This window comes from Uloborus diversus, chromosome 5 (genome assembly GCF_026930045.1).
Source record: "Uloborus diversus isolate 005 chromosome 5, Udiv.v.3.1, whole genome shotgun sequence".
In the NCBI taxonomy this organism is placed as follows: Eukaryota; Metazoa; Arthropoda; class Arachnida; order Araneae; family Uloboridae; genus Uloborus; species Uloborus diversus.
The window spans coordinates 31,296,613-31,368,701 of NC_072735.1; positions in this window are offsets into that span (position 1 = coordinate 31,296,613).

The following is a 72,089-nucleotide window of genomic DNA, read 5'->3' on the forward strand; positions in this document are numbered from 1 at the left end:
GGATCATGGCGCAGACTTCAAATTTTTAAGGTTTATTTCTTAAAAAATTCAGTTTTTATGGTGATTTTTTTTTGGGGGGGGGTTGACCACCCCACCCCCCGTTTTACCTAAGGGGGTTAACTTTTACTTTCAGAGAAGCACCCCCTTCCCGAAAGTAAACGCAATATGGAACAAGCATCGGCCTTTTGAATAAAAGAAATTCAAGCAATTTATTGCAATAAGATCAAAAGCAGTGAGTCCTACGACGGGGGGGGGGGGGGTGGAGCGGGTCCATGGCGCAAGCTTCAAAATTTTAAAATTTTTCCTTTAAAACTTTAGTTTTTTGATAGTTATGTTTTTTTTCCGAAAGAGGGGGGGGGTGCCCCAGACCCCCCCTTAATACCTAAGAGGGGTCCCCTAATCCTATTTTAGGGGAACATCTCCTTTTACAAGTGACTCTGCAATAGGGAACAGCCATCGGCCCTCTGGATAAAAGAACGTTCAAGCTATTTTTGTTCCATTAAGACCAAAGCAGTGTGGCCTACGGGGGGGGGGATAGTTGAACGGGTGGCGCAAACTTCAGATTTTTACGGTTGGTTTTTGAAAATTTTTAATTTTCATATTTTTTTGGGGGGAGGGAGGGGGCCCCCCACCCCCACCCCCATGACCTGAGTAGGGAAAATTTCTATTTAGGGGGCATCCCCTTACGCCCTGTAACTCTGCAATAGGGAACTGGCATCGACCATCTGGATAAAAAATTTAAGCATTTTATTCGAATAAGGACAAAAGCAGTGTGGCTTGCGATGGGGGGTGGGGTGGGGGGGGAGGGGTAGTTGAGCGGGTGGCGCAGACTTAATATTTAAGGTTGGTTTTTGAAAAATTTTAGTTTTTTTTTATTATTTCGTTTTTTGGGTGGGGGGGGAATCGCCCCCCCCCCCACACCCCCCATGAAGGGGGGGGGAGAATTACTATGTAAAAGGAACAGCTCCTTCCACAAGTAACTGCAATAGGGAACAGCCATCGGCCATCTGGATAGTAAAAAAGTCTATTCCAATAAGATTAAAAACAGCGGGGGTGTACCAAATGGGGGGGGGCGGAGTGGGTCATAGCGCAGACTGCTTCAGTCAAAAAAGGGGATGTTTTTTAAAAACTATCGATTTTTTAAGATCTTGTATTGGGGAACAGCCCCCTGACCCCCCCCAAACCCCCCCCTCCCCGTACCACATGAGGGGCTACCTATTTTCCATTGGGGGGAGGGGTAGCGCCCTTTCCGCAAGAACTGAATATTAAAACCTGCAATTGGGAAAAGTGAGGGGTGCCATTTCTCACTCCTAGTATGCCATCTTTTCACCTACGGTGCACGCTGGGGTTAAGGGTGCCAGTTTTTCACCCATTTTAAGGGTGATATTTCGGCACCGAATAGGGTGTCGCTGGTGAACAAGCTTTTCACCCTTGAAAGGTGCCAATCGCAACCTGTAGTTTTAACAGTGTAATGGTATCGTAGAAAATTATCACATCCGTTCAAAATGTTAAAAGTTCTTTTTCTAGGGCCGCAGACGCTTGTATCAAGAGGCTGTCGGTGCACTCAATTTAACAAAAAAAAAAAAAAAAACCTACAATTGCGCTTTTAAGGCTTCAACTTCAAAAAATTTCTGGGGCGTGGTCCCTGCATCTCTCTTTTCCTTTATATCACCATAATTGTCTAAGATTGAATTTTTTCCGAACAACTATTTTCAATTTTTTCCCGAAGGATAGCCCCCGGACCCTCCCCCCCCCCATTACCTGTCACAATCAAAAATAATTCACAATTGCGTGCTTGGAGTTTGAAATTTGAAAAATAATCGGGGATGACCCCGAGTCTCTTCCTCTCTTAACATCGCCGTTAGATCGTCTTAAACAGTGTTTTACAAATAACAATCTTGAAAAATTTCCGGGGGAGATCCCCTGGCCCCGCTCTTTAGAACATAATCAAATATAACGTACGATTGTGTTTTGGGAACCTAAATTTGGGTATAAAATATCGGGAGAGGCTATCCTGGATCTCCTCTCCCTTTCCTCCCCAAGTTAAAATATAGTCTAAAACTGTGTTTTTATATCTTCGATTTCAAAAAAATGCCAGGAGGTAACCCTCCGACATCCCCTATTTCTGACTGAATATTATCTTTACAATTAAATTTATATTGCTAGTACTACGGTCAAGTAATATGACTATCCCTGCAAAACAAGAAGTTAAATCTCTCTCTCTCTGCATATTGGAACACGCGTTTGAAAAAATTAAGGGGCCACCAATAGCGTACCCCCCCCCCCCTAGTTTTGTTGACGTAGCGACGGCCCTGATCAGAGCAAGAACTGCTATTTTAACGCTAATTACCTACTTTACTGTATAGGAGGTTGTTTAGTGTTAGGGGTTAGGTTACGAAGGAGTTTACCCTTTTAATAGTATTTGAAACACGTCAACTTTATTTTTCTTAGTTCTTTCGAATTTTCACTCATTATTTGAATTTTTGTAATTAAAATTTAAAATGAAGGAATGTATTGTATCCTCTAATATATCATTTATCAAGTACTTAAGGGTTAATTTTCACCCCGTTTATTGCCAATAAAAGAAAAAAAAAACACGTGTTCAATGTTTTTAAATGTTCTATCGACGTGCAAAGTTTTATTCCAATCGGCGTATGACACTTGGGTAAGTTTATTTGTAAGTGCCATTACACATGCAGCAACATGTAAAAAAAAAATCTAAAATGAGAAGAAAAAAAAAAAAAACACCCGAATGAGCAAAATTAAGAAAAACTAAAAAAGTTCATTTGTCCCATTCATCAATACCTATCGTTTTGAATTTGAATGGGTCATTGATGGTGATGAATGTAGTATCACTATTTAAAAATAAGGAAACTACCCAAGATACTTTTTTTTAAATGTTGAACACTGTCATGTAAAAGTAGCAGAAGAGTATTGTTTTAACTGATTAGTCAGGGAGAAAACACAAATACCATTTTATGAAAAAATTTATAAATAATTTCCAAATTTTTTGCTTGCTTCAATTAGATGGTAATTAAAATTGATTGAATATTTATTCTTAAGAGCGAAAACATTTTATTGCATAATGGGGCATAAAAAGGTAAACAGGTTTTATATGCTACCATATCAAAGTTTTCTCAAAAAATATGTTTTAGAATAAACTTTAATATGATTAAGAATTTCCAAATATGCATTGTTTTTTTTTTTTATTATTATTATTATTTTATTTTATTTTATTTATTTTTTTTTTTTTTGTAAAAAAAATTAAAGCACGTAGCTTGAAATATTTAGATGTCGAAACTGTTTCTGAGTTTTCATGGATACATGGCTCAATGGCAGCCTTTCTCAGACAAAGAAACTTAGCATCATTCTACTGCTAAAATGACCGTTAGTTAATATAAGCTCATGCAAGATTAATAATACTAGTCCGTAAAGTTTACCTAAGTTTAGAAACAGTACAACAAACAAAGGAGATATTTTACTTCGATCGGTTCAAACCATGATGACATAGTTATTTTTCTTACATGATACTTGAAAGCAAATTTTTTTTCTATGATGTTGTTCACAGTATTTCGACTAGACTTTTCAAAAGTTTTACCAGACGGGACATATCCAAACAGAAAATATATTGCTGTTGTCTCTCTGTTCTCCCTGTCTCACTGCACCCTACTTCTCCCCGCCTAAAAAAACAACAGAAAACATTTAACATTTCAACAGTAACAAAGAAAAAAAGTGTAGCATTTATTACCTTGTCTGGGTCCCATTCATCCCTAAAAATGTTTTTTAAACACAATGGGGTAGCTTCCTTCAGTCAAAAGTACTACTTTTAGTCATTAAAATGGATAGAATGAGCAAAATAAATAAATAACATGGGTCCAGAAGGCACTTTTATTTTCCCAGCAGTTTTTTTTTAATTAATTTTTTTAAATGTCCGATTTTTCAAACAAGGCGTGGTCTTTCTGACGTCACAAATGATGCTTTTTGGCGCATCTTTTTACTACGTTTCCACGTTATGACAATCAAGCAGCGAATTAAAATTGCACTCGAACCTTGCCATCAACAATATCGTTGCCAATACATGTAAGTAAAGATGAGAATTAAATATTTAGCTCTGTGAGTGGCAACACAGAATGGCATTTCATCATTTGTGATGTCATCGCCAAGAAATGAAAACAATGAAAGCTCACTGATTTAAGTAATTTTTTTTTAAAATTACTTAAACAAATTATTTAAAAAATGGTCAGATTCTATGTTTTTAAGCATGCTTTTTCAGAAAAAAAAAATACTTTTGAAATTTCGGAAACGACCTTATTGTACATTAAAAATAAGTTAGGGTTTAATACAAAATGTGTCTTAACGTATGTCAAGGAATGATCAAATATCAAATTATACATAAAACTCAGAATAGCTGAGGATTGATGAATATCCGTTAGTTTGTAGTTGATTTAGAAAGAAAGTGAATATTACTTATTTCTCAGTGCTTGCTAATTGTGATCTCAGATGAAAATCACTAAATTAAGAAGAACAATAATTATGTCAGATTGCTTCTGATATCGATTGACAATCATAAAAATGAATATTTTTTCAAGGTACCTTTACATAAACCAGTAGTTGCTCATTCAATTCCATGTCCTATTCACTACCACTCTACCCTATATCCAATACACAAGAAGAAAAATCCAATACACAAGTCCCGTGAACTCAGTACTTGCGTCATTTCGGAAACTAAAAACGCCTCAACCTTATAATCTGCATGTAGAAAAGTTTTAATTTGCTTAGGTACAGTGCTATTTGGCGACTTCACTATCAGTATTCCTAGTCGTGGCCTGATTTGATTTCGTTCCTTTTTATGGCGCAAGAGACTGAATAAAATACTGTACCAAGGGGTTACTTTAAAGCTGCAAAATATCCTTAACTGCAACCGATTGTGAACCAGGCCTAGCATGAAACTTGCAATGGGGTCGTTTCTGAAATTTTAAAAGTATTTTCTTCTGAAAGAGCATGATTAAAAACACAGGGTTTGACCATTTTTTAAATAATTTGACAAAGTTTACTATTTAAAAAAAATATTTTAATCAGTGCGCAGACTGAATTTCATATTTTACGCTTCTGCGCATGGCATCACAAATGATGAACTGCTGCCGTTAGCGCAATATTTAATTCACTTCTTTACTCATATGTAGTGGCAACGATATGGTTGGTAGCAAGAGTAGAGCGCAATATTTGATTCGTTTCTGAATTATCGTAACCTGGAAATGCGGTAGACAGCAAGCGTAAACATTCAACACGCCAATGGAATGCACCAAAGTACATCATTTGTGACGTCATAAAGACCACGCCTTATTTGAAAAATCGGTCATTTAAAAAAAAAATTAAGAAAGAACTTTTGGGAAAATGAAAGAATTTTCTGAATCCATGTTATTTGTTTATTTATTTATTCAGTTTCACTTTTTTTGCTCATTTCATCAACTTCAGTCACTAAAAGTAGTACTTTTGACTAAAGGAAACAATTCCATTATCGGTCGCGTAAGGTTTATTCAGAGTACAATGATATGGAGCTTTTCACCTTTTGCAGCGTGTTTAAATCCGCGGTGCCTATGGTACATTTTCGTGGCAACCAGGGTTGCACGGTACCCGTTTTGAAAATGTAGGATTCAACAGTTAATAGATTTTTTGCTATTTACTATACTTTACGCGTACGGAAGAAGAAAAAAGAAAAACATCATCGAAATAAAAACCCCTACTTAGCGGTTTATTATGTACATACTAACTTAAAATTACATGACAAACATTTATATTTTTTCTTCTATCATTAATATTGACAATTTATTTATTTATTTAAAAATATATATGCTACTATACCACTATATTACTTTAATTTTACGAAACATTCAACAGTTCGCATATTTTTCCTATATTATTCAACAAATAAGCAAACGCACTAAAGTTTCATTCTTACAAACACGTATTAATGAATAAAACTAGTGACCAAAATTCTCACTTTTCTGCATTACAAATCAATAGTCCAAAACTCCCTAAACTCGACTTGACAAAAGTAAACGAAACAATGGCCCGGCTAAGCAAATGCAACCCATTATCACCCCACAAATTTCGCAGCGGCCCTCCATCACCGAGACCAGAGTCCATTGCTGTGCCGCTCCACAGCCTCCCCTCCCCTCCCCCTCTTCTTCCGTGGCACCGACGTACCTATTTCCGGAAAATCAGGAAGGCCTCAGCCTCTCTCGATCCTTCAGGAGATAAAGTTCCCTCCCTTTTGACGCCCCCTACTCGTATTAGTCTTACGCACCCTGTCCTATCTTTTGCGAATATGAGTCGGTGTCATTTGTTTCCAAATCTCCTGGATGGAGTTTGATTTAGCCATTACCTCAAGCGGAAGCCGATTTTTTTGCCCTCAATGTATGCGTATATGAACGTTTTTAGGGAGTTTTGGTGAACTGCATGGTGAGAATTCGAAGTGGGATGGGATTTTCATATTTCAAGGAAGATTAGAGAAGCATAACGAAAACAAAATTTATAAATTTTTAAGTTCCCTTATCTTTAAAATATATTGGAATGTTTTTCTGTAAGTATTGCCCTCAGTGTTCGTGCAGTAGGTTTCACTTGGTAAGAGTGAAGTGTTGTAGGTTTTATTGTCAGGATCTCAGGATAAAATCTGTACCTCAGAGCAGAACTGACGTAAGTTCAAAAATTCCGATTTTCGGTTTATTAGTGCATTGTATGTAGAAGCATATTCCGCATCAAGCCATGTGAACGCAAGTCTTAAAAAAGAATCCTTTTCAATTTTTTATCAGGGTTAAAAGAGAGCGCGTCCCATCCTTTGCATGCACCAGAAAAAAGTTTTTTCCCACTCCTGTAAAATGATCATAATGTGATTTACGTACTTCTGACTCTGAGGTACAGGAGGAAATAGATTAGTTTTGCGCACCTATCTTTAGTGAATAGGAGTCGGCGTCATTTGTTTCCAAATTCTGGATGAAATTTGATTGACCATTATTTTAAGCGGAAGTGTAATCCCCCCCCCCCCTTCCCGATGTATGCATATGAAAATTTTTAGGGATTTTTGGTGCACTGCACGGTAGTGAGAATTCATACTATAGGATGGGATTTTCACCTTTCAAGGAAGATTAGAGAAGCATAGCGAGTATAATCAGCAAAATTTGTTACTTTTCTTAAAGTTTATCTTTAAAAATACATTGGAATGTTTTTCTGTAATTCTGGCTCTGTGTTCATGCAGCAATTTTTACCACGTAAAAGTAAAATATTTTAGCTTTTGTTATCACGATCTCAGGATGGGAATAGCCGCAATTGAACAATTTCAATGTTATTGCTTTAAAGGTTTAAATTACTTTCGTGGATTTAAGGTAGCCCGACCAGTGACTGAGTGCACTCCAGTGAATAAATTATTTTAATTTTTAAAAGTGCCATCCATTTTGACTCCACCTACTCGTATTAGTCTTAGGCTCCCTGTCCTATGTTTTAAGAATATTAGTTGGTGTTGTTTGCTTCCATATCTTCTGGGTGAAAATGAAAAAAAAAAAAGAAAAATTAATTTGAGTTGTGACATCTTGAATTCAACTTATGTTTTTCGCAATCACGAGTGTGTGTTAAGGCGTGTGTGTTTGTGTCTGTGTGCTGGCATGAGTGTGTGCCTATGTGTATGTGTGTGATGGTGTGTGTATCTATTCGTGTGAGTGTGTAGGTGTGTGTATCTATTCGTGTGTGTAGGTGTGTATATGCACGCGCGTGTGTGTAGGATATGGACGCAACCTGTAGACGGTTTTCGCTAGAGGAGCAGCATCGTGAGGCCGGTCGACGGTGTCGCTGCAGAGGGAGGCGGCGGGAAAATAAAATCATAGGAATTCAAAACTGTCAAGTGAGAACAATAAGCAATCGTGATTGCTCAAAAAAACGCTCAAACGCCAGAATTTAGAGTGAACTTGCAGTTCCATGCAAATTCGTGCGATTGAACGGCGTTATTTTTTCTTTTACTTTTCTGTATAAAAGTTATGTTTCTGTATTTGTCCTGGAGTTTGATTTCGGCATCATCTCAAGCAAAATCAAAATTTTCCCCTTTAATGCATTTTCTGTGTTTTTTTACATTTCTTAGTAAGTTTCTCCAACCTGGCGTACGACCTGCTAAATGACCTGTCTGTTTCACCAACCTTTCAACCTTTTAAGCGCCTGTAAAACTTTTCTAATCTTAACTCTGTCCCTTTTTTTTTCTTTGCCTGATTTAAAGAAAAAAAAATTTCGCTGGCAATATTTTCAACACTAAATAACGTAATAAATACAACTTTATGTAACCTATTAAGTATTACAAAAAAAGTCTAATACATTATCTCCTATGCGACTTTTATTTACGAAACCAAAAGCCAAATCTGTAAATTTGATGCATTGCCAGTCCGATACCTCTAAAAAGAATGACAAGTGCTTCAAAACATTTTCTCCTGGATATTCGGTTCAGAAAAAAGTAAGTAGAAAGGAAGAAAAAACAGATTTAAACTCAGCAGGAACTTGAGACGCTTTTTTAACTAGAAACAGGTGACCAAAGAACTGATCCATGTTTGACCTCCCCGTTCTTAGAACAGGTCATCTTTTCGAGAGGGCCGGTCACGGGTCGTTTAGAAAGCTCCCTTCCTCTCTTCCATTAGACATCATAAGTAGCCTGCCCACTAGTTTTGGACAAGGTTCGATGATTTCGAAGTCCTAGGAAAAAATGGAAGAAAAAATGCTCGTTTGCCTCCCCTCTAACGGTGTGTTCGTTTTGCTTAATGGAGCGGCAAAGAGTCATTTACTTGACTTTGCTTGACTTAGAGGGGAGACAGAAATGGGCCAGTGTGTGGTCTTTTCTAACCGGTGGTTTTGATAGCAAATATATGACTTTTATTTTTTGCTTACAACGTTTATGTTTGAAATGGACTTCGATTATGAAGAATTTCGTTTCTTTTCCAAGAAGCTACTTTGATGGTGTTCCTTTATGAGGTAAATAACAAAAGAAAAGATATTCCTTTTAACTGGAAATAGTTTGGTAATGCGTGGAAAAAGTTCATTGTGTTTTGAATTTCACGTCGTGACCAGATGTCCATTGTTGTGACTAAAATAAAAGTGACTGCTGCTACACGAAAGATATCATTACATTTATTATAGGGATTGCCTAATTATCTATTGCAGCGCTAGCAAATGCAGAAAATAATGGTAGTTTCTGCTTATACTATCATAAAGTTTTCCACTGACAGATTACTTCCTCTTTTAACGCCCTCTTCCAATGGAACAGTAGCCATAACCACATATTTACGGTAACACCTATTTATTAATTAGCAACTCACACTTCAATACAAACGAATTTCACTTCCGATGAAATATGGGACTAAATAAGCTTAAATGTATAAAATTAGCTTTTGTTGTGCATTGATAACAGTTATTTTTTTTAAAAAAACTTTTGTTATGGGACAGCAAAAATAGATTTTTAGCCGAAATCATGTGAGACAACGAGATGCAAAGGGGTGCAAGTGGACATTTTCAAGTTTTAAGTGAAACGCATTTAAAGATAAGGTCCTAGGTAGTCTTTCATTGATTTTTTTTTTCTAAATCATGCTGTACAGCAGCACTACCAGGGCTACTAGTACTTTATCTTGCCCCATGAAAGAGGAGGAGTTCAGCTACCATTTGTACTGGTTATCTCCAAATTTTTAATTTTGCCACTTACATCCGTTTGTTTCTCACTGCCTCATGTGATGTCACTTGACATGTTTCTACATTAAGTTTAATATTTTGCTTGAATAGCAATCCGCAACATGCACTAAAATGTGTTTTTATGCACTAAAATGTGTGTTTAGTCCCTGAATTTCTGATACATCCGTTAAAAAAAAAAACCGTTCTGGAAAAATGTCTATTGACGGGTTTCTGTAATGATTGATCAAATTCGCGAAATTTAAATTGAAAATTTTCATTCTCTGGACTTTCCTTCTAATGCCAATGCTTTTGGCGATTTTGTGACTGAACATAAATTTAAAATTTCTTTAGGACCTAAAAGATTCATTTCAACATTGTTCACAACTTCTGCTGCTGAAAACGAAACTATGTAAAATGTATTTGACAAAAATTTTGAAGAAGTAAAATGCTTGAAATCCGTATTCCTAAAATATACTTTCATACCTTAACATTTTAATCTTTCAAAATATCAGGAGAAGTTTTGAAGCTATAGGGTATTTAATTTAATATAAGTTGTGCGAAATTTATACACTTTCATTGAATTCCTCCCCAATGTTTACTGTAAATAAATTTAAAGCTCATAAAACACGCTCCTTTTAATATGCTAATCATTTGAATTTTCCAGTATGTACTACTTTACCTTTCAAGTAAATTGGACACTTTCTGCACGCAACTAATATGGTGAAATATTTTTAAGCGAAAAATTAAAATTAAAATATTAGATGCTCGGTATATACAGAGGTGGACAAAAACGTGAATGAATCATTTGCAAAAATGTTCATTTTAAAGAATTTCTCGAGAAATGAGAGAATAATCTTAATACAGTGGCTCCCAAAAGTGTTCGTACACCTTGAAATTTTGTAGTAAAACCAAAATAACGCAAAACTGAATTCGAATATGAAGTTCAATTTTTTTTCACACCATTCCTATGCCATTCTGAATAAAACCCAGTAATTTTTTTCAAAATATTGCCAGATTTTATTTTTGAAATTTGTCAAAAAACGAAGAGACAGAAAAAAAATACGCCACAAAAGTCATCGTAAAGTGAAATATTTTCGAATAAATTCATAATTAAAATAATCATGTGTGGTTTTTTATTATTTTTGCATTGTTATGATACTATAAAATCATTTGCCTTTAATTTTTTGTGTATTTATTCTCTAATATTCTGCTTATTAATTTAAAATGGCAGTTATTCGTAGAAAACAACAAACACGATTCGAAATTTGATTTTTTTTTCCCTCACAGTAGCCGTAAATTGGTTTGAAATGTCTCTAAATTGGTTAATTTATACCATTCTATAGCGAAGTGCTTGATAAAAGGCTTTAAAGACAAGCATCGGATCAAAAACAAGGTAAGAGAAGGTCAACTGGCAAAGTTAACAAAGCGTGATCGGAGGTTTACAGTTAAAAAAAATATGAAAAATACACATTTCAGAACTGAAAAAGTTTCTACAGAATTGAATGAAACATTTTACGTTTAATTTTTACCTAAATTTGCTCGCCAAGTTCTCTGATTAGCTGGATTAAATGGGACCTCTTCCAGCAGAAATTTTCTTGTTCGTACTAAAAACAGTAAGCTTACGCTTTCCGTCGTAAAATCAATGATAAATAAGCTCAAAACGTTTTGGAACAACGTCTTACTTATAGATAAAAATAAATTCAACATTTTGGGTTAAATTGTTGTATAATTGTAAATGGAAGAAAAAAAATGAGGAATCTAATCTTAAGAACTTAGTTAGATCAGTTAATCAGGACGGTGAAGGTGTTCTTGTGTGAGGGTGCATCTCAGCATTAGGACTTGGAAATTTGGAATTTTTTGATGAAATAATGAATTATGCTGTTCATTTAAATATTTAAAAAAACCATTTTAAACGATTAGCCCAAAATCTGGTAATCGGAAACAACTTTGTTTTTTATTAAGATAACGATAAGAAGCACACGTTCGCGTTTGGTGCCTCAAAATTTGTCCTTAAGCTTAGAAATATCTCCTCAATCGCTAGATTTAAACTTAATGGAACATATTTGGAGATATCTGGTGGCTAGATCACGAAAATACACCATTGAAATGAAAAGCGAACTAGAAACAGTAAGACTCGTAGTGCGGCTGAACACTTACTCAGAAATTGCACAAAAAAAGAAAGAAAGAACAATAAAATGTATTCCTAGACGTTTAAAAGCTGTTGTTGTTACTGAATGATATTCTACTAAATAATAACTTAGTAAAAAGTTAGATTATTTACTAATTTTTTGACATTTTTTTAAAGTGTACGAAAACTTTTGTGAGATAAAATTTCCGGCACTTTTTGGTTTTTGATTTTTAAAAAATTAAGTTTTGATGTTTGATTGAAAATTTTCATGGTGTTTTGTTAAAAATAGATCACAGATCTTATAATAAAATACCTATTCCGAAATATTAATTCTAACCAACGGATAAGGGCCTGTTTCATTGAAAGTTGTAGGTGTACGAACACTTTTGGGAGCCACTGTATATAAAAATCTTCTGTGCGGACGTTTGTCACCATAAGGCTTTTAAACGGCTGGACCGATTTTAATCAATTTTTTTGTGTGCGATTAAGTTGTGGCAAGCATGGTTTCGAAGTGCGATGGATCGAATTCGAAACGTTTTTGTTAATTAATTAATTAATTTAAACATTGGATGGCTATATCTCCCAAATGATTAATATTTATTTTAGCCTATTGTTGAGCGAAAATTTGAAATAAATATTTAACCCATTGCCAAAGGACAATAAACAAGTCAGCTCTGCTTTTTGTAATGAAATTTCCTACTGTGATATGTCAATTGGGGAATAGATAAAACGTAGAGAGAGAGTGAAGCCTTTTCATTTCTTGAAAGCAACGATTTTAAAACCCGTGATTCGCAACTCCAACGAACTATAGGGGGCACTGCAGTCACTGTCTAATGGCCGACTTAAAAACTAAAACAAACGCATGATGGTAACGAAGAAAATGCTAAAAGTGTTGTGATTTTTGTTGTTATGTATGATTTTTTCGCTTTATTCATTTGAAAAGATTTTTCAAAGTCTTTTGGTTATTCTGACCCATATAAAAGAGATTAGAAACCAAAAAGTATTACGAAAGTAAACAATTAATGCAGAACACACAGGAAAGTTGTTCTGAAGCAGCCATTTTCACGATGTTGAATTCGGAATTCATAAATTTTTGGTTCGTTTCGAACGGCATTTTCATTTTGTACCGTTTTTTCTATACATTAGTACATATTAAGTTCAGTTTCGTGACATTTCCGGCATTTGTTGACATTTATGTCACATAGTGCACATACGTGGCAGACTGTCAAGAGTAACGTTTAACACTAGATAATTTATTTCTTTGACTATATGATTGGATATCCAAAGAAATCATGCATTTAATTCATTCGTCATGGAAATGATTTACCTGATATGCGAAATCTTGTCAAGATACATTATTCTTTCACACAATTTTAAAACCATAACCCTATAAACAGATTTTTGGCGAACTATTTTTTATTGTTCAAATTCTTAACGTTCTTTCTGGATTTTTCAATCTGTTCTGCGATAAATATTTTCAAGAAAATTTATTTGCATACTGTCTATTTCAGTAGGATACTGTAGTAACAAAGGTTATTTAAATCATTTATGTGGAATTAGGTCAAGGAAAAGTGTCCAGTCAATGTTGTTAAGTTCGTTTTTTTTTCATCGAATTGAAAAACTGATATTTATTCAAATTCACTCAGAACAAAATAAATAAAATGTGTACTCACAGTTTATATATGGTGGTAGTTTTCTTTTCAGTTGATTGACCATTATTTCTTTTTACTTATCGAATTACAGTGGCTCCCAAAAGTGTTCGTACACTTTGAAATTTTTTAGTAAAACCAAAATAACTCAAAACTGAATTCGAATATGGAGTCCAATATTTTTTCACATCATTACTATGCCATTTTAAATACAACCCATTGGTTTTTTTAACCGACTTCAAAAAGGAGGCGGTTATCAATTCATACCGTATGTATGTTTTTTTTTTGTTTGTCCACTCATAGCGTCTCACCTAGTGAACCGATTTTGATAATTCTTTTTTTAATGGATAGGGGATGGCTCAACTTAGGTCCCATTACTTTGTTTGACCATATTTGTTCTTTAGAAAAAAAGTTATGGGCAAAAAACAGTAAATTTTATGCCATTTCCCTATTAAATGATTAAAATGATACTGTAGCGAAGTTCGCACTTATCATCCTTGGATAACGCTGGCTCAGTGGTAGAATTCTCGCCTCCCACACGAGCGACCCGGGTTCAAATCCCGACTAGGACAAAGTGAATTTTACTAAAATTTCGTTTCTACTGTTTCCCGTATTTTCTCGAATGTTCTATTAATTTCTGTATTTTTCCAAGTCTGGAAAGTTCCAGCACTTTCTCAAGTTGCATATAAGGAGATGTAACGTTCATTCGTGGTTATGAATAAAGATCTCGAGTTGAGACTAACGAGTATTCGCTTCACTTGGCTTTCACATTGTCTTCGCTATCTTCATCTACGCGACAATATGAAACTCATTGTTATAAAAGTTTGGTGCCATGTAACAGTAATATTAATAGTAATTGTAATGATAATTTTTTAAAGGCTTTTCTAAAGCAATACAGTGATATAGAGCCGAACTTTTTACTAGGTAACTTCTTATTTTTACTGAAATATCTACATTTACACTAAAAAGAATGAAATAAAAAATTTTTGAAAAGAAAATAGAACCGACTTCAAAATTGCTCTAAAAAGTGAAAAATAATTTTTTTCTTTAAACACCATCGATAATACTTTTAAACATAATTTTTGAAGTTGGCACAAAAACGATACATAAGATCATTCACAGCCATAACTCAACTACAACTATAAGTTTAACCAGGCCTAACTTCTTCACTACCACATACATTATGCATTGATAACAGCATATTCGAGTAACGATATAAATGTTTCGTTCGTAACTTTGGATGAATTTCTGAAAATAATATGAACAAAGCATCGTTACTCTGGATTTTACTTTTTGTTTTTGTGCCAACTTCAAAAATTATTCAAAGTATTAACGGATCTACTTTTTGAAATGGGTCAGAAAACGAAGAGACAGAGAAATAACACGCCGCAAAAGTCATAGTACACTCAAATATTTTCGAATAAATTCATGTTTAAAATTATCATATGCCGTTTTATTAATATTTTTGCATTGTGTTGACCCTTATAAGTCATTTAACTTTAATTTTTTGTTTATTTATTTCTTAATATTGTGCTTATCTATAAAATCGCTGGTATTCGTAAAAAAAAACCGCAAACACCCTTCGAAATTCGAATTTGTTTCCCACAGTTGCGGTAAATTGGTGTGAAATGACTCTAAATTAGTTAATTTATTTGTTTGTATAGTAGAGTGCTTGATAAAATGCTTTAAACAAAGGAATCGGACCGAAAACAAGGTAAGAAAACGTCAACCGGCAAAGTTGACAAAACGTGATCGGAGATTTAAAGTTGAAAAAATTATAAAAAATACACATTTGAGTGCTGTAAAAGTTTCTACAGAGTTAAAAGAAAAGTTTTACGTTTAATTTTCACCTAAAATTTTTCGTCAAGTTCACTGATTAGCTGGATTAAATGGGGCCTCTTCCCGCAGAAATTTTCTTGTTCGCACGAAAAACACAAAGCTTACGCTTTTCGTCGCAAAATCAAGGATAAATAAGCTAAAAACATTTTATAATTACGTCTTATTTACAGATAAAAATGAATTCAACATTTTTGGTTAAATTTTTGCATAATTGTAAGTAGAAGAAAAAAATAGGAACTTAATCTTAAGAACTTAGTTGGATCAGTTAATCACGACGGTAGAGGTGTTCTAGTGTGAGGGTGCATATCAGCATCAGGACTAGGTAGTTCGGAATTTTTTGATGAAATAATGAATCATACTGTTCCTTTAAATATTTTAAAAACCAATTTTGAACTCTTAACCAAAAATTTTGTTATTGGAAACAACTTTGTTTTTTTATCAAGATAACGATATGAAGTACTCAGTTTTCAACGTGTGCGTCTAGTGCTTCAAAAATCGTCCTAAAATTCAGAAAATACCCCCTCAATCTCCAGATTTGAACTTAATGTAACGTATTTAGTCATATCTAAAGGCTGGATTACGAAAATACGGCTTTAAAACGAAAATAGAGCTAGAAACTGTAAGACTCGAAGTGTGGTTGAACACTTACTCAGAAATTACGCAAAAAAAAGAAATAAAAAGAATGAAATCTATTCCCAGACGTTTAAAAGGTGTTATGAATACTGTATGATATTCTACTGATTAATAACTTAATAATAAGTTAGATTATTCAATAATATATAGACATTTTATAAAGTGTACGAAGACTTTTGTGACATAGAATTTCCGGCACTTTTTGGTTTTATATTTTTTAAAAATTAAGTTTTAATATTTTTTAAAAACTTTTCATGTAGTTTTGTTAAAAATTAATCATAGATCTTATAATTAAATACCTATTCCGAAATATTAAATCTAACCAATGGATTGGGGCCTATTTCGTTGAAAGTCGTAGGTGTACGAAGACTTTTGGGAGCCACTGTATGTAATCTTACTATCATTTTATTCCACTCATGATAAAAATTAAAAATGGTTTAACTAAAGACGCGAAATCTCGCCAAGGCTGCTTTGCTCGCACAATACTAAAACTATAACCCTAAACAAATTTGGCGAAACCTTTCAGCTGAGAATAAAAGGAATAAAGTAAATTCTTTCTCGGTTAAACATTTTTCATTTTGTTCTACGATAATAAATTCAAGAAAATATTTTGCATACTGTCCATTCCAACTAAATGCTGCTGTAAAATATGATTAGTTAAATTAATTTAAGATTAAAAAAACTCATATTCTTACAAATTCATACAAAACAATAAAAAATTTTACCTGGTATAACGTTATCCAATTTTGTTAATCCAGAGTTTTCTTGTTTACGCTTCCACCATTTAATACTTTTTTGAAAGAAATAAGGAAAACTAACATTATTTTGAGAAGCTCTAGAATACTACTAAGGGACGAATTAATTTCCGTAGCTGAAAGCAAACTAAGACACATCGATTGCGTTAATAAATACTCATAAACAAACTGCCTGTGTTTACGTCAACAGACACACGTGGAACGCAACGTGGCAATGTTTTAGTTCCATCGGCAGTTTTGTAAATCACCGCAAGGTAGCGTATTCGAGCGCTGGAGTTCCGAATATATTTAAAGTAAAGTACAGGAAGGTTCAAGCAAAACATGTGTACTGCCGTCGTAGTTGAACCATGTGACCGAATCGGTGCTTTAGGTTTTCCTAACCAAATGATCAGAAAGTACCGTACCTAGGAACAACATTTGTTCCTCGGCTCAAATCCATCTGAGTTTTGTCACCAATGTCAAGAAAACTTCAAAGATTATCAAACTAATCAGTACATTATTAAAGGAAAAGATGATGGAATTTAAAGACGAAACAAATTTTATTTTCGTCCAGATAAATTACAACTGAGTAGTTCTGTACACAAAAGATCAGTGCAGTGGAAGATCTTTATCTTTGGTGGAAAGAACAAATTAGGCAATATATGAAGTTTTAAAAGTTTTCGTTAAAACGATCGGACCGCTAATGGGTCGGAGTTGGCTTCGCTCACTGATAGGCTGGATTACAGTAACGTGGGGGCTAGGTGTCTTTGGCTATAAACAATAGAGTTGCGTGATCATTTGTTTACATTTTAAAGCTACTGTTGGTATAATTTATTGTATTTTTTCTTTATTTGGCGACATATTTCAAATTACAAAGAATTGTTTTTCGTTTTTAAAGAATTTTTAATCATTTTAGTTGAAGAATGTGTTTATTTTACATCGAGAGGAGGGGGGCGAGTGATTTTCGCTTATTCAGTTTTTACCTATATAATTTTTCTAAGCGGAATCCTTTCGATTGTTTTTATTCTTTTTCATATGGGGATGTTGCAGCGGGATTTCCCGTTTGTTCTAGATGGGTAGTTAGATTTTTACACTTAATATCTGAGGACGCTTTTCATCCTTTGTCTATGGCTGAAAGAACAAACCATCAAGTACGGGAGAAAAAATAGTTAATAAAACAACTGCTCAGTGGGCATTAGATAAATCAAGTTGTAATAAATATACGCATTCCGACACCGTAGCAGCTTAAAACATTTTTTTTTACTTTTTTTTTCAACAGAACGGTTCAAACTCTTAATAGTTTATTTAATTTTTTTAACTTTTCAATTTATAAAATTTGAACAGAACAACGTCTGTCGGGTCCTCTAGTTGTTCGGTAAAACTTGTCACATAAAATCACGCTTCCGGTGATATGTTTCAATAAAAATTAAATCACTTAAGCATTTAGGGGGCCAGATAAAAGTTGATGAAACCAAAAATGTTTGTTAATCATTCTTCATCGTAAATAGCTGAAAATAAGTTGTAAATTTCCGCTATTAATTTATTTACAATATGCAACAATTTTAAGCATTTTCAGAAAAGTATCACTTATACACGAAGATATAAATATTTCTTTCAAAAATATCAAATTTGTTTGCATTATTTTGGTTTATAACACGCAGAGTTTTTCGTCTTGGCGATGGCGTACCAAACTTTCAAAAGACTTGACTTCATACAAGAGAATCATCATACAGTCGAACTCGCTTGTAACGAGCTCTGGTTTAACAAGAACCCAGATTAGCGAGGAAATCAGAAATACTTGGTTGGTACAATGTTAAGTCTATGGGAGCATAACTCGCTTTAAACGAGCAAACCCCGCTTAAAGCGAGCATTTTCTTTCTTTTTTTTGTTTGTAAAATTTCTATTGATTTCGAGCTTAGTATTTTTTGGTAAATTTTCTTTAACATTTCTAAGTCAACCAAAGTCAGTGATTCATTCGATTTTGTTCTTCTTCTATTCCAATTTTAAGAACAAAATTCTCATAAGATGGACGAGAAAAAAACGAAATTATCATTACGTGAAACCGTAACCAAGCCAATTGGCGAGAAAATTCACCATACATTATATGTAAATATACAGGCGAACCAAAAGACCTTTTAATTTTGTATTACGGGCAAAGCCGTGCGGGTACCACTAGTTACTAATAATAAAGCTGAAAGTCTCTCTGTCTGGACGTCCAGAGGATGTCTGTAGGATGTCTGGATCTCTGTGACGCGCATAGCGCCTAGACTGTTCGGCCGATTTTCATGAAATTTGGCACAAAGTTAGTTTGTAGCATGGGGGTGTGCACCTCGAAGAGATTTTTCGAAAATTCGATGTGTTTCTTTTTCTATTCCAATTTTAAGAACAAAATTATCATAAGATGGACGAGTAAATTACGAAATTATCATAACGTGGAACCGTAACATGGACACAAGCCAATTTGCGAGATACGAAATTGTCATAACGTGGAGCCGTAACATGGGCACAAGCCAATTGGCGAGATACGAAATTATCATAACGTGGAACTGTAACATGGGTACAAGCCAATTAGCGAAAAAAATTCACCATACATTATTTCTAAATATACAGGTGAACCAAAAGATCTTTTAATTTTTCTATTACGGGCAATTTTTCTATTACGGCGGGTACCACTAGTAAATCATAAATCCCGAGAACAAGTCACACACTTTTTTTTTTTTTCAATTTGTGGAGTAAAGAAGTATTTAAAAGTTATATATGTGTGTATATGTATATTCCTCAAAACCAATTACCTAAGAAAGAGACATTCAGACAGTTCAAAGCAACTTCTTTGGAACACAGTGATTAAAAAATAGAAAAAGAGCAACTATGATGAATTTTTATGATTTTTTTTTCACGAGCACTCGGTTGTAACGAGAAAATATCGCGATCTGTTTGAGCTCGTAATAAGCTGACTCAAATTTGAAATAAAATTTTGAAAATTTGATGAAATGTGAACATTTAAAGCAGTTGGTTTCTCAATATGCAAGCGCAAAGGATAGTAATTTATAATTTTCAAAATTTCTTTCGCAATAGATTTGGCAACTTAAAAAAAATTCAGTTCAATATCATAAGAACTTAAAAAGATCTAGGCACCTAATGTGTGAACAGAATTTCAATTATTCTCGTATAGTTTTAGATTGTTTACAAACTCGCAAAACTTGCCTGCAGTCATTCTGTGTTGTTCGTGATAAAATATTTGTGAACGATTCCTTACGATTCGTCGCCTATACGAGAATGATTGAAATTCAATTCGGTTCAATAGGTCGCTGATATCATTTTAAGTTCTCGTGATATTCTTCTCGAATTTTTTTTATAAGGTGCCGAATCTATTTCTCATGAAATTTTGAAAGTCATTAGTTGCTATGTTTTACGCTTGCGCAGTGAGAAATCAATTGCTTTTAATGTTCATAATTCTTCTGGAAAATCCAGCATATTATAAGCAAAAAACATGTAAATAAAATTGTTATTTTGAAAGAAATGCTTATATCTTTGAATATAAGTGATACTTTTACGAAAATGTATGAAATTGTTGTACATAGTATTTAAATTACTGTCTGACCACGGATTGTATGGAAGGACAAACATCCGTTTTACAGCCGGAAATGGACGAATCTATTATTTTTTAGCGATGCTAGCTTTTGCAGAAGAAGAGTCTCGTTCAAATGAGCGGAATACCGGCAACAAATTTTTACTTTCCCTCCTCATTCAGATAAATTCGTCTTATCTGGACGTTTGAAAATTCCATACAATCCGTGGTTGGACAGTAGTTGCTGAAATTTACAGCTCATTCCTGGTTGTTTACGATGAAGGATGATCAAAACAATTTTCTCCTTCATCAATGTGTTGCTTTTCTCCTACATGGGTGGGTGGTTTTATTCTTATTGAAACATGCCAGCTGAAGCATACCTTTCATGTAACAAAAGTTGCAAAACAATTGTTCTCTTATTTCTCGAAACATTTTTTAAATGTGAGTTTATTTTCCAAGTGATATAGTTTTTTTGTCCGCCACTATACGTGAACCAAAACCTGCATCTAAACGTTTTTTAAACACAGCGTTGTTTGTGAAAATTTTAAGTATTTAAAGCCACTTTAATACTTTATCATCAGCTCAATAATGTTTTATAATTTCACTCGAGAAAAAAAAAGTCAGGAGTTTTGAGATCAACCGTTAAAGAATTAATACTCTTTTCAACACTGCTCATCTGACTTTTAAAGGTGAAATACGATAATCTTTTCGTAAAAAAGTTGAGCTGAGAAATTAAATTAACGCTTTTGATAGAGGAGATTTCAATGTTTTATTTATTCCAGAAGTGATTAATTTAATCCATTTAAAGCTGAGCTACACACGAGGTGAAGAAAAATCATTTAATGGCTATTAAGCTTTGCGTGATACTAAAATGTGAACTTTAATTTATTTCGATACTCTTACGTAAGGCAATTATGGATTATTTAGCATAAAAGTATGATAGTCATAAACGTATATTTTAGGTAAAAGGTTATTTAAAAATCTAAATGTTTAAAGTAACATTAAGCAGATATACAACTGTTGTAAGTAAAATGAAAGAGTTTTAAAAAGAATTTATCCAAATTTCTTCACTTAATCAATTTTTCGTACATTTTAAGAACCACGGTTTAGACAGTCTCATAACCATTTTTTTTTTAATTTGGAGGGAAAGGGAGCATAATACAACACATCAAAATTCTTGACAGGAACTGGAGAGGTGGAAAGCTCAAACGCATGATCATTTGGAGTAATCATTTAGAAGGTATTCCCCCAAAAATATTTAAAAATTCATCTAAACAATTTTTTTTCCTCCAGGGGTTTGTTTTACAATTTTTTCGCTTATTTTTGAACCTAAAATCTGAGGATTTGACTCACTCCTATGACTCCCATGTTCGAAAGAAATGGGGTAGTTTCCCAAATTTTAAAAGTATTTCTTTCTGAAAGAACATGCTTAAAAACATAGGATCTAACCATTTTTAAATAATTTCTTTAAGTTTAATATTTTTAAAAAAATTACTTAAATCAGCGCGAATTCAATGTTTACATTTCTTGCCGATGACATCACAAATGATGAAATGCCATTCTGTGTTGCCATTCACAGTGCAAAATATTTAATTCGCATCTTTACTCACGTGTATTGGCATCGATATGGTTGGTAGCAAGCGTAGAGCGCAATTTTAATTCGCTGCTTGATTATCATAACGTGGAAACGTAGCAGAAAGATGCGGCAAAGTGCATCATTTGAGACGCCATAAAGACCACGCCTTGTCTGAAAAATCGGACATTTAAAAAAATTAATTTAAAAAAAAACTGTTGGGAAAATAAAAATATTTTCTGGGTCCATGTTATTTTTTTTTTTTTTTTTGCTCATTCTATCCATTTCAATGACTAAAAGGAAACACCCCATTTTACACTATAAACAAAATTAAAAAAAGTATTAGAAGCATAGCATGTTACATGGTTAGAGAGAGAGAGAGAGTTGCATCGCAGATCATCCGTAAACAATTTTGCAGATATAATTTAGATTTAAAATTAACAAAAAGAATACTTACAATGCAGCATTAATGTATCATGTACGTATTTATATTTCTAGGGATGCACCGCCCTCATTGTTTAACACTTATTGATATAGTGAAAATATTTATATTTCAGGGGGGGGGGGCATATCTCCATGAGACTCCCAACTTGCAGTGGTTTATGGTTTTTAGCTTTTAACTCTCTCCAGCCCATCAGAAGAATAGTAATGGTAAATATAATGATCCTTTCTACTCCAAATAAAAATAATGACTATGAAAAAATTGAAAACTGAAAAAAAAAAAATAGAGTGCGCCATTTATTTAAAAAAAAGGGACGTGATGAGGAAAACGGTGGTCACATTTGAATTCAATTTTGTGAAAGAATCAGCACAAATGGTGTTAAAACAGAAACCTTCTAAAGGGTTTTTTTTTTTTTTTTTTTTGCTGAGGAGTGTAATTAGGTTATGCTTCTTTCGACGTAATGTAAAGACTTTTAGAAAATTTTTACTAAAGCTACTTAATCAGGAAACTTTAATGTAAACTCCATCGGCAACCAGGACAATGGCATGGTAGTATTCCAGTTATGTTATAACCACGAATTGGTCAACATTTAGATGCAACATTTGTTTGACCGTAGCTGTTTTAAGACCTTCAGCTGAGGCAGTGAGAAGCAAAGGGATGTAACTGGCAAAGTAAAAGGTTTGAGTAAAACATGTCTAAATTTCAAACCCTGGGTAAGCGTTTATTAAAAAGTTTTTCTAAATATGGCTGCATAGCAGTCCCTATCAGCTCTACTATAACCAACTATTGCCACAAAACAAATGATCTCTTACCATTTGTACTAGTTATCTACTCCAAATTTTAAGTTTTGGTACTTAAAACTCTTTATTTTCCAGCTGCTTCAGTTGGTGTTTGATTACAAACACTGTATTTATAATCCTCCTCCCCCCCTCCGCCGAAAAGAAAACCGAAGAGGAGTAATATTAGTGATTCAATTTAAGTGTCAGGGTGAGAAAAAGAATGACATTCGTTGAACTGTGAAAAATTATCCCATTGAAATCTACTAGCACAAGTAGTTTTATAAAAAAAAGAAAATCGAAAAAAAAGAAAAAATTAATTTGAATTCTGAAATTTTAAATTCAAGTTATGTTTTTCGCAATCACAAGTTGCGACAAGACCATACCCATTGGTTACTACCCTACTCACTTGTTTCTAGTCACGGTTCCTGTCCCTCCAAGTCTACCTCTCCTCTTGAACGGAGACGTGTGTATTAGTTGTGTATGTGTAGGTTTTTGTGTGTGCGTAGACCTGTGTGTATGCACGTTGACGTGTGTGTATGTGTGTAAATGCACTGTGTGTATGTGTGTGAGTGCGTAGCGTATGAGCGTGCATGTGTGTAGGACGTTACCGACCAGGAGCGGCTACCGGGGGACGGAGTCGCACCTGCAGGTGACATGGGAGCTGAAAAAGGCACGAACACCAAAGACGGTCAAATGAGACAATAAGCAATCGTGATTGCTCAAAAACAGCTGTCATTACAATACAAAGATGTATTTAAAGTCTTATTTCTCGCGATGAATGCAAGGCTAATTATATTAGTTTCTGTACAATAAATTCGTGTAACCAAACAAAAACTTTATGATCTTTCTCCTGCATAAAAAAATACTTTTCAAAATAAACTAAAATAGTGCTCAGTTAAAAATACATAATAAGCAAAAAGTATTAAATGTAATAGATTGTGCAAATAATTCTTAAAATTATAATCCCAAAAATATTACACAGATTTCTACTTCTCCACTGCCAACTTCAGAAGTTCCCGAAGAATTCAATCATATTAATTCTCATTCGCGTTCTTTACAACTGCAGCGCTATTCATTGTCTGTTACTCGACAAGGGCAATAAACTTCTTGGTCGCAAAATACGTAACAGGAGAACAGGGTGTAGTTACAGAATTTACTCGATTCCTGGGGGGCATCTCTGACCCCTGCGGGGAGCCATAACTGGGCATGTCCTGGTTAACATAAATGTGTGTGTTAACCTCGGCTGCAGTCTCCCGAATTGAGAAACTGGAAACATTAAAATACCGGCGGATATAGGGATAAAATCAAAAACGGGATGGGGAGATGCGAACAGGGAATAATTACTTGCTCCGAGATTGTTGAGAGGACGTCGAAGAAAAGGGTTAGATGCCGCTTTTGGCCCGTTATCCGTTCTTTGGTGTATTAATTTTGATTTGTCTTAGTATTTTTGTTTTGGAAGAGTTATAAGATCGGATTTTTTTTGTTTTTTGTTTAAGTATTGCAAACCTGATCTAGAATTTATTTGCTAAGGAATGATCTTTGAGGAACTAGTTATTCCGAAGTCTAAATGATGTCAGTTTTGCTACATACGTTTTGGCAAAAGCTTCACGAGTGGACAAATACTGTTACAATTGAAGGGAATTTATACAGCTTGGTTTCAAATTGAAGCGATAGGAAAAGTATATTTTTTAAAATAAGGTATTTCAAACTTTTTTCTTCTGCTTTTGATGTGTTTTTAAATGCTCTTTCTCTCGATGTTTTTTTTTTTTTTTTTTTTTGAGCAATCACGATTGCTTATTGCTTTCATTTGACTGTTTTTTTGGCGTCCTATCATTTTATTTTCCCACCGCCACCCTCCGCACCATCACCGTCGACCGGCTCCTCACGATGCTGATCCTGTAGCGAAAGTCAGGTTGCATCCATGTCCTACACACACACGCATACATACACAACTACACACACACACACACACACACACACACACGCATACATACAGACACCTACACATACACACACGCAAAAACATACACACACATACACACAACTACCCACACATTCATGCCTGCACACAGACACAAACACATATGCCTACATACACATACCCCGCTCCCACGCACACATATTCATACACACAACTACCTACACACTTATGCCAGCACACAGACACAAACACACATGCCTACACACACATACACATACCCCTACACACAAACACACATGCCTACACACAAATACACATACCCCCTACACACAAACACACATACCCCCCACACACAAACACACACGCCTACATACACACACTCGTGATTGCGAAAAACATAATTTGAATTCAATATGTCAAAATTCAAATTAATGTTTTCTTTTTTAATTTTTTTATTTAAGAAGAAACTTCTGCTTTATGATAATTTTCTGTACATGTAGATGTTTCTTTTCCTTCAAATGAAATTAAAGTTCTTAAAAAACAACTTTTTATAACTGTTATTTTTTTCTTATTTTTTAATTAATAATAATTTAAGTAAAAAACAAGAGAAGATGAAAAACGGCTCATTAGCTCAGAATTTCAAATATGAGATGTACTGAAGATGCAAAATGTCTTTTTCGAATGTAAGTAGGAAGGAAAGTAATTTAAAAATGAACGAGAGGGAGAGAGATATGAAAGGTATCTGCACCACCCTGATAGCATGTAACTGAGTAGTATTTTAATGAGTTTCGAACAAAATTGGAAATATATTATTTTTATTTGGTCCAAAACTTCAGGTTCAAAGTTTCATTCACGTACATCGTAAATAAAAGCAATAAAGAGTTCTCTTCATTACTTTTATGGGTTTTTTTTTGGGGGGGGGGCAATCACGATTGCTTATTGTTCTGACTTGACGGTTTTGTTGTCCTATGATTTTATTCCCCCCCCCCCGCCTCCCTCTCACCGTCGACCGACCGGCCCCTCCCGATGCTGCTCTTTTAGCGAAAACCGTCTTCAGGTTGCGTCCACATCCTACACACACACGCATACATACACACACTTACACACACATACCCACACACTCATGCCTGCACACAGACCCAAACACTCACGGCTACATACACATATACATGCACACACACACATATACACACACTCATCACTCATGCCTGCACAAAGACACAAACACACACGCCTACATACACAAATTCGTGATTGCGAAAAATATAATTTGAATTCAAGATGTCAAAATTCCAATTAATTTTTGTTTATTATTTTATTTTATTTTTTTATTTATTTTTTTATTTTATTTTATTTAATTAATTAATTAATTAATTTAATTTTATTTATTTATTTATTTATTTATTTATTTATTTTTTGACTAAACTGAACGTGGTTCAGTTTTTGGGAATTGAACTATACTTACTTGAAAGTAGGTTTATGGGAAACTTTACGCCTAGAATTCAGTAAGTAATAGCTATAGTCGGAGCACAATTAACCTGGCAGCCTTCACAATGCTACTTGGTTAGGTTTGCCAGTGGCAATAATTACAATAATATAAAAATGCTAATAATACCATACAATTTAAATCGTCGATATTTTTAATTTACTCCTTACTTACTAACCAACGTCCACCTTTATTTTTTCAGTCATCAGGTGGCGTGGTAACCAGTAGAGAGAAGCTTCCCCCAAAACCATCTTGTAGTTAGTATGCGTTTTAACACTTTATGGTATTTTCTATCATTTCGAAACTGGCTTATGCATTTTTTGTTTGAGTATAATGAATAGCGAATTTTCAGTTGAGAGCAAGGACATCTCTTTGCAAAATAGTAAAGTGCTAAAAAGGCTCAAGAAGGTTAGTATGCGTTTTATCACTTTATGGTATTTTTTATCATTTTGAAACTGGCTTATGTATTTTTTGTTTGAGTATAATGAATAGCGAATTTTCAGTAGAGAGCAAGGACATCTCTTTGCAAAATAGTAAAGTGCTAAAAAGGCTCAAGAAGCTTCTACTTTTCCGCAGAATTTCCAGGAAGGCCCAAAAAGACTAAGTTGACTGAAAATTCCAGTTTGCCTTTAAATGTAAAAAGAATAAAAAATGTACAACTGTTTCAATAAAGCATTTAGGAAGAACTTTAAAAACTGACGACAGACGGAAACAAACTCAAAACCAGCTAATTGCTATAATTGTAATTTACTGACATTTAATTCTGTTAAGTTCATTCTACACAACGACGAATTTGATCCAATGACTAAACGTAGACTGTAATGCCATTATACATATAAAGCATGAAATTTCTTTTCGACAGTGGGGAGGGGGAATGAGAAAACTTCCATCTGAATCCTGCGGGGCATACAGGCCCCGACTAACTAAAATTGAGTCCATGGGTCCACAATAATTTAGAGGCCCCCTGAAGACTTCACAGCGAAACGCAGTGGCTGATTTACAAGGTTTAGTCTCGTCGGAATACAGTTTTGAGGGTTTGTTTGCCTATCACAGAACTAAATACGTATATCATTTATCACGTGAATTTAAGAATAACCTTTGGGAATACTCAAATTTTAAGATGGTAAATTCAGTACTGGCAGAATAAATAAAAGTTCTCCTTTGAGGAAGTTTTTTTTTCTTATTAACAAGACATTTCTTTTTTATTATTATTTTAAAAATATACATAACTTTTTATTATTATTATTAAAAATATACATTACTTTTTTATTATTATTTTAAAAATATACACGTATTTTTTGTGTAGTTGTAATGCTATGCATAATTCTTCAAGTAATTTGGGACCCCTTAGGAAAATGGTGCCCCAGGTCCCTCCCTAGTTGGCCTGTGCTGTAATCAGGTCCTGGGGGAATCTTTTGGAAATATATTTGTATCACTGGTGAGTCTTGTTTCAATGTATATAAAATTCATAAAAATTTCCTCAAATTTAAACAGAGGTGCTCCAAACTGAGTTTTCTCTCACTTTAGAGGTTAATCAAGCCCTGTTTGTGCTAAGATTGAGTTTTGAAAAATCAGCTCCTCGAACGATTACTTCATAATTTGGCGAGATTCATGTTACCGCCAACCTCGCTACTTTCATCTCTAGCAACCTGTGCGAGTTATGTGAGCTCAGTGAGAAAGGACGACCGACCTGGGACGGGAGTTTGTGGTCTCGGAGAGGTACTTTCGGGGAGGGTCTTAAAGTGACCGCCCTGCCCACCAAGGGACTCTAACAAACCCCCCTACACGGAGGATGAAAACCTTTTGCTTATCATGTTATCACTCTTCGTTTACTCATTCCTCTAAAGCGGGAAAAACTTCGAAACTAAGCGGTTTTTGCTCCATTTCAGAGATCCTGCTGTAAACGGAGCAAACATTAATATGTTTTACAGAATTTGATTTTCCTGGTAATATTATTGCTGTTTTTTTTTTTTTTCGAATGTTAGAAACACATTTCTTTTCTTGCTTTTGAGATTTGTTTTTAAAACGTTCTTCATTAATGTATAATTACGTGGTGAATTCCAGGAAAAAGGAGACATGACACTTGAATTTTAACAAGAAGTTCTGTCTAGAACTAAACAAGCCTACTTTCCCGTATACCCATACTACTTTCTAGTACCTGACCAATACTCTCAAAAACAGCTAAAATCGCAAATTGTTTCAAACATATTTTTTTAATATTTTAAGCTGATTTCTCGGAATAAAATATGCCTTACTCTTCTAAAAAATTAGATGCGTAAAAAAAAAAGAATAAATGAATAAATGAACGAACAAATAAAATAGCAGCACCTTTTAAACAAAGCAGCGAATACACTTTTTCCATTAAAAAAAATATTTAACCGCTTTCAAAACGAAAAAATAATAATTAAAATTAATAAGCTCATTAAAATAAATACATCATATTAAAAAAAAAATCGTTTATTTTTCCCCTGTTGCAAAAAAAAAATAAAATAAAATAAATGAATTAATGCACTTACCAAAATAAATAAAAACAATAAAATGTCAACTTAAAGAAATAATTTTCATTGTCAAAAAAAAAATCGTCTGCGCATATCTTTATGTAGAAACATAAATGGCTTCGAGTTCATCCGCCGAAAACTGAATAAATAAATTAAAACTTTTAGAGTGAAAATAAAAACAAGTCATATTAACAATAATAATTTCACAGTTAAAACCATGGCGTCGGAGTCGGAGTCAGTCTCATTTTGGGTTAAAGGAGTCGAAGTCGAATATCCAAGAATCGGAGTCAGTCATTTTTCCTCCGTCTATAAATTTTTGTCAAAGCTACGAAGTCAGAGTCGAAGTCGGGGAGTCGGAGTCCGACTAATTGTTGGGCACAGGAGTCGGAGTTGGAGTCAGGTGCCTCTAAATTATCGGAGTCGGAGTCTGGAGTTTGTCGTCAAGAGCTCTTTCCAACAAAATTTGTTTGAAGTAAATCCGCCTTCAAGTGCGGAATCTACATTGACTTTCAGTTTCCCCGTAGGAACTAATGTTAAAGGATTTGAACTGTTCAAAATTGAAAGGAAAATTGTTCAAGCCAAAAAGTGAAATATGGGAATGAGGTGTCCTCGTCGAGATCTTTCGAACAAAAAAAAAAGTTTGTTCGAATCTGACTATTCATTCATAAGTTATTAGGGGGGACAGACAGACCGACAGACAGACAGTATTTTCCCCATCTCAATACGCTACTTTCCAATTTTAAATTTTTCGATATTTATTTAATTATTTTATTTATTTTTGACTTTTTTTTGTTTTTCGCGATATTTTTAAGATGCACTAAGCCTTTTTTCATGCTTTTTTCTTCTTTTTCTGACTTTTACTGGGAAAATAGGCTAAAACTTACTATTCTGCCACCAGGCATATACCATTCTCTTCAGAAATAAAGGAATTTCTTGAATCTTAACCTGTTTTTCCCAAATAATTTGATGACTTCCAGAAAATCAAGTGCGAAATCAAGTTTTATCTTTATGTTTTTACAGAGCAAAAAATCTCTGTTTTGTTACATAGTGTAATTTGAATGAACTTATTATCAGCAGATAATATTTAGGTTAACTTCTATGTTTGGAATGTCTAGTTAAACTTTTCGGTAAGTAATTTCAAGTTTATTTTATTTCAACCATTACCGAGGTGACAATTTGATGTCCTTCCGTTACCGAAATACTACATCTCAATTAGTTCGCCAAGAATCTATGGGGTATAGAAACTAATGCTTTTTAATGCAAAGCAGAATTTTGTCCCTTGTCAAGGAGACATAGTTAAAATTTTAATGGATATTTAATTTATATGGTTTTTAATGGTAACGGAAGAAAAAAAAAAAAAAAAAAAAGACAACGGAAGGACATTTATCTATATAAACAGATACAGGGTAATATTTAAGAATGCTAGTAGAAAACAAATTATTGTTTAAAGTTAGTAGTCACATTTAAATCATATATAAGTAGTATTTGAAAAAAAATTATAAATGCTTTTATTTAAAAAATGTTTTGTGATTTTATTTCTTCTATTTTATGTGATGAAAATCATGAAAACTACATTTAAAAATTTCTAAGCATGTGAAAATCATTTTGGTATGACATGTTTGTGATATGATAAGCCAATTCAAGCAAAAACATTTGCTTCAAACTTGAAATTTATATTGGAACAATACAATATTTCAGATTTGTTGCTACAAGTCACAGGAAAGGACTGTTGAAAGCACTGGTTTAATTGTTAAACGTACTACGAAGAGATCAGTAACTAACAAAGAAACTAACAAAGAGCATTATTGGACAGGTACTTCGTATAGAAGATTAAGGAATAGAAATAGCTTGTTTGAGAATGCCTAATAATGTGGGAATAATCTTTGTATTTCCTTAGAAAGAAGATAAATGTTCTATGGATTCTGAAAAAATTATTGAATATTTAAAGAATTCCGAACTGTAACAGATGGCTCATTCATTAGATATCATTGTTTCAGACTGCTGTATTAACTGAATAAATATTTTTTAGTTGAAATTTACCAAGTTTAATTGCTTTGGACTTCTTGTCCATCCGTTACTGTCCTTCCGTTACCCTCAACAAATGCATAATTTATATGCTTAAAACAACTATTTTTTAAAACAAGAAGTGAAATTGTGATGAGTGAACCGTCCCGTATGTGCTCTAATTTTTATACAATTTTCCCTTTTATAGTTTAGCTGAACTTTTTGGGATTACATGATAGCGTGAAAATCATGTCGCAAAAATGTCCTTCCGTTACCGTTTTTTAAATTTGATTTATAAAAAATATTACGAACGAAAAATTCATGGCTTTGGCTTTTTTAGCAACTTACTATGATGTGTATAAAAGTCTATGTATCAATTTTTGAAAAAAACTGATATATTTTCATATGCTTACAGACAGAAATCCACCGATTTTTTTGTAAAAACCGTCCTTCCGTTACCGCTGGAATTCACCACGTACACCTGTAAAGGGTGTAAGAGAACCTTCTTGATCTTCAAATCTCTTATAAACTCCCCAACTCTGCGGACGATAACCTTTAGCTTATCCCGTTATCACTATTCGTTAACTCATTCCTTTTACTACGGAGAAGATTCGAAAATGCAGCATTTTTTATTCTACTTCCGTGAGCTAACTGTTGGAGCGTGGCAAACATTAATTTTTCTAAAATTTGATTGGCCTCATAATATTTTCATTGTTTTTTCAAATGCTAAAAGAACATTTTCTTTCTTGCTTATGAGTTATGTTTTTAAAATTTTCTAAATTAATGTATCATCAAGTAAACATAAGAAGGACGTAAGCGAATCTTCTTGGTCTTCAAGACTGTTTGATGCACAAGCCCTGCATTATTTTTGTAAATCTATTTAAGAGTAAATGCTTGTTTGACTCTATACGGAATGTCAAACCAGTACTATACTGGTTGTTGAACCCTATTCCGGTACCCTATACTAAGGTTGCAAACCATGTACTAAATGAAACTCTACGGTACAGCTGGAATGGGAATTATATGCTTTGCACGTGATGTAAAAATTGCAACAGCAATCGCTTGCTTTTTCTGTTACAATTCACTGTATGTCATACTGTAATTATTCCATTTTACAGCAAAAGTCTTTGAGTACAGTTTCTTGAAAACAATCTTTATTTATTCCACTGATTTTCAGAAATTTAAAGCCAAACTGAATGAGTTTTAAAATAGAGCAATTTAATGTTTAGAATAGTGTTGGGGCTCGTATGCGCTAAAAGCAAGCACTGTAAAGTAACATTGCCTTATTTTCAAAAGAAGAAAATATCCTCCGGAACACGCAAGTTTTTCTCTGCTATATCATTATCTAAAAAAAATTTTTTAATAATCTTACCGTATCAAACATTTGAAATTTTTATTCGAATATGGCACTTTATACTTACAAAGACAAAAATGTACAATTTTCATTAAAAAAAAAAAAAAAATTACACTGTGTAACTGACTTTAAAAGCATTTCATGTAGGCTACATAAACATTCGCTTTCTCTAAACTCTGCTAGAGAACAACTTTTTAAAATGCGAAATAAATATTTTTAAAAGATATTGACAGGATAAGAGACACCCAAACACACACTGAGATTACGTAATAACATAGGTTCAAGTAATAACACGAGTCAAGATAATCTTGACGATTGATAGATTATCAATTTTATGTTTCCCTTTCCCGTTAAAAATCGCAGATTTTTTTTTTTTTTTAACTCGTGAGAACAAAGTATGCAAAGAAAAAAAAAAGAAGAAGAAGAAGAAAAAAAGGTCTCGTGAATATAAACAAAAGGCATTGATTGGTAAGAATAAAAATTTTAGAAATGTAAAAAATTTTTAACTCTATTGCGCAGTTATCTACGCATATAAAAGTCATCCTAATTCATAACTCCAGCTTTTTACAAACATATACTAAAAACTAGAGTTCATCAAATTTAAATATCGCAATCAAGAAGTCTGTTTCTCACTAATTCATCTAAATTCAGCTTTTGTTCTATGGCAACGAGCGTAACGATAGCTGCTAACAGCACGTATGTTAGTAGAGGTGGGGAGCGAAATCAAATATTTACGACTTTCGGAATATAAAAAAGGAACAAAAGAAGAAAAAAGTCGTCTCATGAAATATGCAGCACCAGCGTTGTAAGACCGTTCGTTGCCAACTCATACCAGAGGCTATCATCAAATATGTGAAAGAACACCCTTTTTATATGGGGGGGGGGGAACGATAGAGATGGAATTGAAGTGGAAGCTTATTAAGCATGTTTCGCAAGGAGTTAAAAGTTTTGATTCCAAAGTTGCTTTAACAAAAATTATTCAACGCACAACTATAATAAGTTGACTTATTAATGCAAGTACGATTTTACTTTCTTTTTAAAAATTATTATTATTATTTTATTTTTTACTAGCGGTACCCGTACGGCTTTGCCCGTAGTAGAAAATTAAAAGGTCATTTAAATCGGCTGTATATTTACAAATAATGGATGATGAATTTATCGCCAATTTGCTATGTTTATTTGCTCGCCCATGTTACGGTTTCACGTTATGATAATTTGGCAATTTACTCATCCACGTTATGATCATTTGCTCGGTACAATGTTCTTAAAATTGGAATAGAAAAAGAACAAAATCAAAACATCGCTTCCAGGTGCTCACCCTATGCTACGAACTAATTCTGTGCCAAATTTCATGAAAGTCGGCCGACCGGTCTAGGCGCTTTGCGCGTAAAACACATACAGAAATCCAGAGACACAGATATCCAGACATCCAGAAATACAGACTTTCAGCTTTATTATTAGTAAAGATTGGAAGTAAATGTTAGGAAAATTTGAGCAACTTGTTTTGGAGTTTTATTCTTGGATGAAAAAACTGCCAAATTAGGTATATATTTTAAAAATTATTTAGGGAATTCTGAAAACATCCCACATTATCAGTTACTTCATGATAACTATTTTGGTAGCATGCATTACTTTTAAAAGAGTTTGAACAGAAACGTTTACTTTCGTCCTTATAAATTAAAAAATATAAATTTTTTTTAAAAAAAATTGTCGAGGAAAAAAAAAGCACATTCTGCATCTATCAACTATATTTATTCAGAAGGGTATTATGTTTCTCAGAACAATAAGGCATTTCCTGGAACAAAATGAACGTTGCCTCATTTGCTTGGTAGTAAAAAATAATTTACATTTTTTAGCAATCAACGAGTTGCTCAACTATATTTATTCAGAAGGGTATTATGTTTCTCAGAACAATAAGGCATTTCCTGGGACAAAATGAACGTTGCATCATTTGCTTGGTAGTAAAAAATAATTTACATTTTTAAGCAATCAACGAGTTGCTCAACTATATTTATTCAGAAGGGTATTATGTTTCTCAGAACAATAAGGCATTTCCTGGAACAAAATGAACGTTGCATCATTTGCTTGGTAGTAAAAAATATTTTGCATTTTTAAGCAATCAAAGAGTTGCTCAACTATATTTATTCAGAAAAGTATTACGTTTCTCAGAACAATAAGGCATTTCCTGGAACAAAATGAACGTTGCATAATCTGCTTGGTAATAAAAAATATTTTATATTTTTAATCAGTCAACGAGTTGCTCATCAACCTCATCTGACCAAAGTTGATGTTCCTTTAATTTTCGGACTCAGATCATCTCCGAGCACCACTATTCCACCGGCCCCTGCAGGTGCTGCTCCTCTGGTCCAGCACTGTCCACCAGAATCCGCTCCTCGTGGGCGGTGGTATCCATGTCCTAAACACACGCAAACCTACACACATGCCCATACACACACAAACACGCGCGAATGCACTTAAAAACACGCACACACACGCGTGCGCGCCTACACACATACACACACACACACACACCACCGCCCACGAGAAGGGACATGCTCGAGGAAGTTTGTTGTGCGTGAGATGCTGTTTTTGTCTTAAGAGGATTGTGTAAAGTCGAGAAAGTCGGTTGAAAATAAAGTCTATTCCGAAGGACATGATCCGTTTGTAGAAAAAATAGACCCAACGAGTAGGATCCTGTCACAGCTCGTGATTGTGAAAAACACAATTTGAATTCAAGACGTCAAAATCCATTTTTTTTCCCATCAGAAAGTTATTAACAGGAAAACCACACGAACAGAGTAATACTGAAAAAAGTTAAAATAGACAGCAATCGAAGGAGCATATTGCAACATTTTTTGACTCTAAATTTATTTGCCCTCATGCCCCCGTTATCGAGATATACGGTCTTAAAATATACTGAAATTTTAAGAAATGCGCCACATTCAAAGAGTAGGGAATTAATTGAAGATACCCAGCGATTTCGTCGTCTGCATATGTGGTTGAACTTTTTCTTAAAATTTCGGATTACTTTAAGACCTAAAATGTTGATAACGCGGAAACAAGAGCAAATAATTTAAGTCTACAAACATGTTTTATTATGCTCTTTTGATAGCTATTTCTTTATATTTTTCTCATAACTATACCATCGCATTGTTTTGTGTTCCGTAACAGTTGTTTTCCAAAGATTTTGAATTTTTTTCGCGCTTAGATTTCATCATATGGATAGGTAAGAATGGTAGTGGTGTAAGTCAAAAGTAATATAATTTGAGATAAGCTAGGATTTGGTCCACAGTTCTCTTATTTAGCGTGCCTATTGCGCAAAAAAAAAAAAAAAAAAACTGAAATATATTGGCAATATATTGACCCCTAGGTGCGCAGAAAACTTTTCCACTCACTGCAAATGCAGTTCAAGTGAGAACGATAATGGTGTAAGTCAATTTTTTTGCCTCAAATTGGACCAAAAGAATGAATTTGATGTTACAGTGAAACCTGTGTAAGTTGAGCACATGCACATGCGGTGCACTACTTTAGTGGTTAACTTACAGAGGTTTATTTATATGATGTAGGACTACTTCTGTACATGAAAAAAGTGGACAACTTACACAGGTAGTCAACTGACAAGAGTGATAAACTTTAAAGATTTTACTGTATTTTGAAATTTATAACAGCCCTTTCATAGATTTCACTTTCTTTCAGTAAACTCGTCGTATATGTAGAATTACAGTGGTGTAAGTTATTTAAAGTTACTTTTTACATAATTTCATTTCTGAAAAATAAAACAAGTTACGAGTAAATTTTAATAAAAAATGATTCAAAGTAAAAAAAAAAAAGTACCTATCCTTATGTAATGTTTACATTCTTCATTGTTGGTGTATTTCACTTTGAAGTAAACACTCGGAGAATACACTAAACACACATTTTTTTTGCACTCTGCGAGCTCGCCGAATCCTTTCGCCTCCTACTTTCTGCTCGCAACTGAGCAAGAGGTGTTGCCAGATACAATCTTTGAAATACAACATAGTTGGCCGCCACGCTCAAAAAAGACCCTCCTTTTTAAGTTACAATTTAAGGAGTTTTGATTTCTCACCATAAAACCTTCATTACTCGAAATTACATTAGAATGACTCTTATTCAAACCACGAAATATCAGGCAAATTTTAATGTGCACCAATAAAAGGGCTCCTTGCAAAGTGTTACGCGTGTTCTGAAACACTTCTGAAGGTGGCTTCCACGCATTTGCATATTGAGTGTAGAAGAAAATTTCAACTAGACAGCTCGAAGAAGACTTTTGAGATAATGAGATCATCTCCTCCTATCTCGAAGCAGTGACCGAAATTTTGGGAATCGAACCCGAGACCACTTGACTGTTAGAAAATTGTTCAGCAATTGAAGAAGAGATTCGACCAATGAAGGCTGCCAAAGTAGGAGAATAAAAGTTCTCTACTTTCAACTGAAAATTAGAAAAATAAAATAATGTACTTAGTTTTGAATTAAAATAATAATAATTTTAGTGGCAGTAATAATAATTATAAACCTTTTTTAAACGGATGAACTTAAAAACAGTTTTGAAGGTAGAACGGTTTAAAAATAATAATGAACAAACAGAATACTCAGAACAACGAATACATAACTAAAATTAAATGAAATAAATATTTTAAATAGGAAAAAACTATCTCCAATACTGTATCGCATTTGAGTTTCTTTTTTTTTTCCTGATTAAAAATTAAATTTTGATACGGATTCTGTTTAGTTATCTTACATTTAAATGTTTGACATTATCATTCGATTCTCAGTTAGGTTATGAAATTTAGATTTAAATGAGCAAGAGAGCTCTTATATTTTTATGACTGCATGGATGGTTAAACTCTTTTTATTCTTCTTTGTGTGTGTGTGGGGGGGGGGGGCATAAAGCCTCAAGTTAATAGTACTTTGTCATTTACATGGTATTTTAGTTTCTGAGCACTGAAAATTGTGCTTTCTTTGAATATTGTTGAAAGACCGATAAAATAATACCTATTCAATGAATTGATTTGTAAGTAACAAAAAAATAAGCTAAGTTTTTTACTTTCGAATTGAACAACAATTTCTCACGATTCGGAGCTTCTCTGTAACGTGTGGCATTAAATTTTCTCCTGATTAATATATTAATTTATGATCTCCCGAAAATATGTTTAGATATACAGTGCATAGAACTATCTCATAGAGAAGCCTTTTAAATGCAACGGCTGCGATTTTCCCTTTATTAGAATTTGTTCGAGGAGATGCTTTCAGAAATTTTCCACCGAATCGCACGTCAACCCCATAGGGGTGCTCAGTCAAGAAAAGACTTTGTTAAAACCGCCCACAGAGCTCACTTAGCAATGAAGAATGATAGAAAATCAAATAAAGGATAGAATTTCATTCTGCGGGTAAATTTCGCCTGAATGTCTCGCTCGAATCTTCTGAGGAAAGAGGAAGGAACACGATGTTATTAAGGAATATCGAGTAATGAAATGCGGACGGTTAGCAAAGAACCGAATAGAAGTTTAACTGTTCAGAATGGAAGTCTGGAATGACGAGAAATCCTCATATATATCAATACCGAATAATCGAGTAACGATCCTGACGTTATCAGCAATGAAACTCGTGCCACGGCATGAAAATTTGAGAATATTTTTTGGTAATGTTTGACATGCAGGGAAATGTAAAGGAAGAAACAACAACGTCAAAAAGCACAAATCTAGAATTTTGCTTTTTAACATTGTTATTTGTTATTTTACTATTCAGCACAAAGGTATTTATTTATCTTGCAGGGAAATGCTTTATTTTGACGAGGCTGAACTGGATCCGGTAACTTAACTGTTCTACTGGTAAGACTCATTTTAAGAGAATGAAGAAACGAAGAAGTGGTCAACTATTAACGATATCTATTCATAGAGTAAAGAAATTACATAGAGAGGCCCCGCTATACTAAGAAATTGAAGCCGGAAGTTGCACCGCTGTATCCCAAGATCCTTAGCTTCTTGCTAAGTATTTTGAGATGCATTTTGATTCGAAACATTCCATTACTGAATCTCAATTGGTTGCTAATTTAAACTTAGATGTTGTTACTAGTTTATGAAGCACGTTCTTCAAATTACATCAAAAAAAAAAAAAAAAGAATTAAAATGCAAACCAATCCGCTAGCTACTTCATTCGGTCTCTTTGCGAGATAGGTGAAAACTATTCTCGCGAAGCGATCATGTTATCATAACCCCGTTCATCATTGCACCGCTGTATCCCATAATTCCGGCTTCAATTTCATCTCCTTTTTATCATAGACGGGGCCTCCCTATGTATATTTCTTTACTCTATGCTATCTATTGGAGTTTAGGGTTAATTCACTGGAGTTAGGGTTGAAATTAAAACTATATCAAAATATCACCAAACAGGCAATAGCTTCGTTAAAATGTAGAACAGTAGAAGCAAGTGTCACCCGTCACCCTTGATGGGTGACTTTCTAGTAGTTTAAGAAAATGCAATTCTGAAGACTCAGACACAATAAGAATCATTACCATCTGAGAGGAAAGCAGTTTGAATGTGTGTAAGCCACTAAAACCTATCCCGTGCGCAAAAATAATTCTTTTATTCTTTTTCTGTTCATTTTCATTACTTTTAGTTCATTTTTACAGAAATTACTGGTAATAGTAATCGGTATCTTTTCCAAAATTTGAGGGGAGAGATTTTCAATAAAATGTTTTTCAAAAAGAAATTTCAAAAAAAAAAAAAAAAAGCATCATTTTCAGAGCAATTTATGTTTTAAAATTCGTCCCAACTTTATGGTAAAATTTATATTATTACAATTCTTCACTTATTTTATTTATTATTTGCAACGTAAGTGAATAAATTAAATCACTTAATATCATCCAAAATTAAATCAGAACGTAGCATATGAATTAAAAGCTCTATGATATTTTATTATGTGATCAAAATTAATTGAAAATTGAAATTAGTTAAAAATTGCTCCAATGTTATTTAAGGGTATTCAGATTTTAAAAAATAGTTAAATTGAAAGCTCGGTCTTTACATACAAAATAACATTAGAGCTCTTTTGATCAACAAATTATAGTAACCCCAAACTAAAAATAAACTTTATTTACCAGAGAAAATATTTAATGTAATCAGTAATTATATATTTTTAATTAATTTATTTATTTATTTAGTTATTGTTTTGTTTGCTTTTTGCTTCTTGGGACTCTATTTTTCCCAACAACTTTTAGTGTGCTACCTTAGGATTGCGTTACAACATAAATTCTAACAAAGTTTCTTTCTTGATTTTTCCCTCGGTACAATGTACTACTTCGGAGGAAAATATCCGATCGGAAAGAGTTTGAATAGAATCTTCCCATCATTTGCATATCGGGCAAGAAAAAAACCATCAACCCTCTACTCCATTGTTTCCCAACCGGTGGTTCGCGAAAATACTGTTATAATGGCGGAAATTTAACAAGTTTGTTTGAGATGAAGTCCCAAGTTTAAGCGTTTTTTGTTCATCATTTATTCATTTGTCTCTTGCATATTCGATACTTTTTGGATACAAATGTTAAAACACTTGCTGACATTCTACTTTGTAAATTTAAAGAATTAAGTCTGTCATTACAAGCCACGGGTTTTTTACCGTTTTCGTTGAGCATGATATAATTGAGCTCGTGCCGAAAAAGATCAACTTTTGAACGCAATGTATTTAGATGAAAGCATGTGAATGCTACAGTTTTCTCCGTTAGATTTAAAAATTTGATTGAATATGGAAACATTATATGGAGCAAATGAGAGTGTTTGAAACATCATTACTGCATTTTCTATGTTAGGTTTCTTTATTATTTGAGTGCGACGAAGGGCTATCGTGCTTCTCTTGTGCAAATGAGAATGACAGAATAAGTGCATTGGCACTGCTGTTCGCTGCTATAGTGAGGTACGTCGTTAAACATTTTACGGAATTGAAAAACGAAAATGTGCGCTCTATGTAAGGAAAAAAAAAGAATGGGGTTGTTTCCTTCAGTCAAAAGTACTACTTTTAGTCACTGAAATTGATAGAATAAGCAAAAAAAAAAAAAAATAAATAAATAAATAAATAAAATAACATAGACCCAGAAAACATTTTTGTTTTCCCAACAGTTGTTTTTTAATTGATTTTTTTTAAATTTCCGATTTTTCAATCAAGGCGTGGTCTTGATGACGTCACAAATGAGGCATTTTGGTGCATCTTTCTACCACGGTTCCACGTTATGATAACCAACGAGTGAATTAAAATTGCGCTCTACGCTTGCTATCAATCATATCGTTGCCAATACACGTGAGTAAAGATGCGAATTAAATATTTTGGTCTGTGAATGGCAACACTGAATGGCACTTCATCATTTGTAATGTCATCGGGCAGAAACATAAACAATGAAAGCGCACCGATTTAAGTAATCTTTTTAAAATATTAAACTTAAACAAATTATTTAAAAAATGGTCATATCCCATGTTTTTAAGCATGCTCTTTTAGAAAAAAATACTTTTAAAATTTCGGAAACGACCCCATTCGTGAAATTTGCGCAGAAAATCTCTCCGGTAATAAGCGAGCATAAAAATATTTTTGTTGGTAAACCTAACCGTTTATGTAACAATTACAGCGTTAATTGCAGACGTTTCTATTATTTTTCCAAAATAAAATAAAAAATGACAATGCATTTTATTCCGCATTTTAGCAGAAGGAAAAGAAAATTCTTCAGCACTTAAACGGTCAATGTACACAGTGTATCCTTATCAAATAACTAGATTTTAGTGGAAGATAAAATATCATTTAGTTAATCTGAGACATTTCCTCTAAAATATATTTTTAAAGATCGTTTTTTAATCAACTGATTTAGTGCTACGAATAAACGTACTGTTCTGACAAAAAATACATTTTCAATTTCAATATCCCTTTTGGACAAAGTTTCCGTGAGAAAAATGAATTTCCGCATATAGAGATAAATGCAGAAAGAAATTAAATGTTGACCCTAACGGGTGAATGAAACTATCAGACAAGTCATTTGAACCAAATTTTGAAGTTATTTGTTCCACAACCATATTCCATTAAGACCCTTTTCAAAGTGGGCTGAAACTCAAAGAATTATCACTGGGTTTGTTCCGTTGAATTTGGTTTGTAATATTTTTTTAGCTATCAATTTAGCTTGTAGAAATGTTTGTGATTCTATATTTTTACAATAATTACTTTTGTTTCTCAAAACAAAATAAAAATCTCCCAAATTTTACTGTGTGCGCGGGAGGGGGGGGGGGCTTGTCACTGAGTACTTAGTGCACAAGGGGTTCGCTAAACTCGTGCAGATTTTGGAAGGGGTTCTCAATTAGAAAAAGGTTGGGAACTGCTCTACTCAGTCAACTAAACGATGGTTGTGCAGCGTGTGGAGTGACCATAACTCCATAGTTTTAGAACCTGAAACCTTCTGGTTCGCAACCAAGTAGTTTACCTTTTAGTCACAAAATTCAATGAGGTAGATAAATTGTTGTCTAAATGCAAAATTTTTACTTTGCAGTTTTGCTAATTTTTGCATTTTAAGTTGCCAGATTTTAGAGTAAGAGTTTGCCTTTAGTCTGGTCATGGCCTCACTAGATGGCGCTAATGCTTTTGGGCCTTGACAATATATAATTTTTTTGTGTTAAACGGATGCAACTATGATCTGTTCTTGAAATTGAACGAAATCCTGTGCATCCACCAATCAATGACAATTTTCAAAGGCGGTTTTTTTTTTTTTTTTTTTTTTTTTGATTCGACGTCGCCCGTTTTGACCGCAAAAGGCACTGAACGGAACCTTGGCATCCACCAAACAATGGCAACGTAGTAAAAAACAGCGATGTCCTGTAGCGCCCTCTTTGTTGCCATGAGTTTCAGCGATTGTCACGGCCCCAAATTTTATGGGGTTATGATCTGGTTTAGTTTTCTCGTGTAATCTTTGCCGTATGACAAGTTCATACAAATTGTTTTACAATTTTTTAAAAAAAACTTGGCATTTGATTCACAAAACATTTCGATCAGTAAAAAAAGAAAAAAAAACTTAAATGAACTCTTTATTGAGCCAAGCGAGCTAAAATACTTAAAATGCTGAATATTTTTGTAATAATCCATAAGATTATTCATTGCGTGATGGTTTTCGTTCGTCTGAGTTAAACATGATGTCTGAATGCTAAGTTTTCGCTTGGCAGTTTTTGCTGATTTTTGCATTTTAAATTGTATTGATTTCAGAGTAGGAGACAACCTTAACTCTGGTTTAGCTTTCTTGTGTAATATTTGCCGTGTGACTAAGTTTATAAAAATTGTTCGACAACGCAAACAAACTTTAGGCATTTTATTCACAAAACAGAAACAATAAAAAAAAAAGAAAAAGAAAAAATGAAAACTAAATAGATTCTTTATTGAGCCTAGCGAGCTTAAAAACTTAAAATGCTAAAGATTTTTGTAACAATCCATAACATTATTTATTGCGTATTGGTTTTCGCTCGTGTAAGTTAAGCATGTTAAACATAACTGAAAGGCATAAGAAATAGGTTCGTCCTTAAAAAAAACACAGGACCCGATGACTTAATTACTTCAGCCCTCATTAAGAAACGTTGTTACGTGGCCCAGATCGTAAATTTTTATGTGCTCTTACTGTTGTCATGACGACCAAAAGCATCCCGATTATTCCCAGTAGCTGGAATGTTCCGTTTTTATCCAGCCGTTCTTTTTCGAGATAGAACGAGACAAAGTTTGGAAGCGGGAAAAAGAATAAACCATGCGAAAGAAAAGACGAGAGTTTTATAAAAATTTCCCTTGACCTGCCTGTCCCAATATATTGGGAACTACATTAAAGAGTTTGGCCTCATAACTGCTGCTGTACCTATATCGTAAAAGCTGCTGACGTTAAAATTATTACGCCTCTAAAGTATAGATAAAGGGGTATTGGCAACTTGGCGAACTTAAAACTTCGCCCTGTAATGGCGAGATATTGACGAAAGAGCCATTTTTATTTTATATATTTTTTCCTTCGCGTAGTCTTCCGACAACGGGGTTTGTTCTTTATTTCCCTATTTATGATGAGCGCTTTTAAAGTTTGGCGGTGAAAATTAAACTTCGGCGGAAAGTTGTTTTTAATTTTCAAACTCTAGTTATTAGGGCTAATCTTGTTTATCAAGAACTTAGTTAAGAAGGTTGGATGGGAAAAAAGAAAACAAATAAAGTAATGGTATAGGCTGCTCTTCTGACATTGTCTTTCTAATCAGTTAAGTACCCATCCAATGTTTCAGAGGGGTTTTTTAATTTTAGCTTAGCACAGTGTCAACTGCTCATAAGCTTTTAAATTTTGCAGCTTTCTGCAAGCCACAAAAAGATCATTTTTGAAGGTAAGTACGGTAGCTTATGTGATCTATTCTCGTGACCGTTCAACATTAACAGCTTGATGCTTGAAATTTAATGGACGTCTAAATTACCGAAGTTATGAACCTACATTCTACATTAAATAAAATATCCTCAGAAGGCTATTTGTCCAAGATAAAAGTATCCGATAGTTTAGGAAAATGTCCAGGATATAGCAAAAAAGAAAAACTCAATGGTATTATTAACGGGTGTTATGGCACGAAATTATGGATAGGTTAAATTTCATGGCAACATTAACCTCGAAGTGTCACGTATTACCCCTAACGGCTGTTACATTTTAAGTTTCTTTTTCAGTTCAATTTCATTAAGCTCTACAACGATTTTTGTTTTAATTTCCACAAGCATGCTAAAGGAACGAAGATGTGGTCATCGATGTTTTAAAGTTGGAAAGGAGGTCAAATCAATGATCAATATCATTTAATTAAACTTTGTTTCTTGACTTTGATTACAAAGCTTTAAAGTCTTTTAGAAAAGTTATTTGAAAACATTGAGACAAATTTTTAAAATTTAACTATAGATTCACCATTAAGAATGATTTTTCCTATAAAGAATGAACTCAAGTTTCTCATTAAACGGGTTGCACAAACATATTTCTACCTTTTAATTTAAGAAACATTAACTTTTTTAAGCTTAGATTTAAAAAGATAAAAGGTGCCATAAAAATGACTTTAACTTTTGATTTAAAGTTCATATTTATTTGTCGGAACTCAAATAGAACTGCTATTTGTGTTTTCAGATCGGCATTTTAGACTAAAAACAATTATACACTGCAATTATAACAAACGATGCATTATAGTATTTAAATTAAAAGTTTAAGACTAAAAGTTAACGGACTCAAGCAGTTTTGTTCAAAACTCTAATCATTTTTTGAATTCTCTTCATATTTAACCTCCAAATGTTTTTCATGTTTTAGTATTTAATTTAATCTTCTACCGAAATCTCGAATCTCACTCAGTCTTTTTCTTTCGATATTTTGCTTAAAAATCGTGAGACGTTTCAATGCTAGCACTTTTTTCTTTCATTTTTTTAAAAGCATTTTAGCAATTAAACTTAAAATTTCTTTTTAAATATCGAACAATTTCATTCCGATTAAATAATTGAGACATTCCCTCAAACATGTATTAATACTAACTGTAATTTCTGGAACTTATTTCAAATTCTTTGTTTAGACTGACATTGAGCAAAGGAATTTAAAACAACGAAAGGTATTTTTAATCAGAAAGTATTATTTATGGTCAACTAACAATGTCTCAAAAATTAACGAAAAGCTTTCTTCCTCGTTGGTTAAACTTATCCATGCTTATGAATGACTTTTAACAGTAAAGGGGAAAAGTATATGGGGGAAAGGCCCTAAAAACGTTTTTAAATCAACGGCTTGAATCATGGGAAGCCTCAAAAATGAAGTTTGAATTATTTTCAAAGTTTGTAAAGTTTCAAAAGTCTATTATCCACAAATCTACGCTTGCTTACGTTTAGATTTAAAATTAATTTGCTAATGAATGATACAACAATAATGAATAATAGTAAACATAATAATAAATAAAATAATAATGAGTAATAGTAATGAATAATTGTAGAACAATAATAAATAATAGTAATTTAAAAGTGGATTGATAATACTTTATTAACAATCAACTTTACAATTACTATTATTCATTATTGTTTTGGCATCAATTAAAAAGGGGTTCCACTAATCAATCTGCCCCAGGCAGAGCGAGTATGATAAAAGCATTATGATACACAGTCTTCCAAATTAAAATCTTCAGAAATTAAAATTCGGTGAATTCCCCCCCCCCCCCATGCAATCTTACTCATATTTCCCACGGTGAAAAAACATGAAATATTTTTCTTCCAATTGTGTCTGTTTTCAAGCCGAATCCCAGTCATAAAGCCCAGTCTCGGCATACTCGCATTAAAGCGCTAAAACAGAGTCGTTGAAGTCCACTAGGCCTTCAAATTCCAATCCGCATAGAAAGCTGACTGTCCTAACGGTCTATAGCCCCGTGCTTTAGAACCAGCGTCCCGTATTAGCTTTTCAAAGACTCGCACAACACCAATGCTCCTAATTCTCCTGCAGGACGCGTTATGAGCCAGCGAATCCGGGGGGAAAAACGGGATTAACCGGGATCGTTTCATTTCGGCAACCCACTCCTACAAGCTCCCCCTCCTGAAATGCATATCCAGTCGGGGCTTATGCCTAACTCTAATGCTGACTGCTTTCCAGAAGAAATATTTTGCATAAAAGGACAAGCTTTGCTGCCGATTCGGACCGACTCTGTCGCTTTACGTTCCTAGAGCAGCATTAAGTAAATACTTGGGCGTAATGCTTTTCTGCCAAACCATCTGACGACGAGTTGTTTCCCTGGGGGGTTTTATTCCTGGGAAAAGGAGCTTCAAGGCCGCTTGCCTATCATTTTCTCATTTAGTTTCAACGAAAGATATTGTAGTGGTGTAGTATATACTGTTCCAGGCATGTAAATTGGAAATATCTGCAAATGTTTAGTTTCGCATTTTTGTTGTGTTTTACTTACCTTTTACTGTACAGACGTGATTATTTGGTTTCGGCAGTCAATAAAGGGCCATTCCACTGTCATGCGTGGGACAATTAAACTCTATAATTTCAGCAACATTTCTCTCACGGATGTTAAAATTTTAATCTATCAGGAGTAAGAAGATTTTTTAACCTTTAAATTCGGTACAAAGATACTCCTGACGCATTTTGTTTTACATATAAAATAATTTTGTCGTGTAAAGTTTAATTTAATTGCATGCGCCTCGTGTGGGACATCTAAAGCCAACTTCTTTTGATTTTCTGAATGTATTAGTTAATATTTTAGCTCTATTAATATAGTAATGACGAAAGAAATTGAAGGATTTGAAACCCAACGTTCCAATGCAAAGGGAAAATATCTCATTTGTTGAGAAATAATAATTTAAATAGTTAAAAAAAAAATATGCGTTGGGCCAGTCGAAGAAAAAGTCACCAACCTGATCCGCACGTGATAGCGCATATATATCATCGAGTAATAATTTTATGAGGTAATGAACACATTTTCTGCAAAAGAAATTACACATAAACGTTTGTGATCTCTTGAAGAACAAAATTTCGTTCAATATGTGCTTAAGTTATTATTTTTAATGAAATATATGAGTTGTCACGTTTACGTGCGGGACAAAATAACTGTACCCCGTGAAATGGCTGGACTTTTTTTTTTCCCAGTGGCAGACTTTGAATTTCAGTATTTGCAAAGTTTAATACCCAGGTCCACCCAATCTTTTTTTTTTTTTTTTCAATTTTACGGGAGAGACAAAAATATCTCTTTTTTCAGTAAGTTACCGCCCTACAGCCAGGGCTAAGGCAGAAATACATGAAATACACCGCCAGCTCAGTCATTCCAGCCGAGGATTGCAGTTTCGTGCTTATTAGCACTCATCAGCCCGGCATAGGAAGTGACTGAGCTGGAGGTGGAAAACCTCTTAAGGAAGCCAAGAGTGCCGATCAAACTGGTAACTAATATAGAATTAGCACTCGAAGATTGAAAGCAAGGCAAAACGAGTTGAACCGAACCATTGCTTCTGGTCACTCGTCTGGTGAGTACTAATTCTATATTAGTTACCCAAGTTATGTTTCTATATTAGCTACCAGTGTGTTTGGCACTCTTGGCTTCCTTAAGAGGTTTTCCACCTCCAGCTCAGTCACTTCCTATGCCGAGCTGATGAGTGTTAATAAGCACAAAACTTCAGTCCTCGGCTTTAATGACTGAGCTGGAGGTGTAGTTCATGTAAAAACATCTCTGCCCACTTAATGTTTCCAAGAGATCTTTTTTTTTTTCGTTTAAATGACATCCGGTGCACAACTTCAATTTTGTTTTATATTTTAATGTAGCCGTACTGCTAATTACTTACAGACTAGAAAATCACCCGTCAAAATATGACGGGCGAAAATTGCTTCTACATTTGAACGAAGCAACTGCCTGTTTGGTGATAGTTTGATAGTTGAAATTTTAACCCTAACTCCAGTGAATAAACCCTGAATTCCAGTAGATGGCGTTCATACTTGACCACTTTTTCATTTCTTCATTCGCCTAAAACCGAAAACGACAGTTTTACCAGTAAAACAGTTACCGGATCCAGTTCAGCCTTGTCACAATAAAGCCTTTCTCTGCATTTCAAGCATTACCAAAACATATTACCAAATTATCATGCCGTGGTGCATGTTTCATCATTGATGACGTCAGGAGCGTTACTCGATCATTAGCTATTATATATATGAGGATAAAAATAGCTTGAATTGAGCTGATCCTTAAGCAATTCAAAAAAAATTTAAATTTTTATATTGTAATTTTTCATTCAAATTCCAATTAAATTCGTGTGATTTCTCACTTTTATGCTATGTACTTTCCTCTGCAATGAAAAATCTGAGTTAATTATGCAATTTATTATACTAATGTTGTTAATGATACCCGTACGTTTTTACAGTGGCGATGTGGTAAAAGCATGGAGTGAACTGATTTTGATGTACGTAAAATGGGTTTCGGTAAAGGTTTTCGAACTGATTTACATAAGGTTCGTATTTAAAAAGAAAGAAGAAGAAAAAAAAAAAAAACACTTCATTGATTTATCTGGTTTTGATTCTAAATATCTCAGTTTGTCGATGATCTTGCGAAATAAAAAGCGCAATCCTACAAATATCTCTGAAACTATGCTTCAGTAGATTATGCCATTATTCAGCTCACATCAATATCTACAGATCACTGGACCATTTTTGGAACCATTTTTGACTCTATGCTTGGTTTTAAAATTTTCTCAAATATTTTATCCATAAGATAAGCCATTTCCTATAAAGTATTTTTTTGTTTTCCTGCCCTTCTACATTTTGAAGCACATTGAGCAATCACGATTGCTTATTGTTTTCATTTGACTGTTTTGAAATCCTATCATTTTATTTTTCCGCCAGCACCCTCTACCAGCACCACCGCCGCGTTGACCGGCCTCACGATGCTGCTCCTCTTGCGAAAACCGTCTCCAGGTTGCGTCCATATCCTACGCACACACGCATACACACACACGCCTACACACACCCATGCCTGCGCACAGACACAAACACACACTCCTACACACACACACAAATATACACACTCATGCCTCCACACAGAGACACAAATACATATGCCTACTAGGGTGGTCCTTATTTTTGAAGTTGCAGATATTTTACACGACGCCCCCTCAATTTGTTCCATTGTACAAATTAATGATCCATGCAAAATTTTAAGTCAATCCATGAATATTAACACGTGCCCCTAGGGCCTCCTTTTTTGAGTTTCGAAGAAAAAATTGCGGATTTTCTCATTTTTATGTAAAAATATTCCTAATTTTCATATTTAAAGTAAGTTTGAATCTCAATAGATGTTGCTACTTCCAGACCAACCATTCTCTCACTTTCATTTTGTAAAATTTTACACATTACGTACACTGTTATAACCAGGGGTTCCAGACGAGTGAAAATATTCCCTCTAAGGTGAAAGCAAAGTGCCTGAAGGAGCAATGCAGGCCAGAAAATAGAGCAGAGGAGCCAAAACAGCATGCAATCACAGAAAGAGTCATTGCGCATGCGCTTTTTGCCTTAGACATACATTCAACCACCTCAATATGGCGGACAAATAATGATTGCGTTTGTGTGTCTCTCACATTGAATGAAGTACACTATTGGATTAAAACACAACTTTTCTAGGATTAATTATCCGAAATTACAAGTAAGTACAGCTTTTGATCACTTTGTAGCTTTTAGGGCTTTCAAACATAGTTAAGTGTTTAAAAGTGCATTTATTGCTTTTCAGTAACCGTTTGTCTTCTAGTTCCCGTTTACCGTTACTATCGTGAAATTTCAATCATTCAAAACGCTACTAAAAATATCTGTCATTACTTTCTTGAATACTCGATAAGCAGCTTTTATTAATCACCAAAAGAACCTTAATAAAAATGTTTCTTGTGTTTCGTAATTATAACAGAAAGCTAGCGAGAAAAAAAAAATTTCTCTCAGTCTAGCTCTTTTTTTTTTTGCTTTCTCATTCAAGTGTTAGAATCATTTCCTGTTAGCCGTTGATGCTCGATAGCGTTAGAAATTCCTTTTGGTTTTTTATTTAACTGGTTGAAAAACTTCATGTGCATTTTATTTTGTTACTCTAGATTAACGTTTATGAAACGATTTTGTTCTTCCGTAATTGTAATATCCCGGAATATTTTTGGCTCATCATGTAAATAATCCATGAGTACAGTTATGCTTCATTTTCGGAATACGTCATGTTTTAGTAAATGTATAATTTCTCACATGTTTTAAATAATTACTCGTTTTTAAATTATAACGTATTTGTGACAGATCTTTGATACCAAGTGGACGGGTAGATATTTATTGTTTTATTAATTTTTAACATTACTTTTTGTTAAAAAAAACCATCAGAACCCTGAATTTTTTCACATGTTTTTTAACGGCCCCAGAGTTATTATTCATATTATTTATTTTATGCATTTTTAAGAAAACGATAAAGATTTCACCGGTCCGCAAAGTTTTTCATTTGCTTTTACCGCTGGGTCAAAAGAGGTTGAGAAACACTGAGTTAGAGCACGATCAGATGAATTAAAGCTATGAGCACTTCTTAACTATGTTGAAAGCTCTGAAATATGATCAAATGCTGTAATTACATGTTTTAATCATTCACAATACCGAGTTCAATGTGAAAATGTACAAAACGTAGAATAACATAATTCAAAACAAAACTTAAAAAAAGAAAAAAAAAAGTACACAACTGTATTCAAAAACGCACACAATACGAGGGAGAGGGGAGGAGGATCTATAGTAAGGGTGCCATTTCTCTCTCCGAAGGTTCCTTTTTTTCACTCCGGCTGTCTAGTTTTTAAAAGGTGCCTGTTTTTCACCCTATTTAGAGGTGCGATTTCGGCTCCGTATTGGGTGCCGCTGGTGAACAAGCGTTTCTCCCCTGAAAGGTGCCGAATGCATCCTGTAGTTTTAACAGTGTAGGGTACATGTACACCAATGGCCTTGGGACAGGCATACCGCTATTCGCTCTCGTTTCAAACCAAGCGGCAGGGGAACATTTCTTTCCACCAAGATGGTCACAAGGGATTCTAAAGGCCATCAATGAATGGCCTAGGCCATTAATGAATGATTTAACAACAACAAATTGTCTCCTCCAGGCTTTGGGGGTGTTGATTTTGAAAATTTTCTGTGTATGTAATAGGTGTGGTAAATAGGGTCACTAGGTTTCCATGCTATAAATATAAGTAATGACAATTATATTTTAATTTGCTGTTCTTTAGTTATATACTTAAATGTTTATGCATTCTTATAATTTAAATTTTGAAAAATCCTAGATTACCCTACCATAAAAATAAACTCTATTTTCCATATCTAAAATATAAATTGAAAAAAATTCCAAATCGGAATAATGTAAAAATCTATACTTTAAATTGTCTTCTATTTCAGTACGTAGTCCTTTATTATCATCGAATTCCTCTTGCAATTCACAAGTTTTTGAAACCGAAATATGTATCTATCCTAACCTGTTAAACTTTTTTTCTATATTTAGTCTACCACAACGCAAAAAAGCTTGACAACTATTGATATCTGCTCGCATTTCACCAATGTTAGACAAATGCCATATTAGGGACAAAGATGCTGCTCATTTATTAACAGCCTATATAGATGCAGTAAATTTAAATCCAAATAACTTTATAATCAATCGTACATCCCTTTGAGAACAAGAGAAAATCTTCGAGAGGTAAAATCAGATTTCATGAATTTAAATTTAGATTTTTTAGTTAGTCCCTGGGATACAAAGCTACATCCAGATGTAACTGGAAAAAACGCCGATAGGCTTTCCATGATAGCTTCAGATCTCAATGTTGAACAGCTACTCAGAATTTCTGAGATATTTCTTCAGATGTATATGATATCTCAGATGATTGCTCTTTATTGCTAACTGTTCAAGCTGTAGTGTTTTATACAGCGGTTTACAATACCGGCCGTATGAGTTGTTCATGTAATTTTTTAGAGCAAAAGCTGAACGATGACATATTTCATTTGTATTGCTATTATCATGCACTTGAAATAATACTGCAGAGTGTCTTTAAAGAAGTTCTTGCCTTTCTTAGTTCTAGACTTGATATCCCATTATTAAGGCGCTTCAAAATTCAAAAAGTACACATACCACTTAAATTCTAAAAGAAGAATTTGATGACATATTATCGTTCGTAGAAAGCGGAATTAAGAAATATTACAGAGAATTCTCATAACGTGTAATAATATTTCTTGTTGAAGTCCTCCCTCCTACAGGGATACACTGTTATAACCAGGGGTTCCAGACGAGTGAAAATATTCCCTCTAAGGTGAAAGCAAAGTGCCTGAAGGAGCAATGCAGGCCAGAAAATAGAGCAGAGGAGCCAAAACAGCATGCAATCACAGAAAGAGTCATTGCGCATGCGCTTTTTGCCTTAGACATACATTCAACCACCTCAATATGGCGGACAAATAATGATTGCGTTTGTGTGTCTCTCACATTGAATGAAGTACACTATTGGATTAAAACACAACTTTTCTAGGATTAATTATCCGAAATTACAAGTAAGTACAGCTTTTGATCACTTTGTAGCTTTTAGGGCTTTCAAACATAGTTAAGTGTTTAAAAGTGCATTTATTGCTTTTCAGTAACCGTTTGTCTTCTAGTTCCCGTTTACCGTTACTATCGTGAAATTTCAATCATTCAAAACGCTACTAAAAATATCTGTCATTACTTTCTTGAATACTCGATAAGCAGCTTTTATTAATCACCAAAAGAACCTTAATAAAAATGTTTCTTGTGTTTCGTAATTATAACAGAAAGCTAGCGAGAAAAAAAAAATTTCTCTCAGTCTAGCTCTTTTTTTTTTTTTTTTTTTTTGCTTTCTCATTCAAGTGTTAGAATCATTTCCTGTTAGCCGTTGATGCTCGATAGCGTTAGAAATTCCTTTTGGTTTTTTATTTAACTGGTTGAAAAACTTCATGTGCATTTTATTTTGTTACTCTAGATTAACGTTTATGAAACGATTTTGTTCTTCCGTAATTGTAATATCCCGGAATATTTTTGGCTCATCATGTAAATAATCCATGAGTACAGTTATGCTTCATTTTCGGAATACGTCATGTTTTAGTAAATGTATAATTTCTCACATGTTTTAAATAATTACTCGTTTTTAAATTATAACGTATTTGTGACAGATCTTTGATACCAAGTGGACGGGTAGATATTTATTGTTTTATTAATTTTTAACATTACTTTTTGTTAAAAAAACCCATCAGAACCCTGAATTTTTTCACATGTTTTTTAACGGCCCCAGAGTTATTATTCATATTATTTATTTTATGCATTTTTAAGAAAACGATAAAGATTTCACCGGTCTGCAAAGTTTTTCATTTGCTTTTACCGCTGGGTCAAAAGAGGTTGAGAAACACTGAGTTAGAGCACGATCAGATGAATTAAAGCTATGAGCACTTCTTAACTATGTTGAAAGCTCTGAAATATGATCAAATGCTGTAATTACATGTTTTAATCATTCACAATACCGAGTTCAATGTGAAAATGTACAAAACGTAGAATAACATAATTCAAAACAAAACTTAAAAAAAGAAAAAAAAAGTACACAACTGTATTCAAAAACGCACACAATACGAGGGAGAGGGGAGGAGGATCTATAGTAAGGGTGCCATTTCTCTCTCCGAATTTTCCTTTTTTTCACTCCGGCTGTCTAGTTTTTAAAAGGTGCCTGTTTTTCACCCTATTTAGAGGTGCAATTTCGGCTCCGTATTGGGTGCCGCTGGTGAACAAGCGTTTCTCCCCTGAAAGGTGCCGAATGCATCCTGTAGTTTTAACAGTGTATGTTTTCGGCAACCTGGAGCTTATCTGTGAGCCAGATGGGTGGCAAAAGAATTTTTGCTTGAATATTTATATGTTTAGGAAACAATTTAAATTGATCTTGCATGAAGAAAATGCCCGTAAATGTTGTTTTACAGTTAAATGTTGTATGAAGATATAGTTTTTCGCAGTAACCCATTCTAGGCCTTTTAAATTAATATAAAGTCTAGTTTCTAAGAAACCTGCAGCGTACAAAATGATGACAAACATGCAGCAGAAGCAGTGATTAAAAAATTCATAAATCACTTATGGTACTTAGGGGATGAACTATTAGCTTTGTCCGTGCTGGATGAAGGAATTAACACTTTGAAGATAGAAAAAGACAACTTCAAAAAAATGCTTGCTGAATAGGAAGACGTGTCTGATGACTGTATAAAAAATTTCAGATAACAGTAGATGATTTGGAATAATTTCTTAGTAAAGATCTTCCTCCTTATAGAATCAATTACAAGTCAGTAAAACTGTTTGATAAGTTACAAACACCAAAAGTTGTTTTCCTATTTGATCCTGATTCATGGCAAAATGAAGGAAGCTATTTAAAGGGAAGAGATATCGTCAAAATGCTGAAAGTTGTGAATGATACACCTGAAAGAGGAGCACAATTAATCGAAGAATTTCACAATCAATTTACCAAATATAAGTCACAAAAGCAATTTAGTATTTTACAGACAGTCCAAGAATATCGGGAAAAAATGCACACGATTGAGATACATTGAGAAATGCGTACGATTAAGGTAAAGTTTCTAAAGCACTATTTCGTTCTTATTCAATGTAAAATCGTTAGACGATATGAAGTAATTAAAAAGATTAATTTTAGTGCTACCTCGCCGTGAAAATAGTTTGCAAACATAGGAGAAACGATGTACGGGGTCTGAAGTAAAAACTCGAAGATTTGTGAAAAAATTATCAAAAGTGTTAAATTTCAACGTCCTAGGGGCACGTGTTATTATTGACCGATCGAGTTTAAATTTTGCACCGATTTCTTTTTATTATAGTGTCACAAAACTAGGAGGCGTCACTTGTTGAATTCCGAAAAAAAAAATTTCCCATATAAATAAGGACCACCCTAATGCCTACCTACACACACACACGCGCGTACACACACAGCACTGCATACACAACACGCATACACATGCATGCATACATACACACACACACACGCACCCACACACATGCGCCTACACAAACACACACGCGCATTCATACACACGCACGCTCGTGATTGCGAAAAACATAATTTGAATTCAAGGTGCCAAAAATTCAAATTAATATTTTTTTTCTTTTCTTTCTTTTTTTAATTGCAATCAGGTTTTATTATCTTGAAGTGAGGTAGCCTTCATAACTGTCCTTATAGCAAGAAAAACTTTTTCACTGCAGGGTAAGGTTGACTTTTACTGAAACGTCTATTGCTTTTGGCTAGTAGAAATAAGTATAAAATATAACTTTACGTAAATATTTTTACCACACGGGTTCTATTCATACTATGATTGCTGTAGGAATATTATAAAACCTGAAAAAATTTCACTTAAATTTAAAGGGCATGCATTTTGTGGAACCCTATCCGAGAAATTTACTGAGTTCTGGGCGGTAAAAGAAAATTGCTTGGTTGACGGAAGAACTGCGGTTAGAAATATAATTTAAATCTGTTTGCGAGCTGAAAAGTAACTGAATCTGAATTGAAATTCCTTGGCTTTAGAAAAAATCTTTTCCCATATCTGAAAAAAAAAATTGAATCTTTTGTGAATGTTCCAATTGTCCCCATAATCCAAAAAATATGGAAGAAAATAATCAGAACACTAAATTGAAATTTTTTTGGTAATATGAATAACCATAGAAAGCTTCCGGAAGAGGGAAAAAAAAGCAGCATTTCCCGAATTGCCTCAAACTTTAAACCGTTCCATACCGGACAATAAAAAAGTATAAAAATCCATTAAGTCCTCCATAAAATCATATTGGCGTCATATGACTGCCATGACTTGTATATGTTTATACACAATTCTATGTACCATTGCGAGAAATATCAAGCCCATAACTATATCTTCTTGAAGTAATAAATAAAAATGCGCAACAGAAAACGATTTTTGTCCCTGGAAATTTAAAATTTTTTTAAAGGAAAAGTTTTTTTTTAAGATTTAAAAAAAATAAACCGAGTTTCTATCCTTTTCTGAACGTTTCCTAGAATGAGATAAGGAAAGAGGGTAACGTCTATGCGAAATAGAGTTTTTCCATACTTTGAATAGGGAATTTTGAAGCAAAAGGGAGGCAGGAAAAGATGATGACGAGAGAGAAGAGGGGGGAAGTTGAAAAAAAAAAAGATATTCCATATAAAAGTTTGCACAGTGGGGCCCATCGGATCTTATATATAAGGCCCTAGAATATATGCAAGCTTTCACAAGAGTTAAAGCTCTCAGAAATAAGGTGGCTGATGGAATATGCGCGAAAAGAGAATAATAATAAAAAAAAATAGCGCCGAGAGAATTTAGACGATTTTAGTCAACTGAAGCGCAGTTTTTTCAGCCCAGTATGAAAGGGTGTGCTTCGATAGATAGAGTCACTCTATATTGGAAAAGGGAGTAAAGACTAGCGATGACAAAACTGGTTGAACCATTGCGAGGAAAAGTATACTAAATCAATATATATACTCCAGCTAATCCCTCATAGACGGTCCATTTTGAATACGCACGCCGACCAAGTGTAAAAAGAGAAGTCGGACGGCGTTTCTTCTCTATCTTTTCACATTTTCCCAAAGCTTTTTAGAGCAACGAGGGACACACGGCGAGGGGAAAAAAAATAATTTTTTGGAGGGTGTATCAAATTTACCCAGTAGAGCTCTTCTACGCTTCTCTGGTGTTTGCATTATCAAGAAGAATTCCGTGCGCAGGAGCAGATCTATCGATCGAAGGGGAAGGGGGGGTGAAATTTTTCTCGCAATGCTGCCTATAAAAAGAGAGCTGATGATTTGAATAAAAGAAGTTTCACACATATGTAAACAGTTTCCGAATTGTGAATTTTTCACCGAAAAACATCATTTAGTGAAGACACACCGGCTACTGCTTGTTCTTAGAAGCACGGGAGCAATTGCGCATGATTATAAATTTCTTAAGAGCACGTTTTTTTTTTCTTTTTTTTTTTGAGCAATCACGATTGCTTATTGTTCTCACTTGACCGTCTTTGATGTCCGGTTCCTTTTTCAGCTTAGACCAGCGGCATCTGCAGCACCACCACCGCTCGCCGGCCTCTGCATCTGGTCCTGAGCACTGTCCCCCGGAATCCGCTTCTGGGCGGTGGTGTCCATGTCATACATACACGCACGCGTCTTTTCATACATACACACAAGCCTACGTGCATACACACACACACAACTATACACACAGAACCACCCAGGAGGAGGGGCAGGCTTTGGGGGGACAGGAGCTGTTTCTAGAATCAAAAACCAAAATGAGTAAAGTTCTGTCGTAAATCGTGATTGCGAAACACATAATTTGAATTCAAAACTTAAGAATTCACCGTCTGGTTTTTCCTCCTCGCACTCATTTATCTCGTCAAATTTCTAATTTTTTTACGAAAAGGTTATGATTGGATCAATTTTTCTGTGACTGTACATGCACATTTTATGACATAAAATAACGAAAAGTTCAAAACTCAATGCATAGATTAATTAACTCTTAAATCAACCAACCTGTCATGTTGAGAAAAGGGACGCTAAGTATGTAATTAAAGTCCAATATCAAATTTATTGTGTTAAGTCTAATGCAAAATTACACTTTAAAGATCTAATCAAATAATCTACGTTCTGTAATGGTCATAAAATATCAATACTAAATAAGGTCATCACTTCCATTTACTAGTACACTGCAGAAAAGAAAATATACAAGGCTATAGAGATAAATATATAAAGGTATAAGATGAGAAGAATCGTTATTAATTGTAGAATCTTGTTTTACAGATACATATATATATATATATATATATATATATATACACACAAACAGTCAAAATACAAATGAAAAAGCAAATAAAAAAGGCGAGAACATCAAAATGGAACTTTTCCATAAATAGTAAGAAGCACGAGGATTGCACTCAAAGCCAGCGCAAAGCTGCTAGAAACTTTAAAGCACAATATAATACACATATAAAACAGGAGATACAATTTAAGACAATTTTAAAATAGAAATTCAAAGAAATTGAAAAAATTAACGACATTAAAAAAAACTGAAAGAATAAATACAAAAGTGTACCGTAATGCCAGCGCAAAGCTGCTAGAAACAAAAACAGTACAAACATATTCACACAAACAGTCAAAATACAAATGAAAAAGCAAATGAAAAAAGCGAGAACATCAAAATGGAGTAAATGAAAAAAGCGAGAACATCTAAATGGAAATGGATTGTATTGATAATATGTACACCATTGCAGATTCATTTGTATTTTGACTGTTTGTGTGAATATGTTTGTACTATTTTTGTTTCTAGCAGCTTTGCGCTAGCATTACGGTACACTTTTGTATTTATTCTTTCAGTTTTTTAATGTCGTTAATTTTTTCAATTTCTTTGAATTTCTATTTTAAAATTGTCTTAAATTGTATCTCCTGTTTTATATATACATATATATATATATATATATATATATATATATATATATATATATATATATATATATATATATATATATATATATATATATAAACTGATGTTTCTCATTCAATTTCGTATTCATCCTATCTTATTAAAGTGAAATACGTTAGCTATTCCCATAATCTCATACTATCCAGCGATTGGACATCTCAGTCCATTAAACAGTTTTTATACTGAATCCAACTTCATCGTTTTTTAACCGAAAAGTAAATACCATTTTTATTTATTTTTTTCTTTTCTCTCCTTTTTTTTATCTTCGGTAATTGTCCCAGAAACTTCATTAAATGATTATCTGAGCAAAATAAATTTCATTACAAAAAAATAAAAAATAAAAATCCTGGTTTATTTTGAAAAAGAAATCGCTACAAAGCGAAGTCATCAACTTGGTCGCAGCAGTCAGAGTACTCTGATGAAACTTTAACACCCTCTTTAAATTAAAGGATCTTCCCCCAGACTAAAACCTCTGCATCCAATTCCCCTAACTCTAAACATAAAAAAGAAGTAAAATATTTGAACCAGGAAAAACTTCCACTGGAGATGCAGTTAGTCACTCTTTGAGCAAAAGGTCGAAAAGTAATCCTCAACTTCAACACGACTCGCAATTACAAAAACAAGGGAAATTTCCCAATGCCCCTTCGCCTACTGTTAATCTGACCCTGGATATTGGGTTTGGAGCAACTCAACAATAAAGGCTTAAAGTAAAACGATCCAAAATTCAGGTCCCCACTAACGCTTTCTGTTTCTTTCTAATCTTTCTCTTTTTTTATAATCCTCTCAATATAAGCCGATTCGAAAAGTATTTAGGACTCGTCTCTTTTGGAGTTTAATCTTTTTTTTTTCTTTATTACGGTCCTGTTTTGGTATTGATGTGGGTGTTCAGTATTAGTCCTTCTCGTACTTCCATGTAAATAAATGATTGTTTGGTTTTTTTCCCTCTCGAAATGAAGTGAAATTATAAATTTATGAACTTTGCCGAACTCTATAATCAGTTTTCTCCGTGATTTATAGCGTACTTTTCGTTTAGTGTGATAAAACTTCCTTTTAATTGAGCTTTGTTGCAAATGTAATATAAAATTTCTTTAAGCATGTTGTTTTATTGATCTCTCTGAAATACTTTTATAACATCTGCTGTTCTTCGGACCTTTTGACAGCAATGTTTCTTTTTTTTTTTTCCTTTCCCAATAGCCATTTGGGAAGGTAAAGTACGTTTCCTCACATAAGCAAACGTCCCAGTTATCTAAATAATATACGTTAGAACCGATGGTGTTCGTTTAAGAGGGGTAGACTAACACAAGTACTTTTTTTTTTCATTCGAAACGGTAAACTAGAAATTACTTTCAATTAAGGCAGCATACAAGCGAACTAATTATTTTGATTTCCGGTGCCCTCCCCCCTATTTTGAGCAATCACGATTGCTTATTGCTTTTACTTGACTGTTTTGATGTGCTATCAATTTATTTTCCCGCCAGCACCTTCTGCTGCATCACCGTCATCCGGCTCCTCACGATGCTGCTCCTCTAGCGAAAACCGTCTCCAGGTTGCATCCATATGCTACACACACGCTCATACATACACAACTACACAGACACACGCGCGCACACACAAACACATACATACACACACGCGCACATACAAACACATACACACTCACACGCATACATACAGACACCTACACATACACACACACCTACACACAACTACCCACACACTCATTCCTACACACAACTACCCACACACTCATGCCTGCACACAGACACAAACACATATGCCTACACACACATACACATTCCCCACCACACACAAACACTCATACCCATCACACACATAAACACAATGCGCATACACACACTCTCGTGATTGTGAAAAACATAATTTGAATTCAAGAGGTCAAAATTCAATTTTTTTTTTGAGAATAAATACGCATTTCTTACATTTCTTGAATAATCACTCTGCTTCTCTACACTTTTTTTTTTTTTTGCTTATGATAAGGCAAACTTTACCTTTAAAGCAAAGGCAATTGACAAGATGCTGGAGCGTGATTATTTTTAGTACATGACTAGAAAATCGCCCGTGAAGGTATGAAGGGTGAAAATTGCTTCTACATTTGAAGGAAGCAATTGCCTGTCTGGTGATATTTTGATGGTTGAAGTTTTAATCCCAAGCTCCAGTGGATTAACCCTAAACTCCAGTAGATAGCGTTCACTGTCGACCACTTTTTCGTTTCTTCTCTCTTCAAAAATTGCAGTCTTACCAGTAAAACAGTTAAGTTACCGGATCCAGTTCAGCCTTATCAAAATAAAGCAATTACCTACATGTCAAACATTGCCAAAAAATATTATCAAATTATAAATAACTTACTGAATTTCCGTGTTTCAACGATAAAATAATGCAGTCACGTATGCTACGGTGCGAGTTTCATTATTGGCGACGTCAGAGTGTTACTCGATCAATGATTTTGGCTATTATATGTATGAGGATACTGCTTTTTTAAAAGATAAACAAAATTATCTCTCATTATCTCATCCTGCGTACGATTATTCCTTCAAAAATTGGGAAACGAAGAGGTTAATGTGGTACATCGTCCGAGAAACATCAACCTACCAATTCATAATTTTCTCTTGATCAACTGCAAATAAGTAAAGTTCAAAATTTGTCTATGAAATCTTTTCCTCAAAAATGCTTTTCATCAGGAATTATTTGATGCATCCATATTAAATGAAAACGCAATCAAAATTTTGTATGCATTCATGTACAAGTAAACACAAAATGTGAAGAAAGAAGAAAAACACAAAATTTTCAATTCTTGCATAAACAAACGCAATATCATATTTGTGATAGCGATGAAAATTTATGCATCATCAATACTCAAAAGCTGTTTATACTTCCGTTTACAATATTTTAATTTTTTTATAGTCCCACTAATATTCACGTGAAACGGCTATAAAATATCTGAAATATTACTATGTTTTAAACACATTGGTTATTTCTCGCAAGCAGAAAAGAAATATCGAAAAAGTAATAAAAACTAAATTGTTTAGTCTAGATTTTTTTTTATTTTCATGATTCATTTTGCAGTTGGATATTTCCTTCAAGACATATTTGCTTATCCTCTGCTTCAAAGAGTACATGTTTATTCTCTCAAAAGAGTAAAAACTCGTTCATGGCACAGTAAATCAATTTACCTAATGTCATTTGAAAGAGAAGATCAAGCAACATACTTGCGACTAAAGTGATTACTGGCAAAATCCGATTCGGAAATATTGACTGGAGCAATTTAAACGGCAACTTCAACGAGTGCCGGCGTTAACACCAATAACCGCAAAAGCCCCCTGGATAGAACCGAAAAAAAATAATGAATTCCAACAGGTCCCTGAAGCAGAGAATGAAAAGATTCGGGAGCACCCTAAGTCCTCCCCCATCCCCTACAAGTTCTCGTGCGTGCAATGGTGCGTGATGTGGCGCACGACGACGCACGCCACGGCATCTGCGAGAGCCCTGCACGTGACGTCCCGACTGTTGCCACCACTGAATGGAATTGACATGCACGCATCATTGGTCAAAGTAATGAGGAACGAGTTACGCCGAAAGAAAACTTAGCCAGCCGGAATGGCAACCGTACCTTCTTCCAGAGCCTCGACTCCACTCTTTTCTGCCGCTCTCTGTCTTTCTCTCTCTCTCTAGCCGTTTGAAGCCGCCGCATTTGGCACCCTTATACCGTTCCATCCTCCGTTCGCTCTCTCTTGCCACAAACATAGAACCGTAGCTCAAGTTGTGTTTTGAATGAATATTGCGCTGCGATTGAAAGTGAGATGAGAAAAATATTCTCATTTTTCTATTAATATTACATTCGAAATTCTTCTTCGGAGTGAGAAAAAAAAAATTGACTTTGCGAGAAAAGTATATCATCTACTAGATTTATGAAAAGAACAGAGAAAGAAAGAAAAAAGAAACACTCACTTCAGCCAAGTTTATTCGTTTGATAAATATTTTGGTTGCTAATGAATTGGGCAAGTAATTTTATGATCTACGATTACATGTCGTTGAGCGTATAGTAACGCCCAACGACATCCCATCCCAACGTCTATCCCATCCCATAAATTATTAAATGTTTAGTTTGAATATTTGGAGAATGCCACTGAAAACTTTAATAATGGTGACCTTGAAGAAGATGGTTGCTTTAATGTACTAAATTCTATTTTATAATTAAAACTTGTAAGAAGAAAAAAATTTACGTTAAATAAAACAATAATACAATAATTAGACCTGTGCCCACTTATGGATAAGAAACCTGTGGTATGAGAAAATCCAGTGAATATCAGCAAGTTGTCTTTGAGAGAAAAGCTTCGATAAACATTATGCATTAGGCATTTGGACATCTATGGCCTTTGGAGATATAGATACAATGGGGTCTTTTCAAAAAATTTAAAAGTATTTTTTTCTGAAAGAGCATGCTTAAAGACATAGGATTTGAACACTTTTTAAATAATTTGTTTAGGTTTAATATTTTAAAAAAATTACTTAAATCGGCGCGCTTTCAATGTTTACGCTTCTGTCCGATGACATCACAAATGATGAAATGCCATTCTGTGTTGCCCTTCACAGAGCAAAATATTTAATTCACATCTTTACTCAAGTGTATTGTCAACGATATGATTGATAGCAAGCGTAGAGTGCAATTTTAATTCGCTTCTTGATTATCGTAACGTGGAATCGCGGTAGAAAGATGCGGCAAAGTGCATCATGATTTGTGACGTCATCAAAACCACGCCTTGTTTCAAAAATCGGACATTTTAAAAAATTAATTGAAAAATATCTGTTAGGAAAATGAAAGTATTTTCTGGGTCAATGTTATTTTTATTTATCTATTTATTTTTTTATTTATTTATTTTTTTTTTTTGCTTATTCTATCAATTTTAGTGACAAAAAGTACTACTTTTGACTGAAGGAAACAACGCCATTGTGAGATACAAAACTTGTGTAGTGAGATATGTATTATCATTTACATGCATAATAAACAGTATCCAACTTGCTGGATACTGTATGATGCGTCCGACAAATCTGCGTGAGAAAACTACTAAAATTTTCACAAGTTGTTGAAGTTGTGGGGCACCATAATTTTAGAGTTAAGTTTCACTGCAAGTACAACACTTTTGTAACAAAACTACATTTACAGCAATGAAACTGCAAAATTCTAAATGTGGATCAAGCTGTTACTTATATATTCTTTTTCAGAATAAAAGGAAAATAGAACTTCAACCCATTAAATACAAAGAAAACTCATGTTAAAAGTGCCAACAAAATGTTATTTAGCATCACTAGCGCAGCCAGAAATACTTTCTGGATGGGTTTTTCATCAAAAATTACGACTGGAGAGGGTTTTTTTTTAATCAAAAATATTTTCTGAAGGTTTTTTTTTTTTTTTTTTTTGAGCAATCACAATTGCTTATTGCTTTCATTTGACTGTTTTGATGTGCTATGATTTTATTTTCTCACCAGCACCCGCTGCAGCATCACCGTCGACCGGCCACCTCACGATGCTGCTCCTCTAGCGAAAATCGTCTCCAGGTTGCGTCAATATCCTACACTTCCACGTATACATACACGCCCGTACACACAAACACACACAAATACATACAAACACATACATACGCCTACACACACAAACACAAACACATACACACACAACACGAACACATACACACAACTACCCACACACTCATGCCTGCACACATACATAAACACACATGACTACACACACATACACATACCCCCTACACACAAACACACATACCCCGCCCCCACACGCTTACATACACACACACTCGTGATTGCAAAAAACATAATTTGAATTCAAGTGGTCAAAATTCAAATTAATTATTATTATTTTTTTTAAAAATCAAAACAGCCCTTTTATATGCATAAACTACTGTATTAGAAGTTTCATTTATGTTAAAACCAATGCTTCTGGAGGGTGTTTTTATCCCCCTCCCCCTTCGCTGTGCCACTTTTAGCATTGATTGTTGCATTGGGAATCATTTTCTAGTAGAGCCCACGGGTAACTGACTGACATTTACGGAGCAAAACGATAAGTATTTTGAAACATAAACCATAAAAAATTAACTTTAAAAAAAATATTTTTACCTTGTTAATTGTACTTTTTAAGCTGAATTTCATGGTGTAATTGAATTTTCAAAATACATATTTGGTGATTTTAGAAAAATTATCAAAAGCATGGTAACTGACTGACATGAATGCAACCTGTGTGAAAAGTAATTTTGATTCAATAAAAGATTTTTCTAAAAGTAAAAGGATTTTTTATTAAATTCAGATCAGTATCAAAAAACAATGAATAAACTTTCGGCCTATGGCATTTGAGTTGGAAAATAATGCTACAGTAAAGAATTACAGTAATTAGAACGGCTTGGTAACTGACTGACATTCCGGTAACTGACTGACATTTCTGAAATTTTCTAATTACATAAAAGCTAAGCAATGAAAATACATTTGTTAAACTTAATACGGTGAACGCTGGTTAGTTGAATCAGTGGTTAATTGAACCAACTGCTTTAATGAATCAAATTGTCAAAAACAGAACAAAATCCAGATTTATTTAGTTAGCCGCTTTATTGAATCAGCTGCTTTATGGAATCAAAACTGTTTAGAACAAACATGATTCATATAAGCGGTGGCCACTGTATTGCTAAAAGAAATATTTGCATTATTTACGACAAGTTGGTAACTGACTGACATATTGGCAACTGATATTACAAACATGCAACACAAAATATCCATTAAAAAATATGTTCTTATAATTTATTGATTTCTTCAAGAAGAATTTAATGTTACAATTAAATTTTTAAAATACATTTTAGATCATTTTAAAAAAATGTTAAAAGCATGGTGATTGACTGATATGAATGCAACCTGCAGGAAAAGTAGTATACATTGAATAAAGATTCTCCTCTGAAAGCAAAACGAATTATTTATAAATTTAAATTGGGTTCAAGGGATAATGAATAACCTTTCAGCATATGGAATTTGATTTCAAAAATATTACTAAAAAAGCAAAATTACAGAAATTAGAACACCTTAGTGAGCTAACTGACTGACATTTCTAAATTTCCTATACATCATAATATAAAAAATTCAGAATTATGCAGTAAAACAAACAAATAAGTGTACACAAAAGCAGAGCTTTATTTACCATTAGGGCTAGACCAGGCGTCCCTCAATTTATGAGCCCCCCCCCCCCCCAAAAAAAAAAAATTAGACCAGAAAAAAAAATTACAACAAAATATAGTGTTAATATGCTAATTATGATATTTAAAAGCAAGGGTGATACAAAACGTATATAAAGATTGGTTTTTAACATAAAAATAACAATTTTGTGCTACCTAGTATTTTGTTCAAGTAGTCTACACCCGCAGTGTACCCTAGCTATGTATACGTATAATAAAATAAGATGTTTATGTGTGTGTGTTTGTGGCGCGCATCCCAGGAAAACGGTAAGGCCTAGAAAGATGAAATTTGATATACAGGTGCAGTTTTTGCTGAAAAAGTGCACCTCGGGCTTCGATTTTTGATATTTTTATTAGAAAAAAAGTTATTTAATGTTTTATGCGTTTTTTTTCACTTTTTAGTGTTTTTTACCTCACAGACCTCGAACCAATCGCACCACACAAATATTTTTTGTACTATAATGTAGGAAATTTAGTTTTAAATATGATGATTGAAAAAATTTTGAAGATAGAGCAATTTTTGTATTTTTTATAGATTTTTGAAAAAACCTTTATTTTACATTTTTTTCTGGGTTTAGTTTTTTTCGAAACCCATCCTGCGACAAGTATTGAACCCTAAATTCTAAATTTTTAGTTGGTAATAGTAAAAACATTCCGCCCTCTTCAGAAGAAAAAAGTTTTGAAAAATACGCAATAGTTTTTTTTTTTTGCAGTTTTTTTAATGGCAGAACACAACGCGCGCTGTTCGCTTGCCGGCTGAGTTCCGAGTTTACCTCATCACGTGATCCAACTGAAATCGTTTGCCTTCTCTTCACTTTTTTTTTTTTTTTTTTTTTTTTTTTTTTGCCAGCGCTACTTTTTGAACACTACGGGGAACATAGAGCTTTTATTTTTGAGGGCTATTTTGATTAAATAAATAGAGTCCGCGATTTTTTGCATGATCTTCGTTTCTGTTACGAATAGGCGGTTAAGTTAGGTAGATACAGAGATGGATAGAGGTTGAGTGGACAAAAAATGTTTTTGTTTTCGAATTAATACTTATATAAATAAAAAAAGATTGTACTGTCAGGAGGTAGATATGCGCAGATCGTATAGATTGATAGATAGACAAATATAGAGTTCAATATAGCAGATGGACAGCAAGAAAGAGGCATGTCCGTCATTTAAGGAATTTCAACGGGGTGTCAGTGCTCCCCTCCCCACACACACCATGACTTTGAAAAAACAATGCTTTCACATAAAAGTGGAAGTGCTTTTTGTTATTTTTCGACAAAATTTGCATGAAGAGTACGTCGTACCCCCTCCTTTAAAAATATTCCAAACGACAGAACTGGAGATAGATCTAGAAAATATTTTATTCAAACTACTAATGATATACATAGATATAGATTGATTGATACCGCCACGAAATTTGTTTAAGCAGCCGCCGAAGGCGGCAACATCGGTGTAAAAAGGCGAATGAGAAAAAAGAGAAAAACATTGATTAATACCATCGCTAAATTGTCTAAGCAGCCGCCGAAGGCGGCAACTCTGGTGCAAAAAGGCGAATGGCGTAAAAAGGCGGATCAGTTGGTCGCCGCAGGCGGCTAGCAATAAATAAAATAACAGAAACTGTAGGCGCTTGCAGCTCTGCAGCACTTCCTTCGATATATATTTATTTATTTATTTATTTATTTATTTATTTGGTAGCATCTATAAATGTGTTTGACCGAATGTCTAACAGCCTTAAAATTAGTTACTAAAACTCTACGCAAAGGAAAAGCAACTAAAATAAAATTTCATCTTTTCTATCGATAACTTTTTTCCTCATAGTTTTCTTTAGTTTTTTTTTAATTGCTGGAGGATTTGAAAATCTTTTTTTTTCCTTCGGGTTTTAAAATGGATCACATCCTTGTAAAATTATTGAGCTCTAAAAATTAAACTACTTCTGTTTCCTCTACATCATCTTAGCCACTCATATGATTGAACAAGTCCTTTTTTTTCAAGAACTTCACCTCAGCCTTCCCCCTATTATAATCTATCACTGTTACTACAAAATATTGTTAATCACAGGAAACTCCTTAGAAATGTTCTGTACTAGCAGTCACTTCCCATATTTCTGAATTTCTTTTCACTCCTGTGAAAATTGTGATATTGTAAATTTGTCTTTTGGCTCTACTAGCTGTAAAATGCTTTCCTCTTCTGTTTTGAACTGATGCATTTTTCGAGTATTAGGCAATTACTTTCGAAATTTAGGCCCACGCATTACTAAATTATTATGTAAGAAAGAATAATGAACAAAATCAATAAAATATGATGTTAGCATTCTTTAAAATTAAAAGAGTTGGGTTGTTTAATATTACTGAAAAGGCTAAAAATAAAGTACTTCTGTTTTCAGGAGTAATAAAATTAATACATTGCAGCCATTTTAAAGTTAGACATAATGTCAGTCAGTTACCGTATCAAGTGTGTCAGTCAGTTACCGATCAATTTTCGGTGTTCCGGTTGTAAACTTCCAATTCTACTTATTCAGCATTTAAATTCTCCTGATGTAGGCAGAGAATGAATTTTGGAAGATTTCCAGCAGTAATTTTCATGCTGAACGGAAAAAGTTGATTTTTTATTGTAACTGACTGACATTTTTATTCATAAACTGATTTTAAGATTGTTTCTGTACAATGCACCATAAAGTTATTTTTTAGTACAAACTTCCAATATAAAACTATATTATGAGTTTAGCAAAATACACTAACGTTATTTACTTTTAGTTAGAATTTTGTTTAGGAAACAGGTTGATTACTACAGACCCAATTTTCCGCAAAAAAAAATCGGGACATAGACATCTGTTACGGCTTATTTTCAATACGAAAAATGATAAATTAAAATTTAACTTGGTACACGTTAAAAATATATATATTTCAAACTTTTGAATGATATACAATTTTTATAACCTTGTGAGTGCGTGTATGTGTTTGTGTGTGTATGTGTTTGTGTATGTGTGTGTAGGTGTATGTATTTGTTGTGCGCATGTATGTATTTGTTATGTGCATGTGTGTGTAGTTGTGTATGTATGCGCGTGTGTGTAGCATATGGACGCAACCTGGAGACGGTTTTCGCTATAGGAGCAGCATCGTGAGGAGCCGGTCGACGGTGGTGCTGGCGGGAAAATAAAATGATAGCAGATCAAAACAGTCAAGTAAGAACAATAAGCAATCGTGATTGCTCAAAAAAAAAATTGCAAAATCAGGTAATTAGAAATGGTTTTCCAATACATATATTCTTCTTATTATTGTAAGAAGGAAGAATTTCACGGCCGGTGTCAATGATGTTCCGGACTGTTGCGCCTGGGATAACAACTCGGACCACAGCACAACAGGCCGGAAGCTCATCTTCTTATTATTATTCTTAATGCATAGCAAATTTTCAATCAAAAGGTTTATTCTATTTTATTTATTTTTATTTTATTTATTTATTTATTTATTTATTTATTTATTTATTTATTTATTTATTTATTTATTTATTTATTTATTTTTATTTTTTTTTGTCAAGTCTGGAACACAAACTTTCATAATTCTTTTTCATTTTTGCACAATGTTTTTCCAAAATGAACAACTTTTTAACGATTTACGATTGATACAAATCAATTTTAATTCTTTGACATTTCATTATTAATTGTTCTAAAAAGTAAGCTCAAAAGAGCTTTAAAGTAATAGAAAACTTGTATTTGAAGTAAAGTTTTTCCAAAGCAAGCTTGATTTTTTATTTCAAAACAAATAAAAAACATCATTTTAATTTTTTGAACATAGTCGCCACTTCAGAGGTATGATTTATTTAATCTCCCTATTGAAAAAGCATAAAAACTGACTTTAGATGAAAAGTGGCAACACCCAACTATTCACAGAATACTTTCTGTTGTTTACATTGACAGAAAAGAGAGTTAGATTGAAATTGATACCTTATTTGGTTGAAAAATGAAGAAATTAGAGAATTTTTTTCTAAATTCATAACATAAAGGTAACTACAAAAAGTGATCAAAAATCGAATTTTTGAAAAAATTCTTCACAGCTTAATTTTCACTCAAAAAATTTATTTGAGCTCATCTTATCGATATCTATTCGTAACAAAACATTGGAAAAAATCTGAGACATGACGGCACGGCCGACTATTTAATTTGGACCATTTGACGTGGAATGATCCTTATGTTACCTTCTTTTAGAACAAAAAGAAAAATTAACTTCAACCCAATAAATAATGAAACTCGCCTAAAAAGCGACAACAAAATGTTATTTAAAATTGGCTGTAACATCGGGAATAACATTGTAGTAATCTTTTAGGTACGTCTGACTTATTTGTATGGGAATACTTCTCCAATTTTCACCGGTTGTGGAAATTGTGAAGCTTCGTGATTTTAAAATAAAGTTTCACTGCAAGTATAGAACTTTTGTAACAAAGCTACATTTACAGTAATGAGATGGCTAAATTCTTTTGAATGTGGATCAAGCAGTTACCTCTATACTCTTTTTCAGAACAAATGTAAAATACAACTCCAATCCAATTAATCTAAAGAAAAGTTGCAGAAAAGGAGCCAGCAAAATGTAATTTAGCAGGGTTTGTTATATCGGGAGTCACTTTGTACAAGCGTTTAAGGTACGTTTCAAACATTTGCTTGGGAACTTCTAAAACTTTAACTGGTTGTGGAAATTGTGAAGCAACTTAATTTTAGAGTAAAGTTTTATTGCAAATATAGCACTTTTGTAAAAAACTGCATTTACAGCAATGAAATAGCAAAATTTTTCTGAATGTGGATCAAGCTGTTACCGTTACATTCTTCTTCAGAACAAAAGGAAACATTTTCTCCAAACCAATAAATACAAAGAAAACGTGCATAAAATGTGGCAACAAAATTTAATTTAGCGTTGATTGTTATCTTGGCAATCACTTTGTAGCAATATTTTCGGTACGTCTGGCACATTTGCATAGTAAAACTTCTACAATTTTTACTCCAATCACCCTCCAACAAAAAGCAAATTTTACTCCAAACCAATAAATACAAAACAAAACTCATGAAAACAAGACTAATAATTGTTATTCGTCATTTATCATTGGTTGTTGCACTTTGTAACTGGTTGTGGCACTTGTTTTTTTTTTTTTTTTTTGGTCAAATCGAACTTGCACAATTCTTTTTCATTTTTGAGCAATTCCATCCGAAGTGAACAACTTTTGTAACGATTTACGATTGATACAAATCAATTTTTTGACTTTCCAGTATTAATTGTTCTAAAAAGTTTTTGCACTTAAAAAAGCCCAAAAACTTTTTAGAACAATCTCAACAAAGCTCAAAAGAGCTTTAAAGTTGTAGAAAACTTGTATTTGAAGTAAACGTTTTAAGTACGGCTGACACATTTGTGTTTAAAAATGAACAGAACTTTCAGACTGCGAAAGCAGTGAAGCAGAGTAATTCAAAATTAAGTTCACTGCTATTATAGAACCTTTGCAGCAAAGCCGAACTTACAGTAATAATACGGAAAAAGTTTTGTGAACGTTGGTTGATTCTACTGATGTTTCTTTTTACCTTCAAGAGGGGGGGGGGGGCAAGCGTCAACCCAATAAATACAAAGAAAACTCACCTAAGAGGCTTTTTTTGAATGTTATTTAGCATTTGAGCTCACTCTACTCAGTTTAGTGGGATACTTTGTAACTCTGTAAATATTTAACCTCTCGAATAAAAAGCTTATTCGAACCGATTCTTGAGAGAGAAAAAATAAAATCTCCGCTCTTTTGCTAAAAATTTATTATAACTTACCATCAATACGCAGCATTAAGTTTCTGGAGTTTATTTTGAGTTATAAATTGATGATATCAATTTAAAAAAATTATGAAATAACCATTTCTAATTTTTTGCGCGAATTTCAAACAAGGTCATGAAGTCTCCTAGATACCAACTTTTGTTATTTATGTAACGTTCTTTTTTTTTTCTCCTCTAATTTCTTTTTTTCAAATATAGGTTACAAAATTTAAGTATTACTTGCTTTTGAAAATTTATTTTGGAGGAGTTATTTTTGTTCATGTTGCTAAGAATTAGAAATGTTTGCAACAATGAACCAAAGAGTAGTTTTAGGCACGTTGTACATCTCATGGTGACACAGGTTTTTTTTTTTTTTTTCTAAGTAAGTTAATTTCATATGCTATGAAATCTTCTTAGATCTCTATACAAAGTTCTTTCCAGGAAAATTTTTTATAGTTCAATTTTGCAAAAAACGTCACACATGGGCGTTATAACATGGGGTGTTATATCATGGATGTACACCCCGGGTAACAGACTGGTATTTTTGAGGCAAAACAATTCGTTCTTTGCAACATTCAAAGCAAAATGTATGTTGTGCAAACGATCTTTTGCCCTGGAATATTTTATTTTTTAAACTGTGGCGTAATGGGACTGTTTCCAAAATTATATATATATATATATATATATATATATATATATATATATATATATATATATATATATATATATATATATATATATATATATATACACATTTAGATATGTAAAGCA